At 41.4% G+C, this 66937-nt stretch overlaps 3 protein-coding genes across 3 annotated transcripts in view; 2 read left to right on the forward strand and 1 right to left on the reverse strand.

Moving 5' to 3' along the window:
- ilrun (inflammation and lipid regulator with UBA-like and NBR1-like domains) overlaps positions 1 to 1689 on the forward strand; it is a 14685-nt gene extending 12996 nt beyond the window's left edge. The window contains exon 5 of the mRNA XM_084061441.1: positions 1 to 1689. This exon is cut by the window's left edge and continues 1233 nt beyond it. The gene's annotated coding sequence lies outside the window, so the exon portion shown is untranslated.
- Positions 1690 to 16638: 14949 nt separating this feature from the next.
- On the forward strand, positions 16639 to 27078 carry spdef (SAM pointed domain containing ets transcription factor). The gene is made up of 6 exons (XM_084062563.1): positions 16639 to 17059; positions 22933 to 23530; positions 24494 to 24691; positions 24969 to 25016; positions 25112 to 25246; positions 25594 to 27078. Exons 2-6 carry the CDS (start codon positions 22942 to 22944, stop codon positions 25770 to 25772), a joined length of 1149 nt encoding a protein of 382 aa, XP_083918689.1. The 5' UTR covers positions 16639 to 17059; positions 22933 to 22941; the 3' UTR covers positions 25773 to 27078.
- A 4352-nt stretch (positions 27079 to 31430) lies between these two features.
- pacsin1b (protein kinase C and casein kinase substrate in neurons 1b) lies at positions 31431 to 57562 on the reverse strand. Its single transcript, XM_084062431.1, has 10 exons — positions 57462 to 57562; positions 48240 to 48362; positions 44056 to 44212; positions 41086 to 41321; positions 40232 to 40384; positions 39366 to 39541; positions 38913 to 39033; positions 37670 to 37794; positions 36921 to 37117; positions 31431 to 31555 (listed from the first exon to the last, which is right to left on the reverse strand). The coding sequence occupies exons 2-10, from the start codon at positions 48294 to 48296 to the stop codon at positions 31446 to 31448; spliced, it is 1332 nt and encodes a 443-aa protein (XP_083918557.1). The 5' UTR covers positions 48297 to 48362; positions 57462 to 57562; the 3' UTR covers positions 31431 to 31445.
- Between the last annotated feature and the right edge of the window lie 9375 nt (positions 57563 to 66937).

Here is a 66937-nt window from a genome sequence, read left to right on the forward strand (position 1 = left end):
TTCTTCCGCCTGGTGTATGATTATTTAGTTTTATGAATGACTGTCTAGGTGTAACTCAAAACGTGCGTGTGCTTGTACGTGTGAGTGTGCATGTGTGGTCTGGTTTCCTGTCGATTTAAATTGACATGGTGTATGTATACTACTTGGGTAAGGGTGTCATGTCTCCACACATATGAAGTGAGAGCAGTATTATTTTCAGTTTAATGATATGGAACCAACTGATTCACCAATTGCCCCAGTTGGTATATTGCCATATGCCTCTTAAGTGTGAAAATAAATACCGGCAAGTAAATAAAAACTCCCCATACAGCCAGCAGATGGTGCTAATAATCAAATTACTAAATCAGACATCACCCCCCCTTCCCTCCCCCATACCATCCTCGATGCTATATAATGTGGTGTGTTTGTGTTCTGTTCTTGGAAACGCTGCCTGAATGTTAGGTTTGATGGGTTTTGTGTCGATATTATGAATACAGAAATTGCAGATGTTTCGCTACTGCTATTTGCACAATGCTGTACACCACTTATGATGTTTAAAAGTGGTAACCTAAAAAAAAGTGATGCCAGCATTTTCCAGAGAGTTTGAGCGCCTAATTTTTTTTTGTGTATCTCTCTTTATTTTCTGCACCAGAGTACCAAAGTTCTTTGAAAACCATTTGGGGATGTTTTGATTTTTCACATAAATTGACGCAAATTCCTGCAGAAAAATAATTCACATGGGTCACATTGTGAAATTAATTGTGATGGAAATGAAGATCAGTCATGCTTCTTGTTTACACATTTGGGATACATGTGTTTGAGGATGAACTAACTAATTACTGTCATCGGAATCTCAATGTATTTTCGGCATCAATGTACAATAGAAATGTGTGTTGATTGGCCTCAATAGTTTTTTTTTTTTATTATCAGGTAATCTAATTTGCCAGATCAATATGAAAGGGAATTGTGTTCATGTCCAGGTCATGTTCGGCATCAAATTCTCCTGATGTCTGATTGGGATCACCACCATACAGTAAATTAGTTATTTCTGGCTAGAGTTATCTGCCCCCGCACCCAACACACCCCTGTGTTAAACCACTGAAACCCTATACTTAGTTGTCCGTAATCCCAAGGACTCTAAACTAGGCCCCCTCCTAGCCGAAAATAGCCAATTATAAGTTGCACTGCGACGAGTTGTGAGCTTGTATATTAACTATTTTCTGTAAATGTTCCTCCCAAATTAGTGATGCTAGGGTTCAAGTGGTTTGGAAGTGTCACCAGCATCCTGCGCTTCACAACTGCTGTATTTGTTACCCGAAAGCCCTCTTCTTCCTCCCAAACAGTATACACTGTTCTGCCTTGCTTTTTTCTTTTAATAATGAAGAGTTACTGTCTTCTTTTGTCTGTGTGCATACGTGCAGTAGCGCGTGTATGGGTGTCCGTATGTATGTGTGTACACAGGCCAGTGTGTGTGTGCGATGGAGAGGGAGTCCTTTGAATTTTGTTTTATTTTTATTCTGCTGGATTCATTGATTAGTTTGTGACTATGTGCAGGTTTGAAATGGGTGGCATGACGAGAATATGAGCTGAGAGTTTACATAGAGTCCGAAGATAGCACATTTATCTGAAGAGGAAATGTCCATTGAAAAAGCCTTTTTTTCCTGTATGTATAAATAAAACATTTGTATGATTAAATTAACACTGAAACAATGTGTATGTGTGTAATATGGTCAGTCTTGAACAATGACTAATGGGAAGACAAGATTTGGTTATTATGGAGTGTAAGAGCAGGTAGAAATGTTTCCCTCTGTTATGAGACATTTGTGGGATTTTTCAACAAGGCCCGCAATGTAGGTTACACTTAATAATAAAATGTAATTTATTGTTGATTTAGTGTCTTGTTAACCACATAACATAGTTGACCGGAGTACACCAGGGGTCTAGTCTCCCTCCTGTTTTCTCTAGATATCTTTGCCGAAAACAGCCAAGCTCACTACATGTGCTGTTGTGAGCTTGTAGATCTGCTATTTTCCCTGAATGTTCTCCTCAGAATAGGGACAGTAGAACTGACTGAAATGTAACAATGATACATAGAACATTAGGCAATGCAGTGAAAGCACTGTGGAAACATCTAATCTCTCAGGTGTCTTTACAGGGAAACATCTCTTCAATGTAGCATACCTTAAATTTGGAAAATATCAGATCTTGTTATGTTTATGGGATGTGAGGATTATCTGTAAAACTTTGAAAATGAACTACAACCACAGCCTCAGACGTGTTCATATTTGCATCTAGCTATGTTTTTACGGATGGGACATTCAGGTTGGTTTAATGTGAAGAATAGCTCACCTGACTCATTTTTGTTCACTTAAGAGATAGGGATCGTGTTCCAATTGGTAAGCAAGCAGTTATGCTTGCTTACCATTAACATTAAAGCATATGATTGTCTGTTATCTAGTTGGTAGGCCTACAGTAGCTTATGGAAAGGATTGTATATGCGTGCATAGTGCTTTTACCACTGTACGTCCCATGCAGCCAATGAGAATATATATATATCTCAAAAGTAGGAATTGAAAAAATCCCAAAAGGTTAGCACATCCAACATTTCAAACAATGGAGGACAAAGTACTCACATTTCCACTTTTTTATTGGCACACAAACGCTTATGCGTTTTAGCTATGAGCCTTCATCAGAGCAATGTGTGTATATATATATATATATATATATATATATATATATATATATATATATATATATCTTCGTGACAATGTGTTCTTGTGCATTGGCACATAAGTCGTTTGTATGCGAGAGCTGCCGAAAACTTCTGGGAACTCAGATTAGCACATAAAGGATCCATCACTTTACAAGCTTTTCTAGTGTGAGACAGCCACATTACACATAACGCTTTGTTATGGGAAATGAAATGTATTTAGATAACGTCAACCATATATGCATCATCTTCACTAAAGAACAGAACAAAAAACGGAAGTAAAACTTTTTTGTTTTTATTTATTGTCCTTTTAATCCAGTACAAGCATTTATGTTAATTGTGTGATGTCAGTGTATCATCAAGAGCAGATGTCACTTTCTCTCAAATGCTGGATGGATAAGTACAATATATCTCATCTTGGAATTAATTCAATTCAATTATTCAATTAATCTTCAATTATTACTACACATATAATATAAATGTAACTTTAAACTTTGCCTGTAGGGATAAATGACATGTTTTAATTGAAATGAACTGAAATGAAATGCTTGTTTTTTATTCTCAGATAGTAAAGGCCTCAGGAGAGAGTATGGTGAGCACAGGTGTATGTGTGTTTATATGTGCATGCATGCATGTCTGTGTGCGATGTAGGAGGTGATAATTGAGGTGAGGTTACTAGAATAAGTTTGCACAGACATTGTGTGACATGGTAACTGGGGACAAATATTTACTTTAGCTCAACAACCGTGGATTGTGAAAAGATCCTCTATCATATCTCAGATCTTCCACAGCACTTGAGTCAATATAGGTATTGTTTTTCTGGATAACTGCCCATCACTTTTGTCACTTCAAACATAAGACTTTGTTTGATAGTGAAGAGAGTGAAGGAATGAAACAGGTGTCATCTGCTCTGAAAATAAAATATATGTATTTATGTTTATCATAAAATAGTATTCTTTGTTTTTTGCAATTTAACCACTTAAACCCTAAGTACTTAGTTGACCAGGGTTCCCCAGGGCTCTATAGTAAGTCTGCTTCTTTTTTTCCCCTCAACACCAAATCTCTTTGTTGAAAATAGTCGATCTACAAGCTCACAACATGTTGCGTTGTAGAGCCGCTATTTTTGCCTAATGTTCTCCCCCAGAATAGGGACACTAGGGTTCATGCTGTTACACATACACAGTCTGGTTCTCTTGTGACTACCAGGAGAAATAGTTGTGGGGCCTTTTTGGCTTCATTTTGAACTACATGAAATATAAAAAAAATACTCCAATATATTTAAATACTTGTTTTTTTGTTAGTTTTTTAAGCAAATTAAGCAAATTAATACTGAAGATTTGTGTATTGGGGAAGATACCATATAGCTACATAAGTAGAGATACAAGAGCAAGGTACTGCACCTGGGGGGCGGCCATAGCTGAATGGTTAGTGAGCCTTTAGGTTAGTGAGACAGAACAGTATTTAGCCAACTTTTTTGCATTTGTCTTTTGCAATACTCCTAATTGCATGCCGCGGAGCACAAGTTTGTGGACGTGGCCCAGACTCCCAAACACAAGGACAATAAGCTGACAGTTATATCCCAAGGCCATAATACGTTCCACCAAAGGCTGATATTTCATACGTTTGGATGTAAAACAAATGTCCATATACAAATCAAATGGGCAGCCTATTTCGAAGACAGTAACGTTTTTTCTCATTTCATTAATGAACACAATATCTGGGGTATTTGGAATATCTTGCAGTGAATTGACATGTGTGTCATTGTGATCAAACCAGTCAAGTTTTACAGTGCTGTGTTTATACATACAAGGGACCTCCTTTTGGTCTTGCTCGTGAGATGGATTGAAGGTCAAGATGGGCACAATCAGACAATGTTTGAGACAGGAAGTTGCCTTGTGCTTCCATAAAGCATATGGTTGATAGGGTGCCTTCTGCCTGGAAAGTATCAATGCGATTAGATTAGACATTTTTTATGTCTGGGTGGGACCCCTGCGGATGTTGTAAACATCAGGTGAAGTATTGTAGAGGTATTGCTCTGAGCATCACCAACCATACAGTAGGCGAGTTACACATGCCTACGGATGCAGGAAAAGGAACACATTTGTGGGCGAGCACACACACACACACACACACACACACACACACACACACACACACACACACACACACACACACACACACACACATTTAATCATTTATTTATGTCCACATAAGAGATAAAATACAAGGAACTCCTGGAGAATTTACTGTCAAATCATGGACAAATACCCCCACACCCTTCAGGGGTACAAATAACAGCGTCTTTGCCATATTTTGTTTCGTTTAGCTGCTTTTTTTGGCATCCCAAGTTGTTGGAAGCCTCTAACAACCAACCTATGTACACACACACACACACACACACACACACACACACACACACACACACACACACACACACACACACACACACACACACACACACACACACACACAAACAAATGCAAATCTTCTTGTGCACACTTCATGTTCAGACATGAATGCCCTGCGCCGTTGTGTTCCACTGCATTTCCCACACCTCATTGTCCTGCTATAATTACACACAACACTATGAGTTCCTGTTGCTCTTGCATCACAGAGTGAACCCCAGGTTTCAAGGAATGGACGTGTTGGTCTGTGCAACATTGTCCATTTCCAAAAATGACGACCAACATAGTGCCATGGCACACTTCACAGCTGTTGGGCTTGATCAGGAAATACATCTTGTGCAAATATTGGAATGGCAGCAGTTGTCTGGAAGCATGGGTGATGTCACAACAGTTCCCCCTCCATTGAGCATGTTTTATGAATGAATGGGTTGTGATGTAACTACACAAGGGGTGCCACGGCACATGGTTTGGGGGACCGTCACTGGGGTTCGAAGGAGTTAAATCGAGTGAAGTGGGACCTCTGATCACAGTTCAGACAGTCTGAACTGTGATAACTAATCTATAGAATCCTTTTTTCTCCTGCTGAACTGAAGAAGGCCTATGTTAGGCTGAAATATGTAGACTGTAGGGGTCCTTGACACTTGTCATAGGGACAGGAGGGGCAGAAGATCTGTGTTTACTGATAGTAGCTATAATAATCATAATTAACATGTGGTTTACAAAGTGCTAAACCATATGACAATATCAATAAATAATGTCATTATGTTTTTTTTTGTTTTTTTCAGTGTAACATTCTTTATCATTAAAGGTACAGTATATGGTAACTAACAACTACACCTTATGCCACAGTTTAAATTGAAATAAAACATTACAATGCACTTAATCTGTAACATGCATCTATGAAAGTTCCCTTCCAATAATAGCCAACATGAAATCAGATATTATTAATCAGAAATTAGGTCAGGGGGTGCTCGGGTGGCACAGTGGTAAAGTCACTGCCCACCACCACGGAGGTTGTGGGTTCGAATCCACCGTTGTGCAACCGTCTTTGTCGAGCGTCTACACGAACACTATTGGCCCGTGTTCGGGGGAGGGGAGCCGGACGGGGAGGGTGATATTGGTCATTGTACTCCTACGAGCTGGGGCGGCACCTGTCAGCGGGAGGAATAGGACGAAGGCTGAGTCAGTAGGATATGACAGCAGTGACTGACAACACAGAAATGTGTGTGGGGAGGAATTAATTGGCAAAACGACTAAATTGGGGAGAAAAAGGGGTACAAAATAATAGACTACTCTAAAAAAAAAAAGAAAAGAAAAGAAAAGAAATTAGCTCATTTCAGAACTCTCAGCTTTATCAAAACTCTGTTGGTTGTCCCAGAGCTGGTTATGGAAATTGTTCCAACCAAGATGAGTCACTGTATATTAGTATCATAATGATTCGACACATGTACGCAATCATTTGTTTGATCACTTTATAAACACAGTTAAGCCCAAAAATGTGTTACGAAAAATGCCTGCAGGCTTACGTATATTCGTGAAGACTAAAATAACTGTATAAATGTACATCTGTCATTACCCATGTCAACATTAACAAAAAGTAATTCTCTAGTATCTGTGACTTCAATTTCTGTTATTCCTTTTTTTTTTAAAGGTGCTAAGTACCTAAGTAAGTGTAAACATGAGTCATCCACTTTCTTTTTTGAAAACGTTATTCCAGAGTCAGGGAATCAAACACTGCGCTGGAGGAAACTGCCATGCAAATTTCTTAGACTAATGTGAAGTCACGCACAGTTTGATTTCTATAAATCTGTGCTTATGGTAGATATTTCAATATGGTAAAAGGCCAGCATTTTTATCACGCTTTTATCCAAAGTGTTTTACAATGAGTGTTACACACACACACACACACACATTCACTACCATCGGCAGAGGCAACCATGGGTTACCATGCAAGGCACCAAGCTATTCATCTGGAGCACTTCAACACAAAGAGCTGGGATTCAAACCAGGAACCCTCCGGTTCATAGATGACCACTACCTCAGAAATATTTCATGGTTAAACTGTATATTATCAATAACATGTATAAATAATTGTATTTCTGAGTCATTATTTCATAAAGTGACAAACAATATGTGTGCTCACATCAACACATTATGTACGCTCAAGCACACACATTCCTATCAAATTTCATATAAAATTGGCCAATGAGAGGAAGTTGCCACTGATGTTGGTTTGATTTGGTGTGTCCACAAGACAAACACTCTGCCACTAAAAGTCTTGACGCAAATTGGGCACACCCTCTCGGTATCTCACATTAATCCATTCAAACTATGGCCAATGGTATCAAACTAATACCTTGAAAAATGAAACAAAGAAAGTCTTCCTGGAAATAAAAGAAACCACACAATTTGTACAATTAGTCTGCAATCCTCTGCTATCAAAAGATTGACCCTTTTTAATGAGTGTGCAAACAAAAAGGCATGATTTCGGGGAAACGTACGGTATTCATACTATTGTTATGATCTTGATAGGCTTTGCCTTCTTTGAGAAGCACATTTGGAACAATGGCAGTCTGTGAGTGACGTGAAGAAGAAATCCCATGCACTCAATACATTGATATACGTATTATGCCTCACCAGTGGTTGTGTAGAGAAAGCAGTAGATTTCAGCAGGTCACTCTATGGCTTCACAAATTAAAGTAAATAATAAAAGCAATACATTGAGTCATGTTGAAAATACTCAGATCATGTGCCCCAAAGTATTATGATATACTGTATACTGTATATTCTTTATTTTTTACTACAATGCCACCCGAGGCCACTCACATTTCCAGAAGGATTTAACAGTAGAACTATATAACATATTTAAAATCCATTTTAAGTTTAAACTGTTTCAAAGTTATTACTCCTACACCATGAAATACATTTTACATACCAGCTTTATTTGTTAGAGACACAGATTAATGGTAAGTTTTTAGCCAATTTGGTGACTTGACATGGCTACTGAACTTGAATGGGCAGCTGCAATGCTTTGTGTTTTATTTGGCGACACGTGAAATTCAATCAGCATAGACATGGAGCGCTAAAGACCCTTGAGCCCAGCCTGGCTGGGTCTGCTGCTTGCCATGCATTTTAGATTACAGCTCTCTGCCAGTGTCTTCTGTGTGTGTATCACCCAGAACCCGGGTCCAGCACTCTACTAAATAGAGGAGAATGTGCTTAGACAAATTCACCTGCCATTCAATTAACCATGCACTGCTCCCATGAGTCAATCCCCCATCTCCACCCACAGTAGAGCCAAAAAACATACCCCCACATGCTAATTTACCAATACACTGATATTATGGACAAGCCTCTGTGCCAGACATTGGGTGAAGATTCTAATGGAATCCCCATACAGATGATGTTCTTCTACCCACTAGTGATTACAAGAGGCTATGCCTGCTGTGTGATAGCCTACAGAAGAAAACAGAAGAAATAACAGAAGAAATAGACTATAATGCTTTTGGTTAGCAAAACATCAAAGGTCAGGACATTATATTGAAGAAGGTTTTCTTAAGTGGGGTAGCAGAATCTGCTGTGCGACCTCTTCCCACGTACAGTACTGCCACCCATCTCACAGCATTTGGCACTGAAGAGGCCGAGCATAGCTCAGTGCCCATCAATTTATCTCCAAGAACTGGTGAGCACTCTTCTGGAACTTTGAGTGCAGATCACATTGTCTTTTTATGACATTGTCATCATAAATATACCGGACCACCTGATATGCGTCTTTCACTTTCACTATTCCCAACCTAAAGTGAACTCCATGGCTTTTCGGAATGCAAGGTATACCTGTTATAGAGTTGAGTGTGTCAGTGCAGTTAGGAGCAGTAGAACAGTGTACGTTAAAGTAATATGTTTAATTTTATGGAACACAGATGGCATTCCTACACTACAATATTGCTCAAATTATGTTACCATTGGAGAGGCTTATGTATGACTTGCAAGGTAAGTCATACTTGGGCTTTTGGAATGAGGTCTCATTTTTTGAATGAGCCTGATTACTTATTAGTTATCTGACTCATATATTGTAAATTCACACACCCATGGATCTTTGACTTAACTTTGATGAGTAGTAGGGTCACAGATGCACTTTAATACACATGATTTTGAGCATTATAGTTAAAGGAGACACACCATGAATTTCACTTTTTTTTTTTTTATTGCGTATTTTTTGGGCTCCCCAGTGTCTCTTGTACCCCAAAAAATATATTTTTTTTAACATTCAGTCATTCATTCTCATTTCAGAGATTTTCCGAATGGGCGTGTCTGAACAGGCCATCTCAGAATGGCATGTTTGCTTACATCACGAAACTTTCTGCCCATGTATTTTGACAGACAGAATTGCTCAGTAGCCCCCCTCTGCCCAACAGGACGTTTTGGTATTGCTGCTGAAAGTGCTTTATAAGCCTGAGAGAATTGACTTGGGATGAGTATATCTGAGTGTTGATTTAGGCTCAAACCTTTTGAAAATGGTTTGAGGGACATACACCATATGATATTAAATATCAAATATTTTTTTTAAATTCATGGTGTGTCTCCTTTAAGTATTTCCTTGTGATACACCAAGGTTTAGCTATAACTGGATTTGTGCAGTGCTAATTTGATAAAACAAGACTTAGGCTAAACAAGATCATAAGTTGCGATTTCACTATTAAATGCCCGCTCTTTTTCAATCATTTGGGTTAGGGTTACACAAGATAAAGAAAGCTAGGCCTATGGTAGGCCTAGTGTTACTATAACCACAAACAGTGCATTAGGTTGTATTACAGATTCCCTGTAACTTCACAGGTTGTATTACAGGTTACCTGTAATACAACTTATGAAGTTGACAAGGACATTCATTTGGCAATGTTTGTTTGGAAACGTGAGATGACGAGTTGTTAAAAGTTTTATGTATTTCATGTTTGAATGATGCCCAAGGCAGACACCATTAGGAACCATGCCCAGAAGGTGGGAGGAGTGGGCGTTTGGGAATTTAGTGGGAATTTAGTGGGTTAACCGTAGCATGACAGACAACAGGATTATTGCACAAAGGTAGGTCCAGTTTATAAAATGAATACTGCAGCACACATCACAAGTGTACAAAAGAATCAGACAATCCCACAGTTACACCTGTCTTTCGTCTACACCGTACCTGAACTGAACACTTGAACCCGTTAGATCAGTGGTTGTCAATCTTTTTCGTGCCGTGAACCCCCAAATTGAGGGACCTCCCCAGAAGAGAACATTTGAGGTTAATAATTCTAAATTATTCAAATATTTTCAATATTTTTCAGGTATTTAAAAAAAAGTACAAGCTTGCAGCACGACTGTGAGCTTGTAGATCTGCTATTTTTGAATAGCCAACGTATAAATGGATAAAGTGTTTAAGATTGCTATGTTAACTACTTTTGCTGCGGACCCCCTGGAACCCCCCCAAGGACCCCTGGGGGTCCCCGGACCCCACTTTGAGAACCAATGCGATAGATAACCTCACATATGACATCGCTCTGGATACCAGTGCAATCGTGGAACAGAGTCAGTAGTAAATATAAATAAATGGTTTATTTATATAGCGCCTTTATCCAAGGCGCTTTGCAATGATTGTGCATTACATTCACCCATTCACACACACGGCGGAGGAAACCATGCAAGGCACTAACCTGCCCATCGGGGAGCAATTAGGGGTTCAGTGTCTTGCTCAAGGACACTTCGACACTAGCCTCGGAATCCCAGCCTTTTTTTTTGTTTCAAAAGAAAAACGTCTGGGCGAACGGTGCAGGAACGATGGTCTTAGGACCTTGTTAACTCCTAACCAACCAGAGTGCAGAGGGGCGTCACTCTAAATTTGGTGACGTCAGCCTGCTCCGTGCACAGACCGGGGGGGGGGGGGGAGGCGGGGACATAGATTGGTGAAGCAATCGGAGGACGCGCCTTGCTCCAGGCGCCTGGGTTTGGATCCGCCCTTCGAGACCATGGATTCCTCTCGTTCTCTCAGTCTACTTCGACACTGACTCTGGGGGAGCCCGGGATCGAACTGGGAACCCTCCGGTTCCTCAAGTGACTGCTCTACCTCCTGAGCCACTGCCGCCCCTTATTATTATTATTATATCCAAAGCAATAATCAATTGTGTAAAGCCTAGAATTGCCAAGTTATTAAGTGTTATCGAAACATACCAGATAACCATTTAAGCTGCAAACTACTGTATATGAAGCAATGCATTCGTTCATTTAGTGTCATTTCCCCTTTAAGTTGCTGTGTGATATACAGGGCTGTCAACACTCCTGGATCCTGCAGGAGTCTCCTGGATTGAGGAGAATCCAGGAGAAACACCCCAAATTCACCAGAACACAGGAAATGACATCTACTATGTTAAAAAGTTTTTGGGGGAGGACACCCAGACACCCCGCTTGGGGGGTGTGGTCAGGGCATGCAATCATACATATTGACTTTTAAGGAATGGTTATTAATAAAGATGGGTCTTACATTGCTTCAGTCATCAAATCAATTTCTGTAGGCCTACTTTTAGCGTTTTAATGGATGAAATTGTGCCCATCATTCCTTGATTCTCACAGTCCAATATATTGTAATGTTTATTTTGTTACTGCTGACTGTTTTTGATCATTGTAATGCAGTCAGAGAGTCTGTTACTTCTCTGGAACAGTTACAGTTTTTCACAATTGTTAACACACAAAAAGCGAAAATTCGGCACAATTTTCACAACCTTAACTTCATGTACTAATCGCTCGACCCAATTTGGCACTACTTGACACTCCCTTATCTGCATTAGACTCTAACTTTCCTTCTTTACACTCTAAAGTCAATTACATTATCACCTTGTTGTCCAAACACTATACACAATGTTCAATTGTTGCACACACTTCTCACATAAAATCTCAAAGCATCAACCTACAACACACCTTGTTGTCCAAACACTACACACAATGTTCAATTGTTGCTCACACTTCTCACGCAAAATCTCAAAGCATCAACCTACAACACACAAATAGTCAAATCTCTAAACATTCAGGTCTGGTGAGCAATTTGCACCACCGGGCTGCTCCAGTGCGTGAGTGGTTCCAGGACCACCCACATTTTTCCGTTCTGTACCTTCGACCTTATTCTCCTTTTCTGAATCCCATTGAGGAGTTCTTTTCAGCTTGGAGGTGCAAGGTATATGAACGGAACCCACAGAGCCGGGTCCCACTGCTCCAGGCCATGGAGGAGGCTTGTGGCGACGTCACTGTTAGGGCTGATTCGGTTCAATTCCGATTCTTGGGGTCACGATTCCGATTCTTTTCCAATTTTTTCAAAACAAACGATTCTCAATGAAAACATGTTTTTTTCCAATTCAAAATCGAAAAATGTCATACAAAAGTCGTGAAAATCACTGTTGAGGCCTGTCAGGGCTTTCTTCCAACGCTGCTTGGACATGGAGAACATTGCCTATGATGTGGATGAGGCTGTGACAGAGCAGCTTGACTAATTTACTAAATGCATTGTATGTTACGCTGTATTGTATAACTTGTAGATTCTCAGTCCCACAGAAGGTGCACATTCTGTTGTGACATGAAATCTAATACACTTGTGTTTATCTGTTTATCAGATGCTGTAAAGGGGAAGCTGCCTTGAAGCCTGAGGAGCTGATTAATGCTACATGGGGAGCAGCTTGGGTGGATTTTGAATGCACAGGGTTGGTTGATTGTAGCCATGGGTGGGGTCTATTAGACTATATAATGGAGAGCTGCTCAGTAGAGTGTGGGCTGCCATGGGGAGAGGCTGACACCTTACCTCTCTGTCATTTATGTTCTGTTGCGTTTTGAGTTGTTTATTTATTTTGTTATTTCCTATTGTTGTCCAGGCCTGGAATACATTATGTTATTTTACCTGCAAGCCTGCCTCCTGGTCGATCTATGACATTTAAAGGGTTTTCCACTGACTAAAATGCCTATACAGGGTTCCCGCGGGTCCTTAAAAAGTCTTAAATTGTCTTAAAAAAAATATCGGGAATTTAAGGTCTTAATTTGTCTTAAATTTGACCGTAGGTATTAAATTTGAAGATTATGTTTTTAAGGCTCATGGGAAAATGAAATCCATAAACATTTGTGCGTATTCTAGTGTTGAATTTTCCATAAAAATATATCAGTACGCTCCTCCATCTCTCTTGAGAGCGGTTGAGAGACGCACACATGCACACACTGCAGCTCGTGTGTGTTCCATAGGCTAATAGCCCCGCCCTCCCCTGTCTCTCTTCTCTGTCATTCACTCAGCTCAGCTGGAGTTGACGAGACAAGCTCGTTGCTCGGCCGTCAGCGCTGCTGGGTCGCTCGTTAATTCATTTGTTCCAGGTGTAAGCCCAGAAGCTCATTTAAGTGGGCATTGGGCAAAATCATAGCCCTTGCGACCGTTTTGGTTGATAAAGATAGCAGTAGTTGTAGTGGAGCACTGTTTGGCAGTACTTGTTGCTACAGCATGCTAATGAATGCTAAGTGCTAACGGAAAAAGTATGCTATAGAACGGATGTCACCGGTTAGCCTACAATGTGGAATAAAAACGAGGAACGCTTCACCCTCAGCTGTCATCAGGCAACAGTTTCAAGTGATAGGAAAAATGTTTGACTGATCAGAAGTAAATCAACTTGGATGCTGTTGTGCTTACACACACACACACACACACACACACACACACACACACACACACACACACAGTGTGCAGTGGTTCTCAAAGTGGGGTCCCCAGGGGTCCTTGAGGGAGTTCCAGGGGGTCCCCAGCTAAATAATAGATATGTTAGGAACCAAATGGACTCTTATGGGTCTGTAACTCTACAGTGTACAAATGGAACCATTGTACACTAAATGGACCCTTATGGGTCACCAAATGGACTTTTATGGGTCTGTAACTCTAGAGTGTGAACCATTTGTACACTCTTGAGTTAAATTAACATTGATTTTACAATATAAATTGGGGTCCCAGCACTATAAATGCCATTTGGGGTCCGTAGCCTAATGCATGTCAAACAGGGGATCCTTGAAATTAAAATAGTTGAGAATCACTGCTAGAGCTGTAAAAATCTTCTCTTATGGGGGTCCTTGGCTTATCTTTTCAAATGGGGGTCTGCGGGCTAATAAATGTGAATTTGATGAAAAAGATTGAAAACCACTGGTGTAGAACACACACACACACACACACACACACACACACACACACACACACACACACACACACACACACACACACACTCTCACTCAAGCACCCTAATGCTTGAGAGACACTCATTTTATAGATTTTTAAAGGCCTGATCTAGAAAAATGCAAATGTCTATTTTAAAAAGGGTGATATTTATTTTATATTACCAGCCAGAGATAAGATGAGAATCAATCTGTAATAGGCTTATACAGTAAACAACACACTCACAGCCTTTGATTAAAAAATATAAATATATATATGCCCATAGCCGCGCTATGAGCTTGTAGATCTGCTATTCTTTAAAGCAAACATTTGTAACTCAAATCTTTGCTTCTGGGGATTCTACGAATGTATTCTAAATCCTAACAGTTTTTTGAGGACCAGCGTGAGGACCAGGTTGCTATAACATCAGTGGTTCTCAAAAATTATATGTGTTTGGCCGTGGACCCCCATCTCGAAATATTTTGTTCCAGGTGCCCCCAGAAGTTGTAACAGAGTTAATAATGTTCGCTTTAAAAAATGTATGTTAAAAGATTTGCAAACATTTTCACGATTTTTCAAAAATAGCAGATCTACAAGCTCATAGCGCGGCACTCGGTGCGGCGCTATGAGCTTGTAGATCGGCTATTTTTGAATACCCAAAAATCTTAAAATGACACACAGATGCGTTCCCGGTCTTAATGGATTAATAGAAGTTTTACCACCGCTGGCCTGCACTCCCATTAGCCAATTTCAATATAGGAAGACATTGTTGCGACATTTATTTGGGTCTTAAATTACATTTGTTGAGGTCTTAAAAGGGTCTTAAAAAGTCTTAAATTTGACTTTCAAAATGGTGCAGGAACCCTGCTATACACAATCCCACTTGGTAACATAGGCCCTCTGGCCAGACATGAACCGGAGGCATGATGCCTAAATCATGTAGGGAAATACAACTTTTTTGGCTGCATATTTGTGTTTTGTTTTATGGTTTAAAAATATATATGAATGGTATATGTGTGTCATTTGAAAATATGGCTGTGTGTACCAAATGAAAACACAAGTTCCATTTTGTGAACAGTTAAAAGATTTGATGGCAAAGAGTCATCTTGCAAAGGGAGAGTAGGGTTTAGCATTTTGTGTGTGAGGTTTGCAGTTTTGGGTGTGCAGTTTTGAGAAAGCCGTTATTGTTTTGAGAAACGTGTGTTAACAATTGTGGAAAAACTGTAATAACAAGCACTGTAAACCCTTTCCAGTGAAAGTGTATAATGCAATGTTATAGTGGTGTATGGGTTGTTTGTGTGAGGGTGCTGGGGGTGTGGCCCCCCAAAAAATCTCCTGGATTCTGACAGTCCAATGTTGGCAGCCCTGGATTTATAATTTATATAAGTGATGTTTTTTGTTAAAACAAACACTTTTTAAAAGTTAAAGCTTAAGCATTGCTATAGTGTTTGTTCCGTAACAGGGGCCTCCCTGTCTCTCCATGCAGCTCTTTAGTAGCTTAAATAGAAAATACATTTTCAGGTGGGTCACCAATTTCATCCAATCAGGAGTGAGCACCCATTTATCAGCTTCAATTTGATAGTGTTCCAATTCCAAATGTGTCTGCAATTCTTTTTGCTTTGGTTTAAACACTTCTAATTCCACTTGTTTATCCTGTGTTGTAGTTCTGGTTCAGCTGTAATGCACATGAAGGCTCAGTTGAATAGATGCACCATGAAGCACTTGTAGAAGTTATGTGTGATAAATCCTAAATCTAAGGATTTTGATCCTGCCCAGGATCAATTTGAAAAACAGAATGTCTGAGCATTTAACATAGTCTTGTATGAGTAATAATTATCTATTATTCTATTATATTCTATTCCATTCTATTCTATTCTATTCTATTGAAACTAAAGACAGACTAGGTTAACTTTGACATGTGGCGGCGGGGCAACTGGAAGTGTTTGATACGGTTTGGAGTTAATCTGTAAGACAAATGGCACGTCAGGCTGATGTCAACACGATCACAAGCGCACACACATACACACACATACTCAATACTCATGCATGCGCACTTGCACGCACAAGCACAGACCCCCACAACCTCCTCATCCACACACACACACACACACACACACACACACACACACACACACACACACACACACACACACACACACATACACACCACTCACGAGTCGATTTGCATATATTGACACCACCTCACCCACACACACACACACACACACACACACACACACACACACACACACACACACACACACACGTGGTGCGAGACTGTGCGTAAGTAAACACGGCCACCCTATAAAGGTGACATGCAGTCAATGGATGTTGAATTCCTTTGGCCTGGCGCACACATTCACTCTCTTTCTCTCTCTCTCTCTCTCTCTCCCTCTCAGTTTGCACACACCCGCAGCAGGTGCCTTCTGACACTAGATAGTGTTAGTTAGCAGTTGTGCTTGAGGCTGTGTCTTCACGTCACATTCTCATCCAACCCCACGTCCCCAGGCCCCCTGGCTATTGGGACAACAGGCAGTACAACAGGTGTCAAGGTGGGAAATCAATTGCGGGGTTTCCTGCTGCACTGCTGCATCTCCAACCTTCACAGGTAACGCCAGGGTCTGAGACCTGCTGCATGGGGTCTATGGTCTGTCACTTGATGAGTTGTCATCATTAGCGGGCAGGTTCACCCCATCTGCTGCCATCAAATCAACTCTCATCCTCACCTCTTTCTGCGGCTGATCTGGTAAAGCACAGAGCGTCATTCATCAGGTAAGAAGAAATCAACACCTAATATGTATGTATAATATGTATGTATATAGTACATATACTGTGTGTGTGTGTGTGTGTGTGTGTGTGTGTGTGTGTGTGTGTGTGTGTGTGTGTGTGTGTGTGTGTGTGTGTGTGTGTGTGTGTGTGTGCGCGTGTGTGTATTTATGTATATATGTGTGTGTGTGAGGGGGGGGGGTGTAATTGAAGTGTTCCTTTTCTTCTGAAACAAAAACATTTCAGTACCGAGGTCCACCTCTGTCAGTGAATGTTAAAACAATCTTAGTCCAAAACTTGAATTATTATGACTTTCATGCCAATTTGAAACTTGTTAAAACCATTTTTAAATGTTATTATCATTATTGTTATTGTTATTGTTATTATTATTATTGTTATTATTATTATTATTATTATTATTATTATTATTATTAAGAACACAGCAGTCATTTTTATATTTAAGATTACAGCAGCGATTAGAGCTGTGTGGGGTGTGGGGGGGGTTCTTATCTAAATAATCTTGGCCGCTCGCCCAGGGTGCTACAGGTGCATGGTGCATGGACTATTCTTCCGCTGAAAACTGAAGCCTAATTTAGACTTTGTTTCTCAACTGAAAAACATGACGCACCGGTCGTACGATGAAGTATAAATAAGTCCTAACAGCAGTATGCTCTGGACTCAAAGATCAAGTCCCCAATTACAATTTACAATTTACAATTTAGGCATTTAGCAGACGCTCTTAATCCAGAGCGATTTACAGTAAGCAAAGACAACACAAGATAATACATCAAATGCATAGGAATAGTAATCTAATGATAAAGTAATACATAAGTAAACCAATAATCTAATAATAACTAATACATACGTAAACCAATAACCTATAATCAGCCTGTACATTGAAACTGTACACACTATAGGATGCCAGGTCAACAATGACCTTGCATCTGTCTACATAACATGCTATCTAAGTTACATTTTAGTCTTTGCATAAGCCTGCAAGGTCGTCAAGGCTAGGGCAAGTGCTAGGGGCTGAGGTGGAGTCTGAAGAGATGAGTCCTCAGATTACGGCAGAAGATTGGGAGTGAGTCTGCAGTTCTAATTGCAATGGGGAGTTCATTCCATAGTTTGGGAGCCAGAATGGAGAAGAGTCTGGGATGTGTGGAGCGTTGTCCCGGATGTTTTAGCAAAGGTTCTGACACAACATATGAGTATGTCACACACCGAAGTAATACGACTGTCTGCCTGCTGCATCTGGGAAAGATGTGACTGACTGAGGCCACAGATGTTGCAGTTCTTGCAAAAAGAAATATCTCATATCTTGGTATGCAGCTAAATAATGACAGGAGCCAAATTTGTGTGCATATTTTGTCAGAATTTGCTACAAACTCTCCTGTTAATCAAATTATTCACTAAAGGTGAAATACTGCTGAACATTTTTTTAAATGTCAGTTATTCCACTGCTGAACATTTTAAAACTGTCAGTCATTCCATTCTCTTGTGGTGACCACCTGTAATGACATGCCCAAAATAGGCCATAAGGCCATTACACAGACCTGTACCTTAGGCTGCAAAAAGGCCATGCCTATGACTATCACCCATCATCACTAATTTGCATTGATGATAAAACAGAGCTGTGGGAAACAGACCCATTTTCCTTTCTTTCTTTCTTTTTTTTTTTTAAATTTGCACTCAAAAGCGGCATTTTCTCCTCACACTATCTCTTGTTTCATAACATCCTTGCTATTTGGACTCTTTGAATAATGCATCTGTCAGTGTCAACTTTTTTACACTTAATTAGATTGAAACAACATGGTTGTCAATGGTAAAATGCATGTTATACTGATATAAATGACAGTAATATGATGCTGATAACCACATACGAATGACCAAATGAAAATGTTTGGGCATTGGTTGAAAAGCCTGGAGACCCAACCCAACACTGAACCGTTTAATACAGTCCAGGGTGTATTGTAGGATATTGGCCCAATGCCATTGCACCTGAGCAGCTGAAGAAAACCAGCATCATTTATAATATGACCAACGAAATCCTTGCCTCTGGCGTTCTTTCTCCTGGGAAAGACATTACATTTCTTGAATCAAATGAAGTTGAGAATGAGGAAGAAATTAGATTTTTTACAATTTTATTTTCAGTTAGATGATTTTTATACACACCAAAGCTCTCTTCTGTCTTCATGAGCTGAGATGTTTGTTACTATTTTATCTTGAGAGCATTGATAGGGAAAAGTTGATCAAAGTTACTTTCAATGAGAAAGTATGTGAAGCTTCTTTTAAAAGTTAGCTTGATGTAAATAGATAAGACAAGTATAAACATATTAGGGTAGAATAAGAAAATATATAATGAGTAACATGCAGCCACTCTTCTACAGCTGCACAAGACTGCAGTATTGATTTGAGGCATTTATGATGTGAACAGAGATCATATTTTGCACCTGGCTGCATCAGTCTTGTAATAAAAAGGGCCTGAGAAGGTTGATTGACTGTAATAGGTTATAGCTGCTCACAACAACATTTCTTTCAGCCAGCAAGCCAACATTGGCAAATATTATCTTCCCAAGAGCAGTCATATTGAACAAGGAGCCCTATATGAAACTGCTTTTTCCTTAGTATGAGAACAATGGCTTCCTTAGTTGTTCCAAGTTTCCCATGAGAAACAATGACAAAGAAAGAAAAAAAAACTCTCTTTAAGCCATATGCCATTGTTCACATAGCAAACAGTCACACCTGCCTATATACACTTCTTTAACTCCAAACTCAAATAACAAAGCCCCTTTATTGTGACGAGCAAAGGGGAAAGTGCTTTGTGAACATTTTGGTGACCATTTAAACAGATGATTCACTGATTACCTTTTTTTCAGTAAACCACACTGGTTAAACATAATTGAGACCAGACGTTTTATTTTGTTTTATTAAGACTCAAGAAACAGTACTACTCATCAAAACTCACCATAACCTAATCACTCAATTTAGACTTAAAAAAACATTGAATCTATGAACCATAATCAATCAAGGTACTTATATTCGACCTTTGAGACTTTTACATTTTTTAGCAAGTTTGACTTTGTCTTTCCAGAACCCATCTGTATTTTGTAAGGTATAGGTTTAGGAGCTATGAAATGATGCAGAGTGCCAATGTTCTTCTGGTTCATCTCATCACCACAGGAACTTCACATACCAATAGCAACAAAGATTTTAACCAAGCACATCATATAGCCCAATGTATAGTGCAAGAGTAGTCTATGATATTGAGTTCGGTTCAGTATAGTCTCTCAGGTTTGTAAAAGTTTATAAAGGAGGTTATAAAGGTTTCTAAAAATGCATTGCCTCATAGGGTTATACTGTATACTGCAAAGTCCTGAGTGTTAATTTAACTTAGAAATCAAGATAAATCACTTTTATTGTTTCTCACTAGAAACTAGGAACAACTAAGGAAGCCATTGTTTTCAGACTACGGAAATAGAAGGCATTTCATATGCGTCAGTCTCTTTGCTCAAAGTGACTGCTCTTAGTCAGGTAATACCTGCCGGTTTCCGACACTCCATTTTTACTCTCTCAGTTTTAAATGAACACTCTCTTTTCCAGTGTCAAAACAAAGGACGCCAACAGCATAAAGATGCCAAAACAATATGAGTTTCTCCTGTTCATCATGTGATGCTCAGATACCAAGAATGCAGTGGAAAGATGGTTACCAGGGAGGATGCCTGGCTGGAGAGGGCCCTTCATTCACTATGTGTCAAAGGCTGACTTTGCTGAGTAAATGGAGCAAGCTCTAATTCTCCTGAAATGAATATAAGCATCTTGACCAAACTCATTTAGAGATCAGTCAGGGTCTTAATCCCTCCCCACGGGGGGTGTGTTTGCCTCTTTTTCAGGCCTCTCCTCTCCTACCTTTTTCGGGAAAAGGTAATATGGCTAAATTTGCCAGGCTAATGGGCTTAACGCAAGCTGTTACAGAGAGTTGACACACAGGAGGCTGGCTGGGATACCATTGGCTTTTAATCTGACTTCTGTTGGAGAGAATGGGAGTGTGTGTGATAGTTTGCGAGAAACCGGGAGATAAAAGGGAGAAAAGGGGAAGGTTTTACCACGGGGGTTTGAGGCACAAATAAGTGAAAGAGGAACTTCTTTTGGATAACTTAATTTTCACATAGGGGTTAGGAGAGATTTGGTAAAAGACGTTTCCTCTCTCCAAGTCATTGGAGAGTAAAGATGTCGTCTAAAGTAGGCTTATGTCAATGGCTTGCATACTGGTGGTTTGACAGCCGCAAGTATTCCACTCAGCAATTCAAAAGGTTGTGTAAAGTTTAACTCAGTGGATGAAGGTAAAACATACTCCAGGATGATTTTCGCAAACGTTTTTGCAGTTTTATGAGGCTCAGATTGTAATTTTTTATCGGGACAAATAAAGCTGTGTCTGCCCCGGAACATGTGCTTTATGAAAGCACACTTCCTTCACCAGGCCCACCAGTCATACAGTACATAACTGCTGATAACCTGGTGCGTGTCTCATACACCAGCTGTGACAGGTACACCGTGTGTGTGAGCTCACTCAAGTTTACAAGGGTAGTGCTACAGCTGACGTCCATAAATATGCTATTATGACGGCAATTACCGATGACGAAAACTGTAACCTTTGACGAAATGCACACACTACACTCTGAACAAAAAGTGCAGGCTTAAAAAGAGAAAAATTAGACCTAAGAATCTCTATAAACAGGAAACAGCATGCATAGCACTATTATGTACCGTAGGCCTATATAATGTATGATGTATATTTTTATCTAAGCTTTATGAAACAACAGTTGCTCTGGATTAAGAGCGTCTGCTAAATGCCTATATTGTAAATTGTAAACAAGGTCTGGCCAGGCCTGGACAAAGTAACACATTTTGGGCACTTTGTTCCACATTATCTAACTTCTTTTTGATTAAAAACTCCAGCTGGTAGTGGAGACAGAGGTCTGCCGAGACGGCACCTTGAAAGCCATGGCGGGCGGCAGAGTTGGTTCAGGTTTCAATACAAGTCAACTACCCCCAAGCCGTCACCCATTCTGGGCCACTGACCCACAAATAAGAGACTCATTCAAATCCGTTTTGCCCCATGCCTGATGGCACTGCTGTGCAGTAACTTTCTTAAGGGTCATTTCCCCAGTATCCCCATTTGGCCAAGGGCTCATTTATAGAGCTTCAGTCAACACAGTCTCACCCCAGTTCCACACCACTCAGAGGACTCTACTCTGATGGAATTTCTTACAATACTGAAACCTTTGGTTGTTTAGTGCCTACAGGAGGAATTTCTGTAACAGGTATGAAAATCTTGACTTAAAGCAGGGCATTCATTTTTATTAAGGTACTTAAGACATAAATTTAGCTATTGTTAGATAGGATTACCGTTTACACAGGGGGAAAGCTCTTAGCTACCATCATAAAAATGAGTTATAGTTATGTAAAGTTATATATTTGTGTTCGTAAGTACTCTGTAAACATTATAAGGGCACACAGCTCTTTGACACCATGGTTGGACTGTAGTGTTGTACTCTCTGTTCCATATTACAAGTGCTTGTTTTATGTACTTACAGGTACTTGAAATGTTACATCCTATTTCTTCTTCAACTTTTTCAAGTTTATTGTCACATCATTAGTTTACAGTTGTAAAAGAGTGGGTGAAGCTTGTCCCCTTGATTTATTCTCAGATTACAACGGCACTTCAGTCTCCAATTTATTACATTCTGCTTTGTATCAATAGAATATTCCAAAAGTTGCAGTGGCTAGAATTCATGAACAATTTAATGAACATAACATATTAAGCATTCTCTGTCTGTCTCTCTTTGTCTCTCTCTCTGCCCCCCTTTCCCCCTCCTCAGGTTTCAGGTATGTCAAATCCAGTTATTAGCTTATCAGAAGGTGCGGCTTATGCGCCCCGGCTGGGACTGACGGAGGGCTCCCTAGCCATCCTGGAACAGAACAGGGACTCCGGGGAAACCTGGGACATAGCGGAGACCAAGCCGTGCGTGGAGGATCTGGAGCGCGGCCTTCCAGGCCCGGCTGGGACCCGGTCCCGGCAGGGACTGACAGAGGGCTCCCTGGCCATCCTGGAACGGGGCAGGGACTCTGGGGAAACCGCCTGGGACATAGAAGAGACCAAGCCGTGCGTGGAGGCTCTGGAGCGTGGCCTCCCGGGCCTTTATCTCTCCTGCTTTGACATGCTCCTCACCGAGGACTCCGCCTGGCTGGTGAAGGTATCAGAGGCCTCCCAAGCCTTGGCCGTACCCATGTCTCGCATGGCTGAGCCGCGGGACGAGCCTGAGCAATGCCCCGTCATTGACAGCCAAGAACAGGGTCTCTCGCCCGGTTTGGAAGGGCCTGAGGAGGAGCGGTCCTTGGAGCAGGTGCAGTGCATGGTGGTGGGAGAGGTGCTCAAAGACATTGAGACAGCCTGCAAGCTGCTCAATATTACCCCTGGTAAGAAGACTTTCACCACAAATACCATTTATTTTCCCACAGGGGTTTCAATGAGCACCAGTATTTATTTAGTTCTTTATTTTAGATGAGTTGATGTACAAATGAAATTCAAACACAGTTAAGGGTAGGTAGGCTACATGTGGAAAAGGTGGCAACACATTAAATGAATTGAATTAAGACATAGCCTACTGCATTATGGACTGTGAAATGGAATATCATTCAGTGCACACAAAGCATTGTCCGACGCCCGTGACAAAACCATCCAAAAGCGTTGTCCCTTACGGTACAGGAATATTGATTTTATAAAGCGACCGTATTCTACTCCCAAAACAACATGCCACTTGTGTGGGTAGAGAAGGAAGATGACAGATCTCTCCTGAGTAATGTCACCACTGACGCAAATGTTTGCCCTCTCCAGGATCTGTTTAATCCCAACCTTTGCATGCAAGTTCCCTGCAATTTTGACAGACTGATGGTACTGTAATGCCAATAGACGTGTACACAGTGTTCAGGGCGAGGTTCCTTCAACTGGCAAAAACAAACATGAAAAGCACTGTGGCTTTCAGCTGTCATAAACCCATTCCACCTCCCAATCCTCTTTATTCCTAATTCAGAGGTATAAGGTCATGGTGAACTTCTTCCCAAAACCAAAAGCACACAGCTTATGTACCCTTCCCTTTTGTGAATCATGATTTACTCAAGGGGTTAGTAATCCTCTTATATGTAAAAGTAACAAAAACACAGTAGCATAGCCTATAGAAGTAAATATAGAGATATTGACTGACTTACCTTTACCATATGCAAATGTTCTTGCAGGTATTTGGGTTTCATCATGATGATTCATTACTCTCATGGTATATGAGTTGAATCATTAACAAAACAAAACTGGGGCAACTGGCGCATTGCCCACCATTCTCTCGCCTAATGTACAGTGTGTGTGTGCATGTGTTGTTGTCTTCTCAGACCCTATAGAGTGGAACACAGGGAATGTCCAAAAGTGGCTGCTGTGGACAGAACATTTGTACAGACTACCCCAGGCTGGCAAGGCCTTTCAGGAGCTTGCAGGAAAGGACCTGTGTGCCATGAGCGAGGAGGACTTTCGCCAGCGCTCACCCCAGTGCGGGGACACTCTGCATGCACACTTGGACATTTGGAAGTCAGGTTTGTGGCGATGCTTGTTGAGTGTAGTCTGACGTGCACAGTGATACTGTGCCATAATCATAATGATTGTGATACATACTAACTAGTAGGTATAGTATGCATTGTGTGCGTGCGCGCGCGTGTGTGTGTATGCGTGTGTGCGGGCATGCACACGGGTGAGAAGACAAGGGAATGCTTTTTTTGATCCTTGGCATTTGTTAATCTAATATAATTCTTAAAATTCAATAATCATTTATTCTGTACATCATTTTTTTTCTTTCACAAATCTATTCTTCAGCTGCCTGGATGAAAGAGAGGTTTCCTGTGGCAGACACTAAAATTACGGGTAGGCTTGATTACTATTTACCAACAAATGGGATAATACAGTGAGGTTTCCTACGGTGCCGTATGGTAATTTGTCCTCTACTGTTTGTGATGCAGGAAGTGAGGAGATGTGGTCAGAGGCAGATTCGTCGTGTTCAGGCCAGCCCATTCATCTATGGCAGTTTCTCAGAGAGCTGCTACTGAAGCCCCACAACTATGGACGTTGCATCCGCTGGCTCAATAAAGAAAAAGGTACTGGCATTTACACAATGCTATAGAGCTGAACGCATTCAATTTAGACAGCACTTCAGAGTCAGACACCAATTTATTAGCTCTACACATAACAGGTGGCATGTGCATGTGCATTGAATTGAGGTGTGGCGTGTGCATTGAATTGAATTGATGTTGTCAATAGGTTACACGTAATCAAATACTTTATTTTCATTTCAATGCTATTTTGTACTTCAAAATATTACCCGAGGACCAGTAAATACTCACCATTCCTCCCTGAACTGTGCTTTTGGTGGGACACTATAGTGACTGATATTTGTGCATGCGTGTGTGTGTGTGTGTGTGTGTGTGTGTGTTGTGTCCATCAGGTATCTTCAAAATAGAAGACTCGGCTCACGTGGCAAGACTGTGGGGGCTAAGAAAGAACCGTCCTGCCATGAACTACGACAAGCTGAGTCGCTCCATACGTCAGTACTACAAGAAGGGCATCATTCGCAAACCGGACGTCTCTCAGAGACTCGTCTACCAGTTTGTTCACCCCGTATGAGTCACGGTGGAGGCGGAGGAAGAAGAAGGAGAAGAGGAAGAAGAAGAGGAGGTGCCACCATGAGCCTCCAAAGACTACCAGCCCAGGCACTTGAACACCTAAGCTCAGCTGAGTACGGGGTTTAAACATAAAACTGACTCAAGACACGTGCACTGACCAAACCCCCTTGGTACACATTGCCACTGCCAACACTGGCATATCAGCCGGCCAGGTGACATGTAGGCTTTGAAGGCATGCCCGTATGTGGTCTCAAAATAAGAAGACAACATAATAACATGTTCTTTGGGTTTATTCCGCCTACTGAACGACGCAACCAAAGATTATAAAAAAGAGAATGCAAAAAAGAAAAAAGAGAAATGAACTGCCTTGTCATTTGCATGATCTGCCTGTCTATTCTGTCTATTATACTGTATATATGATACTTATTTTCCTTTTGAACGTCATACACCAGCAGTTAACCTTGTTACAGTTAGAGCTGATTGATATCACACGCACCCTTATGGGACACACCCATTGCCCACAGCTACCTTTATTATAACCTACTTGTTGTCTTGCCTGCAGTCTTGAGAACTGTCTATGCTGTGTTTGACTTGCAACCTGTTTTTCTCACACCTTTTAGAATGTGGTCAAGATTGTTGTGCTTTACCTTGGGTTTGGTCCTGGCTGCCATCCAAGTAACAAAGAGATACGCTACGGTGTGCGTCTGATCTCTTACAGAATGGCATACACAAATGAGAGGTTTTAGCAGTTTGCTTAACCTGAATTAAAAGCTTGACAAACCTGTGATTATCTGAGCCTAGCAGTGAAAGGTTCAGCCTGATAAACAATGCTGTACACAAACCAAACTATCTGTGTCTTACAGTTGCATGTTGAGAAAGACAGGTTCGGTTATTAAAGAAATTGACCTCATGACACTATTCTGAAATAGAATTTCAGAATAGTGCCATGCCTTGGGAGCACCTGGATCACCTCACTTGTTTTTTATTGGCATCTGACCTCTTCTCACCCCTAACTGACACAACAGACCTCTGCTTTAAACACCACGACTATCAATCACGATTAGCATATTCAGACGATTATGTCAGAATTCTTCTTTGTGCTGTCAAGGGAGGGCAGATGGGATATCTGCCAAAATCGGATGCCCTCGAGAGATGTGAGGCATATCAGTAGTAAGCACTTCTATCTGTACTTGGCAAACAGTGACTGTAATCTAAAACATGCCACGACATGCTAGAGCACTCTCAGATCTTGCAGGGTAAGCATAAACTTGAAATCATCTATGGAATAAAACAACAGCTCTGCTAAAGGTTTGTCTTGACTGTAGTATTTTGGTGGCTCAACCAGTTGGCACACTAATCTCACATGACTCTCTTCTCTCTCTCTCTCTGTCAATGTTTATCCTAACTGAGGGTCATGACTAGTATATCTCACTGTCATAGGTCTGATTTATTTATACTGTAAAAAACAACAACTAAATGTTCAAGGATTTAAACATATATATATTCTTTTTAAATATGAATGTTGTATTATCAATACAATCTCACTGTTTTGCCAATTATTTGGGGACCCACTTGCCATATCCTCGTGGCCCACCAGTGGGCCCCAGCCCACAGGTTGGGAATTGCTGGTTCAGTCTGTGCAAAAGCTGACACTGGTTACTGGTGACATCTAGTGGTGGGACCAGCTCCAATATCTAAATGCACATAAGGCCACGTCAGATGTTTGCAGGGTTAAATAATGTGTCAGGTTCAATTTGTTCAAATGAGTGTAGAACCTACTAATTTAAGTAATTTTAAATGTGTTAGATGAAAAGTATTTGTTAGACAAAAGTATTTCAGAAAACAAAAAACGATATCATATCTACAGTATTTGGGTTAAGGACAGCTCAATATATGTTTGTGAACCTCTCTTAAATGTAGTGTAAGTGATATGTTATGGTTAAAACAAAACGTTTTTTATTAAAAGGTTAAAGCTCTATATTTTTGCTATATAGTGTTGTTTGTTCAATAACAGGGGTCTCCCTGTGTCCTTAGTAAACAGAAAATACATTCTAGGTGGGTTGCTAATTTCATCCAATTTCATCCATTCTGTCTGCTCATTTCGTTGCGTCATCATGGGCCAAGTGGTGAAGAAGGGAGAGCAACACCTATTTCTCCTTAGGAGACTGAAGAAGTTTGGGATGGGACCCAAGATCCTTCTACAGAGGCACCACAGAGAGCATCCTCAACGATTGTATCGCTGCTTGCCTGTTATGGGAATTGTACTGACCTCAACCGCAACCTCAAAGTGCTGCAGAGGGCTGGGCAGACAGCCCAGAGCATCAGTGAATGTGAGCTTCCCTACATCCAGGATATACCCCCCCCCCCCCCCCCCACACACACCCACACACACACACACACACACACACACACACACACACACACACACACACACACACACACACACACACACACACACACACACACACACACACACACACACACACACACACACACATTCGTAAGTTGACTATGACCACTCAGCCATCCTGCTGTACAGTGATGAGTTACAGCATTTTGCATGCAGGTAGATAGCGTCATATTTACCAAACCAACTATTATCTTATCAAGCCTCCAAATAGGCCTGAACATCTTTTCCCTCAGAATTTTCACATGACGTATTTTTTATTTTTGTATAGGCACAGGCACTACAGTTTGGAGATTACAGCGCTATGCTAAAAAAAAAGGAAAGACAAAAAGAAAGAAAAGACAAGACAGGACAGGGCTTCTAGACTTCTAAGATCTTTTCACAACATTGCCACAGACCAGTGTTTCCCCTATCAGTTACAGACAAGAAAAGAAATAAATGTTTAAATATTATTTACCATCCTTCAGTGTATCACAGGAGATTCACAGTGAATGCCACAGTGGCACCATATTCACATTACTGCATTAAATTACATGATGCACAAATTAATTTCCATGTTTACAGCACACTTGTAAATAGCCCCACTCTGTGTTCCAATGCATTACGTGATGATTAAGTTCAAGGTAGGTCAAGGTAAGTTAAGACACAATTAAAATGGTGCACTTTTTGTATTCAAATTATCAGCAGACAATGGCCTGTGTCATGGGTGAGTGTAAACTGAGCTGGATAGGCCGGAGTCAGTTTCCGTGTATGCGAGCTACGTGTCATTAAATAGTATGTGACAGTTGAGTGCTATATGCGAGTTACGTTGATGGACAGCAGACCTATTAAGGACATTCATTTCGCCGCCCTGAGTCAAGGGCTTAAAAGAGCAACACTAATTTCAAAGGGGAATAAAAGCCCATACACCGCACAAACCCACTTTGTTTGACCCTGGATCTTCCAGGGTCAGGGGGAACTTTTCGCAGCAGAAAGGCAGTTTTGTCATTAATATTTCAGAAGCAGATCCTCTTTCTGCTCTTCTGTGCAGCCCTCTTAGCAATTTCCCCATGCTTGTGTCAGTAGTAAGAGTACACCCTCTCCTTTCTAGCAACTGTAAGAGTATAGTATTCACCAACTCCTGGGGTTACTAGGAGTAACACACCATTCTCACATAACAGAGACTGTATTGTCACAATGCAGCCCGGCTAATCTCGGTTTGTGTAGTTTGATTTAGATGTTTTTTATGTTTAAAAAACACTATATCAAATAAAAAGCTTTACATGTGAAGATCAGTAATAGCCTGCATTTGGCATCATGTCTGGGCTGTACGACTTTGTGGTGAAACACCAAAAATGCTGATTGAATAAACGTTACGTAATGACAATCGTTGGCATCAGATTTCATCCTTAAAGATCTTTTGGTATTTAAGTGAGCTGTTGTCAATAATTTGGTCAAAGAACAAATGCAGGCCTGGCTCCAGAGCAGTTTAGATAAGTTGAACAGAATGTAAGAAGAACATCATGCACATACAGTGTGGGGGACGGGAGGTGGAGGCAGAGAATGCCAAGCTTATAGCTCACCGTCATTCAGTTCAAGTAAATTAGAAGGTCTCCCCTGGGTGACAGAAAAGAAGGAAGAGAAGAAAAAAAAAAACGTGGGTGTCAACTGAAGCTTGTAGGCATTACTGTACAAAACAGCTACTATAGAGTTATATTTCCAGGCAAGTTCGCCCATGGCACCTGCATCATTAATGCAGTTTGCATGTAAAAGATGTAAAAGAAAGGGCAGACAAGCAAGTGACAGTAAATGACAGGCACATTGTTCTGGACCAATGGTTCTCAAAGCCAGGGACCCTCAGGGTTCCTTGGTGGGGTTCCAAAGGGGCCCATACAGGTCTATAACTCTGAGAGCGTACAAATGGAACCAAATGGACCCTTACAGGTCCATCTGGTATCATTTGTACGCTCTCAGAGTTATGTGGGTCCTTGAAATAAAAAGGTTTGAGAACCACTGTTCTAGATGGGTGTGACGGCTGAGGTCAGAGTGAACATTCCTCACAGCATTTTGAGAGAGTCTAGGCCTGCACAGCCCTGTGACATGATACAGACCATGATGCTGACATCATCAGTATCATGGTCAGTATCATGACAGTTTCATGGTCAGTGTCATGTCAGTATCATGGTCAGTATCATATCAGTATCATGTCAGATATGGTCAGTATCATGACAGTTTCATGGTCAGTGTCATGTCAGTATCATGGTCAGTATCATGGTCAGTATCATGACAGTTTCATGGTCAGTATCATGTCAGTATCATATCAGTATCATGTCAGATATGGTCAGTATCATGTCAGTATCATGTCAGATATGGTCAGTATCATGTCAGTATCATGTCAGATATGGTCAGTATAATGTCAGACATGGTCAGTATCATGCCAGTATCATGGTCAGTATCATGGTCAGTATCATGCCAGTATCACTGTCAGTATCACGGCCAGTATCATGTCAGTATCATGTCAGTATCATGGTTAGACCTAGTGCCCCCCCTCCTGAACTTCTCTGTACGCCCCTTGGGGGGCTGTACCGCCCCCCATTGAGAAACACTAGTCTAGAGATTATTGAGCAGTGTCTGTACTGAACATACATTTAGTGACTGGTAACACATGCGATTGTATGGGGAAACATCAGAAACACAACAAACTGCAAGGAGAAAGGGGAAACTCAACACTGAATCCAATGCAAAAAGAAAAAGTCTGTACAAGCATCCAGATTGTAAAAAAAGAAAAAGAAAACGTTGTCAAAATATATACAGTATACAATGAATGCACAATGCATAGCTCATTCTTGCTATCCAGGCACAACGTATTACCATATCAATACAATTATGAAGAAACATACTGTATGGCATATCAGCTACATAGTTGAAATTGGAACACAGCTACAAACAAAAACAAAAAAAAAACATACCAAAATATTTTCCCTTCAGTTGCAAGGACGTTGTTTCTGTGGTATTGGTGCATGTACTGTATATTGACATGGTTTTCAAGAGGATATGGTCCCAACCCCAATGTACAACAGAACTGATGGATGTCATTTGCTGTATGTGGTCTCTGCTGTCTGTGCTGAGCCATGAGTTCCTGTGTGTGATGCGATGAGGACAGCTAGCTCAGAGTGCCTGACCGTGAAAAGCTTTGTTCTTCAAGTCTCTGGCGATGTGCAGTTTTATGATTGGACAGTACAGTCTGGGTTAGCCCTCCAATGAGGTAGCGTCCTCCATACAATTGCCTTAGATAGGCTCCACATAATTGGCCGGGTACAGACCCAGCTGGCCGCTGTCCAGGCGACCTTTGCACCAGCCTTGTTCATCCTCGTCCTCCAGCTTCGTCAACTCGTCCCCTTTAATCACAACAGGGAGACAGAAAAATAGGATGCCCGTGAAGCAAAACAGAAGAAGCAACAGGTTTGGACCAGGATGTGGGGGGACACTAATGTTAATGTAAGAGAACCTCAGATGTGATAGTCTACTTGTGTAACAAAACCCAGGACTTTCTTCTGAACTTGACAAATACATTCTTGCCAAGGACGCAAGTCTGCTCTTGACATTCTCTGTGTTGAGAAACGGCCAATGTTCCATAATAGTAAACACGTGTGAGGTGCGCCCTCACACCTGCGTCGCACCACCGATCCGACCAATATGGCCACATATGGAGATCTCTGTATGTGTTAGTCCTTGTCCCTTTTATGCCCATGTATGGATTGGAGGTTAAACAACACACTCTATATTTGGGCGTAGCTACGTTGGGAACTCCTTATATTGTAATGGCTGAGTCATGGTGACATGAGCGTGACGACCTGGTCCACTGGCCCGCCCACCGGCCAGCCGGTTCTCCTTTCACTATCTTTTTAGCTATTTAACTTGTACTGCCACTAAATCTACTAGAACTTGAATATGAATAATTACAATGAAATAAACAATACAAATAGCATTGTAATTATTCATATTCAGGTTTTTAAGTCTATTTCATGTTTTATGTGTTTAAACTGTCTTGTTGCAGGTGAGGTAACATACAATGGGTAATCTTACACACATGAAGTAGCATAATTATGAGTAACTAGAGTTTCGGGGGGCTACGCCCCCCTCAACCCCAGCCGCGCACGGGGCCCAGCGTGGCCGTGTGTATATTGGGGGACCCAAATCGCCGGAGTGAAACTGTGGAAATTTTTTTTTGAAAAAGGAAAAAATTTGAAGAAATAATATTTGTTATGTTTCAGGGGGTCCGCGGACCCCCTGATGGTCCACTGACCCCCTGTGGAGTGTTGGGACGCGCGGGGACACCCCTGGAACATTGCGGACCATTTCGGTGTTTTTTTTTTTTTCATGAAGGTGGTTGCTTGTTTCTGGCGCAGGCTGTGCAAACCTGGCAACCCAGCGCATGCTGCCGCACGTTTAAGTGGCGTAGCGTCATGAGGGTGAGTGGGGCCGTGGCTCGGTCAGTGAAGACCCTGTAGTGCGGATGATATGTGGCATAGAGGGGCAGATTGTAAATCCACAGAGGAAACATCCGTGGGCTACCATTGGTTCAGCGATGTGTGCGGTCGCCCTGCGGCCCCTCCTCCTCCACCAATGTGCAGTATTGAGAGGCCTGACATCACAACAATTGGAGCGATGGGCACTGCACTGTGGTTGGTTAGGGTACACCTAGGGCCCAGGTAGAACCCAGTTAAAGCCTGCATGGGCAAACGCAGTTAGGACCCGCCTTGGTCCCACATAAACATGGCTAGTTGGGGCCCACCTAAGGGCCAGGTAGAAGCTACTTATAGCCTGCATGGGCATCGCAGTTGGGACTGAAGTGGATGCCGCTGACATTGCTGACATGGGGTCCATATGGTTTAGCCCACCTTGAAACCATATGGGAACTACGCTGGCATGGTGGCTGTAATGCAAACGCTGCATCATACCTGCAGTGTGTAGTTTGATGTTGTGTGTGTAGCAGATATACCTGCAGTGTGTAGATCAATGTCCATAGGAAAGTCAATGCCCAGCAGTTTTTTTTTCCCCAGCAGAGTTTCTAGTGTCTCTGTGTCTCTGTGGAAGAGGTTGCACATGAACTCTGCAGCCGCACTGAGGCGCTCCAACACAAACACTCTGACATTAAGCTGCTTGACACAACAAACATCAGCACCACGCTGCTGTTTGTCCAAAAGACACAATATCTCCTCTCCCACTGACGTCATGTGTTCATTTATCGACAGCCGTACAGACTCCTTTTGACACATTTTACGTCGTTTATCCAGCTCTCACTGACTCTCCACATCGGGCTGTTATTTTGCTGCGATCAAGTCAACGATGTGAGAGATTAGCTATCACAGACGGACGGACAGGGGGTGAAACATAGTCTTGCGCCATGCCTTTCGGCCTGGCGGAGACAATAAAAAAGCGAAAGTAAAGGAAATGGCCATTTCTGCAACAGAAGTAGTCAATGAACTATGCTATGAAAACATGGGCCACATTGGCAAAGAATGTAAGAAAGAGGCAATCATGTAGAAAATAGCCAATCTCCAAGCTTACGAAGCCTCTCAACGTGAGGCGTTTCGAGCTTGTAGATCGGCTATTTTCACAATATTTACTTGTGGAACGGAGTCAAACAGAATGGGGGGGTCCCAGATCAAGTACGTGTATTTGTGGGGGGGGGGGGGGGGGGGGGGGGGCGTGAAAGGGTTGATAAACACTGCTGTAATCGGAGCGAAATTATCTGAAATTACTACATGAGCATAATGCAGCCTAACATGCGTTGCACGTGGCGGTCCTGCCATTACGTTAGTTACTGTAGTTGCTGTGGATCTACATAGTTCTCCAGAAGACACACACAAACATACACCATGTACAATGGACGAACTGAGCAGCAATATAGACATTCAGCACACGAACGTGCATTGTTGACAAAGTGATTGCACAGCCGCTGCAGGCATGACAACCAGATTAGCGTTAGCGACATGGCAGCTATCACAGCGCTCTGTCCGTCGTGCTGCAACTGCCTGTGATGGCTACAGCAGTAACAGCAAGCTGTCTGCGATGCCATTGTCTGGAGACTGCTCTTAGCGTGACAGGACCAATGACAGTGAGCGCTGTAGTTGTTGCTAAGATACGGTGGCGTCTCTGGCCCATAGCTTGTAGATCTCTCACACATGATTGGCCTAGGCTGCGTTGCCAGGTCTGACTTTGTGTCTAAGCAATGGTCGGCTTATTTTTGCGCGCCTTTGGGCTCGTTTGCATTGTGCGCACGGCAGCGCTTGTTTAGCGTACGTCAGCGCGACGTGGCAACGGACGTGGCAACGTGAAAGGTGATTGGCTGGTGAAAAGAAACACCCGACGTTACACCAGAAATGGTGCCTGGAGAAAATGGTGACCAAAAAAAAAGTTAGGAAAAAAAGGAAAAAAAACCCGCAGCGGCTGCCTGCTGTTGTGGTGATGAGGTCGTGCGCACGGTAAACGGTACGAAGCTGCTTCCACTTCCGTTGTGTCCGACATTTGGTGAGTAGAATTAATTATGTTGCGAGGTGGGAACGGTGTAGTGAGGCATGCCAGGTGCCCTACGCGAAACGTAAATTCAGGCCGCCCGCCGTGGCGACAGTGTTGGCGACATGTGGTCTGACGGTGTTGTGTTTAGTCGATCACAGAGCTGTGGGGTGTCACCACCGAGGGCGCGGAAGTTGCTCGCCATTTATATAGTTAGATTATGCTACTTCATGCTTAGCTTAGCAGCTAAAGCTAACTTGCACTGAGAGGTACTGCAGAGGCCCCAAGCTGCTACTCTGTGATTCTGTGTTGTGATGAATGAAATCCTTCTACCTCATTGTAATAGTAATGCTATTTTGGAAACAACAGAATTATTTGATGTCATGTATTTATGTGATATTGTCTAAAATGAATTTGTTTAAATGTGATGTTATTTCTGTTATGTATATTCTGTGTCCAGTTACAGTATTTAGCTGTCAGTAATAGAGGAAGTCAATACATCTTGTATTGTAGTGTGATGCAGACTGGACAGAAATGTGTCTAATTGTCTTGTTGCAGTTGCTGAATGTCCAGTAAAATGCAAAACACAAACCACACTGATATGGACTCATTAATTAATTGATACTAGCATTACATTTTTTTGGTTTCTATGTTTAAATGTCAGTGTGTGTGCTGTGTCCAAGAGTTGTAACATTTTATATCTTAATAAATTGTTTTATACTGTTGTACTCTATCTATACCGTTACTTCTGCCACTTTTTGATGTCACAGGATGGATCCCAAATTGTGTAATGTTTTACTAATCATTGTTAAACATTAAACAATGATGAATAGTCTTCACTTCAGAACAGGGCACACAATAATGTCTGCAAATGGTTTATATATTCTTTACGAATATCTTACAAATCATTTATTAAACATGTAATGATAATGAATAGTCTTCACTTCAGAACAGGGCACACAATAACGTCTGTAAATGGTTTATATATTCTTTACAGATGTCTTACAAATCATTTGCTAAACATGAAAGATAATTCTTGTAATTGTTTTGTAAAAAAAAGTAAAAGTCTACATTAACAGACAGTCGTAAATAATGAATTGTCTTCACTTTAGATTAGGGCACATAATAACATCTACAGTACCAATGATTTATAGATCTTTTAGGAATGTTCTACAAAGTATATGTTAAACATGAACAAACATGGAGGTATACATTCCACAAATTACCTACAAGTAAAATTGATCATGTGGAAAGAATGATCTGCAGATAATTTGTTTGATTTGTACATTTAGAAACTAATTTTAGAAATTATTTGTTAATGCCTTGGGCTACAACAAAGATTTAACACATGATTTATGAAGTCTTAATACATGTTTAAGAGATTTCCTATAAACCACAAAAAACTCAATATATTCCACTTAAAAAAAAAATTCTAAATGATTTCCTACACAATGACATTATCTAATGATGAATAAAATCGAGTAGAAATAATGTTTAAATGTGTTGTAAATAAAGTTTAAATGATTCATTAAATGTTCTACAATGTTATTATACATAACCATTATATTTCATAACCATTAACCAATGTATATAAATAATTTGTCAAAGTTTAGATATTTATCTAAAAATACCTTATAAATATTATATAATTTTTGTTACAAATGTTTTAATAATCATTTACAAATGTATACAAATGGCTTATTCAAGAATAATTTACTACTTACTAATACCTTATAAATGATTTTTAACCATAATAATCATTCATGGATGTAAACAGTTTGTTCATGATTAGTTAATTGTCTACAAACTGCTTATAAATGTTTATAAATGTTTTATAACGGTCGTTATTATAAAGTGCTACCCAAGTCGGTCAATGGTCTCATGAACTTGAGACAACATTCTTTCAAAGTTAACTTGACGAATACATTCTTCGCAAGGACGCAAGTCTGTTCTTTGCATTCTCTGTGTTCAGAACTGGCCAATGTCCCATAATAGTACACACTTGTGTTCCAAGTACTTGTCAAACATACATTAATCAGTGAGAAAATAGTGGTTGGCAGCAACGATAAGATATTAAGTCTGTTCTTTGGCCATTGATTATGCTTAGTTGGCATTTTAGGCATTTTTGCTGATGCTATTGTTCTAGGGATAATAACTGAGCGGGATGGGGGTCTATTTGTGTTGTTTGTTAGCGAGGATTGTACCTGTGACTTTCTAGTTACAGTACAGACCCTCCACTCTCACCTGCACTGAAGGTGAGCTCGTCCTGCTCTTGGCCATCATAGTCGTAGAGCGCCCTCACTCTTACGCCTTTCCCCGCGTCCTCGTCAAAGGGGTTGGGCCCTCCGTTGGTGTCGTTGCCCGAGTCAGGCGCCGTCTGGTCCTCGTCTGACCATTCTGTGGAGCCTGTGTAGGCTTGGTTCTTCTCATAACTGCTTACACTGCGGGAGAGAAGTTTCAGCATCACATCAGTACCACCGTAACAAAGGCAATCTAGAGGTGTGCATAGTTGAGACCGATGGCTCATTGTGCCGCCAACCTTGAACTTTGACCACCAAATTGCACCATATATGAAGTGCATGGCCTTGTGTTGTAATTTGATGATCAGACCGTGTATTAAGTTTGCAGACAGATTAATATGTGGGCTACACATACAGACAGCCTAGATACAATAGTTTTGTATTTGCTTCGTGGCTAACTATTACTGTACCTTTACGAAAACGAACAAGAAAATGCTACCCACAATATTACTACTGCTACAATTACTACTAATATTAGCACTATGATGATGATAACTTAATATTACTACTACTACTACTACTACTATTTGGACTGTATATTTGTAACCCTAACACAGTACAAAGGACAAAATAATACCACTGAATGCACAACAAAATGTTAATTTAACTGAGTTAAATTAACATTCCGGATATGACAGTGTGATAAAACTACATGTTCATAATCCAACACAACAGAGTGTTCATTATCCTCACCTTCCCTGGTCACCAGACTGAGCATGGTCTACAGGTGTTGAGACGTTAGTCAGAGTGATTCCATCATTGTTCTTCTTTACCTTTTCTTTCTTGCTGATGTTGTGGGTAAGCTCTGGATTGTACTCCTGCAGGACAGGAGGAAAACATGATGCAGAAGAGCCTACATATTGTGGAGTGTCACTGTGGGCTCGCCCTGACATGCGGCCTCAGAGGGGTAAGTGGAGCTCTCTGACCCTGGGCAGGGTGATTGAGGGGCGGTACATTCCCCGGTACCTCCTCAATCAGACTGAAATGATGACTGCTGTGTCTACTCAAGCAAGTGACACCTGTGTACTGATCAGCCAGGGTTAAAACTGAAGCCACCCTGCTCGGTCAGAGGCTCAAACTCCTGGGAGAGGAAAGCAGCGTCGGGCGGTAAGCTACAAACACACTCCACTGTTCTTAGATAGATGTTGTTAGCTGGGTGTATTCTAATCAGTGTTGTCTCTCCTCCTGTAGGCAACCTCCGGAGTTTCATACTAAAGCATTGGAAAAGGACTCCGTTTCAAACGCCCCATTGGGGAGGAAGACACCTCTTGGTGTTGGTCAGTGCTCACAATATATATACTTGTACAGTGTACTGTACGACAATAAAAACCCATGCATTACGTTTGTGTAATGCTGACTCATACTGAGTGAAGACTGGTTTCATTGATTTCATTGGCAACACTTAAATCAATCAAAGTTATACATGCATTTGGTTCTCAAATGTGATCACAACACAAAACAGCTTTATTTGCCTTTATACATAAAACAATTTCAAGCCTCATGTCTCCAGGTTAGGGAAACTCCATGCATTGGAAACATGCAGGTGATGTGTAGATTATTTGCTGCGTATTGCTTTCTGGGACAGTAAACAACTGTAAACTATGTACAGTAGTGCACTATATCTAGTATTGTAGTGTAAAAAAGGCTACATTTATCAACACATTTTCATAGAAATACAAATGGTTTTAATAGACCTTACTAGTCATAAAACAATAATAGCCTACAATGTTTCCATAGATAAATGGAAAGCCCTCATTCACCTCTATGTAGGCCCTACATAGAGGTGAATGAGGGCTTTCCATGTATCTATAAAGTCAAAAAGGTAGAAGAAGAAAATGACACTTTAATAATACAAAGTTTTTACATGATGCCTACGATATGCACTGTAACTATTGCTATTGTAGTACAGTGTATGTAGTAGTCAAATATGTTGTACCTCAAACTGTGGCCAGTTCATATGCATGCCAGGTCCATGAGTGTTGTTGAACCACTTGAGGTCCTCTTGTGCGCTGGCTGTCGTGATGCTGCGTTCAAGGTCTCTGTACACTGTTGCATAGCTGCAGAAACACAGGGAAGAGTTACAGTTAGCTAGAGGGTACTGGTGCACATGTATATCGATACCAAGTGTGTATACATGTATTGTACATTACTTCCAAGTTCCGTTTATTTAAGTAACAATAAGATTATAGCAGAATCAAAACGATCATACACATGACAAATGTAGACCGCAATGGAAATAACCCGCCGGCTTTTCGCGTTTTATCCTTTTGATAATGGTGTGACAATGTATGTACTTTACATAATGTTTATTATCGATAGACAGACAGACAGACAGACAGACAGATAGTCACAACTATGCTCATGAAAACAACGTTTTAAAGTCCATAACCTTTGGTTCTCTGTGAGGTTGAGGTGGCGTTTGATGTCCAACAGCACCTCCCTGAGGAAGCTCAACCTTTTCTCCTCAAACTGCTGGCACGAGTCAAACACCTGCTCCATGTTCTCCATGTACTGTGGGGTGCAACTGCCCAATTCTTCCAGGGCCTTCTCATACTTCTCCTTGGCCTGTGGCGTGACAGTAAGCAACACAGTCAGTATGATGTCAATATTGAAACAAAACCACAAGGGAACGTATAGCTTACAATGTCTGTGTGATGATCACAATGAATATTAAATATGGTATTTCATACATTTTCATTAACCTGAGGAGTCACTGTTACAGAAACAGTTTATTCAATATTTAGTTGTGAAAAAAAGAAAAGATAAGAAAAAGCTGAAAGCCATCACTTCCGAGTCATTATATGAATGTTAAATGGAGTTCAGAGGCATTTTCAGGTGATTATGTGGTGTTTTTTGAGTTCTTCATCCAGCTGGATGAGAATTAAATGAACTTTCGTTAAAGGCTAATACTCTTGCATTCCAGCACGGATTAAAAGGATGGTTTTAAATGTTGAAAGCAATATCATCAAAGAATAGACCGTTGGTATTAGTGTTGGTGGTGGGAGGCTATCAAGAGGGGGGGGGGGGGGCACATTAGCCACACTATTCTGCATTCTTCTGCCTTCTATATATTGGAGTCTCCAGCCTCGTAGCCTGGGTCTCAAAATAGCCTGTCAGTTGATTTGATTTCCTCTTTGCCTGATTGTGTCTCAGAGCTCTTGCATGCTGATGATGACACATACACACACACACATTGCAATATGTCATCAGGCTTGCATTATATAAGAAATAAGAATATGCATCGCACATTCTCACCTTCTGCGATTCCTGTTTGCATTTATCAACTTTCTCGTGGAGTTTCTTCTGCTGGTCTGCCGGGACGGCCTCTCCTTTGCTGTTGGCCTCTCTGGTTGAAGCCAGCTTCTCCTCTTTACAGGCCATGTGGTAGGTCTTCTTGGCAGCCTCGAGCTGATGGGGGCAAGGTGCCATGGAGAAATTGAAACCCACGGAAACACAACATTCAGCATTGATGCAAAAAGGTAGATATTTGTTTTGTATTTCAAACAGCTAAGATAGCCATGTCATGTATTAAGTAGTGCTTTGTAGATAAACACAATACAATGTCTTATGTTCCTGTGATGGCCACCCTAATTTCTGATACACTTGACTAAACTAAACCCATCTGTCATAACAAATCTATAACGGCACAATGATATATTAGACTGGATCAGGAGGATTTAGTGTAGAAGCAAGCAGCAGAGTGCATAAACTGTATGTGATCTATCATCGTAATCTAAAACGGATAAAAATGTTGCGTCAACAATTTACTTTCAAGAAAATGATTGTTTTATTTTTGAAGTAAAATGCTTATTAAGTGCTTTAAAAGACAACTTTTCATCTAACCAGATACCAAGGTATTTGTATGACAGTAGCCTTCAATTGGTATCAGTACATACTGTATCAGTGTTTCATTACAAGGAACTTTGCGTACATACGTGGCAAATAAACAGATTCCTAATTTATACTTTGTCGAACATCCATACCATATGACAAAAACGACATACAGTATATTCAGCTGAAAATACTGTCAACGTGAAACATATATAAATTAGACCCCCTAAGCTCTCCTGATGCTTACAAAGCGGTTATTAAATAGCAGCTGGCCTCACCTCCTTCAGTTTCTTGGCCCATGGTTTCTGGGCTTTCTTGAAGCCCTCCTCGGCCTCCTTGGTTTCCTTGAAGCCTCCCATCATCTGTTTGTGGTAGGAGTCCTTTTGCCAGTTCTTAACCTTCTCAAAGTCCTCATTGATCAGGCCGTTTTTCACCTCCTGATGCAATTCGCTGACCTTCTCCGCTTCCGACATCACCCCCAACCAAGCACGCTCCACTGTACCGTACTGGGGACCTGACAGGGGACAGAGGGAGGTAGAGAGAGAGAGAGTGAGAGACAGACAGAGACAAACAATTACAATTTAGCGCTACCCACTATTTGGGGATTTAACATTGCGCAAGGGGCGTTCCCTTTGCTATCTTGTGCCTCTAGCCTTATTCCTGAAACACCTTCGCTACCCCTTACATTATGCATAGGTGTGGTTTGGGCGTTACATTAATAAAACCAATCAGCGTGCCAGGTGCCATTGCCTTTATGAGCCGGCTGCGCTATGCCTTATGCCCAGTGCTATAGTACACTCTCTTCCTCTCTGGCCATAGAAGAGGCAGTCCGACATTGATTGCCTTGGAATAATATAATATTTGATACACAGAATTATCAGTCACACATTGAAATTACAGAAATCACTTGTGTTCTGAATTAATTAAACTGAATGGTCTATGGTGGTTATAGCAAATGCAGATCAAACAACATTGTATTTGTCTTTTATAAGCTTAACTGGTAACTGCTGATAAAAACACAACTTATTGACACAAGGAATTAACAGTCACACTTTTATGGATTACAGTAAAATTGTAATGACAATCACATTCACAATCACTTAATTGAGAAGTGCCGGTGCATTGAGTCGCCTATGTAATGTTAGACACGTCCCGATGTTTGCATCATAGGCTCTAACATTTGATTGCCTTTGAATAAAACTATATTTGATACATATAATTAGCACCCACATGTTACTGATTATAGAGAATGTTATATTATTACAATCCGTCCATTATTTCCTGCGCAATGGATTAATCAAAGTGTGTGGTTTGGAGCGAATGGCACTCCGCAGCACAAATCACTGTCTTTGAATAGACTAAAATCGTACATAAACACAATTGACACAAGGAATTCACACTCTCACTTCTGCTGATTATAGGAACATTTGAATCACAGAGATTCGTTGAGAATTAGGAGTGAGGAAGACCTCAAAATGTTGTGTGACTCTTGCGTATTGAAGAGAGAGACAGAGAGAGAGGGGGAAAAAACACTCCATGACCACATTTCTAGGCAAGAAGACACTGCGGTAGACTTGTATTTTATTTCATAGGGTTAATGAATGAATAATGTCTTTGAATAATGTCTCATAAATTGTGAGTGAAATATGAGTCTTTCAGATCCGCTCTGGGATCTTACATGCATGCCCATTGCCCAAAGCGAGTGGCCTGAGGACCCACAATGCGCTTTCCCATACGCGTGCGCACACGATAGCAATTTTAGGGATAGCGCAACAACACGCCCATCAGCCACACCTCCAGGCACAAATAAGGGAGTTGGCATAATGTCTAGCAGGTAGCACCACCGTACGATACCGTTAAGGGGCAGCACCAGCTGCCTTGAGCGTAATTAACGGGTGCAGCGCTCAAGATAGGGCCGTAGATCTGCTTTTATGCACGTGTCGTGCATAGACTGGTCAGGAGTAACATTATCCACCAAATATACAAAAAAGCAGATGTAAGCAGTGGAGCTAGGGAGTAGGTGGGCGAATAAAGCAGCAAGATTCTGATGAATGAGAACAGAACAGTCACTGAACAACAGCAGGAGAGCAGCCTGACAGTGAGCTAAGTATGCCATAAATGCCTGACATTAGGGTGTGTGAATGATGAGTGGTTTGCTATTGAGTGGTCCAATCAGCTTAAGCCAGGTAGGGCTGATGAGTGGTTTGCTATTGAGTGGTCCAATCATCTTAAGCCAGGTAGTGCTTTCTGGTTTAACTTGAGTTGTTCATTAACAAAAGTCCTTGCAATTAGTTACATTGCACCTGTGAGTTTTATATGACCCTCAAAACTAACTCTTTACCCTTGGGACTTTTATGCTTCTTTGCAGCCTGTACACTTGTTCACGTGCTGCTTAAGTGCTAAGTTATTAATGGTACTTTACTTATCCCTCATTAATACTGCAAATCTCTGTTAATTTAAGTCTGCTATTTATTACCCTGCCTGCAGCAATGTACTTGCTCCTGTGTTAATTTGTTTATTAATAAGATACCTTGAGAAGAGATGGCCAGATTTTCATGAAACAAGGAGGGAATGATCATCCCCAAAGAGATGATTACCTTTGGGGTCAAAATGGTGAACGGTCAAGGTCACAGTCATGGTCAAAATTTGAGAACAGATCGTAGGATTTAATGGAACTGAGTGATTATGATTAAGATCTTAGTTAAAAGGTCAAGGTCACAATCAGACAAAAAGTAAGACACGTTGATGCGGTACAAGTACATTTGTTTAAGCATCCTATGTGCTAATGTGTTGCACAGCTCTGCCTATTAGTGGAGGTATAAGCAACGTTTAATACAGTATGCATACGTAATATTGATTGCATACGTACCATAATCAATATTACTTATGTAATGTGTTTTCACACACCATCCCAGCTAAATGTTGTGTTCAGTACATACCTGTACATGACTGTTACCCAATAAAGAATGTATCATGTATTTGACTACCGCTGTTACACTGGACACTGCACAATTTTTCATACAACATTGAACTAATGCGAGTCCTGTGTGTGTGCCTTGTTGGCGGACTTGTGTCAGTTATGTTTCCATGCCGGGTTGTCACGGCACGAGATGCCAAAGAAAATGTCTCAGTCAAATCCTCAGTGTGAATTGAAAGTGTACAAATGGAACCAAATGGACACATTTGTACACTCTCTGAGTTAAATTGACATATTGGGCAATAGAGTGATGTGTGATTCTTTCACTCACCTTTGTCCACTAGCTGTCTCCACCTCTTGGACCAGTCGGTCAGCTGCTGTGCATAAGCTTTCTCAATTTTGGCACGCTCCTGTATGCAGTTCATCAGATCATTGCAGAGCCGGTGGCCATCGTCATAGCGTTTCACTGCACGTTTGTAGTTTCCCACCTTTCAAAAAACAACAAATTGAAAAACAGGTCAGAGCACATTCAAATGAAGTGTAGTCAAATTAAACAAAACCGAGTACACTCAATAATTACAATGGCATGTGTTCTCTGGTCAGTCAGTATGAGATAATGGGGGGGGGGGGGGGCGGGGGGGGTTATAACACATTACAATGATTTATTCAGTTTTGACATATTACAGTAGAGATGTTTTCATTCTAATCTCTGAGCCCTGAACTCTGCAGGGCTTGAAACCTGATGCATTGATTCGGCTGTGAGGAAACACAGCGAGGGAGGGGCTTGCCTGTGTGGGTGCATGACAGTTATGCAATGGAAGCAGGGGCTGGGGGTATCAATTGCAGCTCTCCATTGACACAGAGAGCAACGGAAACAGACAGAGTCAGAGTGACAGACAGACAGATAGACAGACAGACAGACAGACAGAGAAAGAAAGAAAGAGTAACACAGAAGGGGGAGAAACAGATGGATATAGAGGAGATTGTATGCGAGACAGTGAGAGAGATAGTGACAGAGTGTTTGTGTGTGTGTGTGTGTGTGTGTGTGTGTGTGTGTGTGTGTGTGTGTGTGTGTGTGTGTGTGTGTGTGTGTGTGTGCGCGCGCGTGTGCGTGTGCGCATGTGTGTGTATGAGTGAGTAAGTAAGTAACACACACACACACACACACACACACACACACACACACACACACACACACACACACACACACACACACACACACACACACACACACACACACACACACACACACACACACACACACACACACACACACACACAGAAGACTCACAGAAGACTCACACCACTCTGAACACATTGAACAATGTTGCTGCATTACACATCGTACATAGTCCCACAGAACATGACACACAGAATCAACCATGCTGCACCCTGCAAATGACACACTAAGCTGAGCCCTCCTCCCTAATGGGGTGGAGGGCAAATGATTGTATTCCATGCCATCCTCTACTGCTGCAGAAGCCAGCCTAGTCAGCTATCAGCAGGCAGCACTGCAGCAAGCCACTACAGTAGTGCAGTGAGTGACTGTGATGGATTGCACTGTGCTGTGTGTTGAAAGAAGACAGGTTCTCTGGCCCTGCTGCTTTCTAAAAACACGGCCTGTCTGACTGTGGTGTTGGGGTGGGGAGAAAATAACTTTAATATGAGTGCGGCAATAGGTGAGTGGTGCATAAACCCTGAATCTATAGAGTTATTCCATTTATTTGGACAATACTATACACAAGACGTCAAGTGATACACTCAAGTGAGAACGTGATGAAAACAGAACCATGAGAAATAAATAGTATAAATAGTACTATCCCATCTGAACATGATATGAAAAAAAAGTCATATGTGAGACTGGGAACCAATTTGGTAAAAAATAAAAGAGGATTCCCCTGTTGTTTCTGCCTCTGGGGGTACCACCTCCTTTATTGTGTAGAGACAGGAACTCTAGAGACATATCATTTCATGGCTGCCTTTGCTGGCCTTAGCGCTACAGTACATATCATTGTACATGGGACATGGATTTCCAAAAACTTTCCACAATTACAGAAAGACAATGAACATTGTTTTTCTAAGATTCTTTATGAATGACAGCTTACCCGATTCACCCTGAAGCTGTCAAGCAGTCAACCCCACCGACAATGTACTTGAGGCAACAATGTCTCAACAAAATGAGTCATAATACGACTTCCAACTACCATGTGACACTGCTTTCCCTTTAAATAGCTCAGCTGCAGAGCAAAGTGACACCGGTAATATAAATTAGAGTGAAAGGCAATTTGACAGGAGCCCTTCAGAGACCATACTGCATAGCTGTGATCATTACACTAGCTGGAAGCACACATCAAAAAAAAGATTTTTAACTGAAAAGTCAAACTTGTGCTGCAGTTAATGAGGTCAGGAGTCAGGACTCATGGAAATACGTATTCCAAACGTTGCTATTGTGGAGCAAGAAGTGCTATACTAGAAGGTAGCTGGGGCCTGGCACAAAGCAGTCACACAGCGATATATTTAATCAGTAAATCGTCAGGCGGAAGTCGGAACGTTACTTTTCAGGTAATCTTATCTCTCAAGACAGAATCTGTCAGCACCACTGCCCTAAACATCTAGTGTTGGTGTTAGTAGGAATAAACACAGAAGCACCCGGGAGGAAGTAGACTAAGAAAGGGGAGGGGCCAAACCGAGTTCCTGTCTCTACACAATAAAGGAGGTGGTGCTCCCAGAGGCAGAAACAACGGGGGAATCTTCTTTTTTTTTTTACCAAATTGGTTCCCAGATTGCTTTTCAGGAAATGGAAAAAATAACCTGTGTTCCAATGGATCTAATGCATCGTAGTTATTATTTAGTCACAAGCTCTTGTTAATACTTCTCATTGGTTAAATATTTATAAAAACCCACAGACTTAAAAAGAGCAAAAATTGCTAATCTTCAAGCTCACAATACAGACGCATTATGAGTTCGTAGAAAGAAACTTTATGAAAAAAACATAAACAAATGAAACATGGATATACAAGGTTTCTGCCAGACAGCAACAAAACGCTGTTTCTGTATTGTCTTACCGGATCAAGCAACTGATCTTACTTGAAGTTCATTAAGTGTTCGTCATTTAGCAGTGTAATGTCCATTTACAAACTGTATCGCTTAAAGGCAGGTTTACTGGGAGTTCATGGCTTAGCGGTTGGTTTAACAGAAGAAGAAGTCCGCACACTTTTGAAGCTCCAGCGACCAGTTTTATTTAGGCTCACAGGGTAACAACGTTTCGACCCCTTCGGGTCTTCGTCAGGTTGGTTTACCATTACCTGTTTGATGTAATCTGGACTCTGGGGTGTTCCCAAATTGTCTCACCTCCCGTTTCTAATGAGAGTTCAGCACCAAGGGTGTTTTAGCTTTTATCTAGAAAGGTTGGCCTAGGCCGTGGCGTCACGGTCTAGGCACCCTGGTTGAAAATCCTTAATAGCAGCGTGCCGCGGGTTCGCGTCCCGTTCCCGACGGCCTTTGCAGCATGTCTTCCCCCATCTCTCTCCCCATTCTTCCTCTCGTCATACTTTCACTGTCCCTCTCCAATAAAGCAATAAAATGCCAAAAAACAACAACAAATCTTTAGATAGGTTGGTTCTATCCAGTCCCAAAGGAGTTTAGGGGTTTATTGTGAGTTAACGGCTTGGACATTTCCCTCTCCATGATAGCTTTGAACTGAGGAAGACTTGTTCCAAACTAGCTCACTCCTCAGAGGAGTGAGACAGGTTTATTGAGAGTTCATGGGGGCTGTGCAATTTCCTATTTCCATTTTTAATTTGTGAAGTCTGTTCCCATTCTGTGTTGCCAATGGTTTAAGACTTCTTCCGTAACAGTAGTCCCATGCTGTCTCAACTTCCAGATATGTGACCTGAGAGGAAGTAGTTTGGAAGTAGTGAGTGAGTTCATCATGTAGCAGCAGTTCCCGCTCAGCTTTAGCTCCAACCTGAAAAGGTTGTCTCACATCCCCCATTGGACCTGTAAAGCAGTGGTTCTCAAAGTGGGGTCCGGGGACCCCCAGGGGTCCTTAAGGGGGCTCTAGGGAGTACCCAGCCAAATGATTGATAGTTAGGAACCAAATGGACCCTTATGGGTCTGTAACTCTGAGAGTGTACAAACCATTTAGTTCCATTTGTACACTTAAATTAACACAGATTATACTATACAGTGTACAGGGGGTCCCAGAGATCAAAATGTTATCAAATGGGGGGGTCCTGTGGCCCTAAATGCATATCAAACTGGGGGTCCTTGAAATTAAAATGGTTGAGAATCACTGCTATGGCCGTGGAAATCTTCTCTAGTGGGGGTCCCTGACATACATTTTCAAATGGGGGTCAGTGGGCTAATAAGTGTCAATTTGGGGGTCCTTGCCATGAAAAAGTTTGAGAACCACTGCTGTAAAGACTGAGCCAAAACTGTCATCCCAGGAATTCATCGTTCAGCAGTCTAGATTCATTCTACATCATAGGGCTGTTCTAAATGTCTGTGTCTCACCTCCCAGAAGCTGTCTGTGGACTCCTCCTGGCTGGCGTCGTCGTAAGCTCCAGACATGGTCCCGGATTTGGCAGAGTGGCTTCAGGCTGTGGAGGTCTGCAGCGGAGTAGCGCTCCTCATGCGCTGTGGGAGGAAACACAAGCACAGCACAGCAGAGTCAACAACGGGGACTGCGAGCATCGTGATCACAGTGGACACGTGGTTCAGGAGCAGTGGTGGACTAAGTATATACTCAAGGAAATACTCAAGTATTAAAAGTACATTTTCTTTTTAATATCAATGCATTACTGTATTGACATTTTTAATATAAAAAAAGAACCTTTAGAAATCTTTCAAAAATAGTGAAAATAGCAGATCTACAAGCCCACAACGCGTCACACTGTGATTTGTTGTGAGCTTGTAGATCGGCTATTTTCACTATATTTGAAATTGTTATTTAATAAAATTATACAATCAGGAACTGGTGTTGGAGATGGAAATGTTCCTTAATACCATGGACACCATACCAAGATGCTCACTCCGAAAATACACAGGCTGGATCTGCCAAGAGACAGTGGTGCAATAAATGTATGCAATACATTTTACATGATTGCAAATGAGCACCAAAGCAAATCAGAGGCAGACATGAATCTCATGTCAGAGATAAGCCGACTGAGAAGAGAAGATTAATTGTACACACTCATGCATTCTGCACACTTCAACTGCGATATGAGGTCAGAGACACTCATTCATAAACCTGCAACCATTCATAACCTGAGTGCTTTCACTTCCAGTAGACTGTTCTCCTGTAAGATGGCTTCGTCAATAGGATTGATAACTGGCCATTTATTTTCAACTGCCGCCGACTCACACAGCGACAGCTGCATGCTAATGGCAGTATAATCATGCTTCATCTAGACCTGACTAATATTATCTCAAGACCTCATTAGAGCAACCTCGGGCTCCTGGGGAAATCAATAGCTGCAGGGAAGATAATGATGGCCCTCATGCAGAAATGAGGGCACAAAATGTCTGATGACGTGAAGAGAGGACTTAAAAGGAAAAATATGAGACATCATGGGACTATGAAGAACTTTAAACCTGATTTATACTTTGTCTAAGAACGGTGTCGAACTTGTGAACTTCTAGGCCTGCTATTTTCGGCACGTGACACCGTCGTACGACAGACCGTAAATTAGGCAGAATTCAGTGGTCTTTACATGATTTGTGGCACCAAACAAGCCACAGGTGCCAGAGCAAGCCCCTGATCCATTCAGAGCTTATGTGTTACTTTTTTTTTCACTGATTCTTCAAGTCAAGGTCCTTCAATGCCACAAATGTATTGTTGACATCATGTTATGTCTCAGAAACAAAAACATATCTTGCATTAATTGCTGCAACACTTTTTTTTTTATGAACATAGACTTTTTCTATGAACATAGAATAAGAAACCATGTTAATCAGTATTGGGGAATAAAATAGAAATTTCCAAATGTGTTAGCATTCACTTCCAATTCTATTGTAGACATCCAGTGACAAGGTTCAACATCACAAGCCTGCGACTGAGTTTGAAGAAGTATTATCTATTTCATATTTGATGTTGAGCTTTGGTAGAACTCTGGGATGGATATTGTCAATCAACCTTATCTGTTAGCCTACTTGAGCTCCATGAGGAAGAAGCCAGAAGTAACGATTCCATTCACTCTCAACGTATGGCAAAAGCACAAAGCATATTCTGCCAATCTCTCTCTCTGTTTCTCTCTTTCTCTCTCCAAACAAAAAACAAAAAAACAACGACTAGAGGTCGATTTGAACCAAGCATGCCATGACTGTGACACACGCATGCACACACGTGTGTGTGAGAGATATGTACATATTGTAGCTTTTGGATTCCATACCTGTAGATGTACTTTATATGATGACGTTGATGTCTGAGTCTGACTCATCCGTACTTCATCTGTGTGTGTGTGTGTGTGTGTGTGTGTGTGTGTGTGTGTGTGTGTGTGTGTGTGTGTGTGTGTGTGTGTGTGTGTGTGTGTGTGTGTGTGTGTGTGTGCGCGCGCGTGCGTGTGTAGCCAGCCAGGGCACAAGATGTTCCCTTGTGAATCTGCAGTATGAGCTAAGACATGAACTGTTGGGTTTAGCAAGGCGCTGATGAGGCTGAAGCAGCAGCAGCAATGGTTGACTAATGCTAAAGTCTTCACTCACAGCAGACAGAGCAAAGCATGCTGACAGTGTGATGCTATAAGGTGTCACATACTCACTGTAAAATCCTCAGTTATAATAATTGATTATAGCAATGGACCCAAAAGGACCCGTAAGGGATTTCACTGTGTGACAGGAAGCAGAAAGCATGAGAACCCCCTTGAAAGCCAATAGCCATTTTTTTTTGTGTGCCCAAAGAACAAACAAACATCAAATACTGACACAATAACAAATATGACACACATGATCGCTAATGTTCACAGATGCAGCAGTTTTGACAGAGCAGCCTGAACAGGAAGTGCAAACGTAGAACATTTTACAGTATTACTGTTTATTTATATCCACAGTGAAAAAACTATTCAAACCTCTGATAAAATGTAAATAATATAGACAAAAACATACAGGGCAAAATGGTGCATATAAAGTAAGAATTGTGCTCTTGTAGCCCTTTTAGGAACATTTCCAAGAGTGTTCTTATTTCCCTGGTTTGGTGTTGGTGAATGATGCTGATGGAGTTATTTTGATTGATCATAATTTGTCTAGTGCCCTTAACCTGCTTTAAATGTCAAATTAATATAATAGCTGCTCATATTGGCTTAAGCTCTGTCATGTACTATTCTGCTATTTCTCTGTATGCAAGGTCAAAGTAGTTACAGGCCTGTTCTGTGGTTATCTTTGTTTTGAGAACACTGTATCTCGATGTTCTCCTCTGCTAACAATTCCTTCAGCGCCACTGAAGTCATCACTGACCAGTGACAGGTCAGACCCGGGGTCAACGTGTTATTCGAGACATGTGGACGCTGTTGTTCAAAGATAAACTGTCACACCATCTTCATCATCTTCATCATCTACCATCATCATCCTCATCTGACGACGACGTAATCATCACTATCCACCAACAGTAGGAGGACACCTCTAACGGCTGGACGCTTGATGTATCTTCAATGATGTCATATGTTTATGTTACTGGACGCTGTTAAAGTCCAGTGCTTTCTCTGTTTAACGGCGGAGAGAGACGACGACCGATGATGCGTTAACACCGGCTGATACTGTAACCTTCCATTACTCTCTCTCTCTGAATAATATACTTTCATTACATCCATGGCTGCCTGTGTCCTGAGTCTGGTTTTTCTTTGTCGCCTTTGAAAGTTACTGGTACTTTGTATACATACTGATGTGATGTTTCGCCCTGCATTGGTATCTATACATATGGGTGATAAGGAAAAAACCTACTTTATCAATTGGTCCGATCGAAGCCGCATATGTTTAAAACAGGGTGGACGGGGGGAACTGAGCTATTGACCGGAACTGTACGGTCAGACTCTCTTCCCCTGGCAGACCATGTTTTAATACGTATCAAACGAACCAGCCTTGGGTGTAACGATGTATCACTTCTATTCAGATGAAGGTTATCTTTGAACAGTATCACATTTTTATTTTATTTTATTTTGTTTTGGACCTGGACGCAATCGCTGGACCTTTGGACTTGCCCCTTGACTCTCGACATGTCTCAAATTCCACATGGTCCAGCCATCGGGGTCAGGATCCCTGAACCATTGATTTGGTATGTATATCTTTTTATTTTATTTTACCATGGTCCAGTGATTGGGATCTCCACGTAACTTCTCCCTGTGAACCTTGATCTGATGAGTATACATTTTTATTTATTTTATTTGAATGTCTTTACCGAACTATTTGTCTCATACATATGCCTGTTTTTAAATTCCTGTTTAACACAGCTCCGCCAGGGAGTCAGTCAAGTAAAACATTTTTATCATCATTTCTGGGAGGACATTCCCTGAATGTCTCATAAATTATCCTCTTATTTAGAATACAGTGGTCTTTATTTAGGTCGTTTTATTTTCTGGCTTGTCCATTCTGTATATATATTGATCACACACCACCAGACATATCCTCAACGTTTTTGGGGAGGGTTTGTCTGTGTGGTGCTGCATGAATATATTATTTCTCTGGTTTTTCAGTTCACAAGATAGATGCCAGGCTATCTTATTTATTACAGCCTAAGTTCACAAGTGGACACTCCCATATGGGGTCCTGCGTTCATTGTGAGCTTATGCTTTGATTAATTACTGTCTTTTACTCTATGAGTATTTATTTGTTTCAGCGATTTCTTACCTGCTCCTTATCTGTTTCGGTGGATTTCGTATTGATTACTATCTTATCTGTCTCTTTCTCTCACCACCTCCGGTTTAAATTTTTTTGTTTTAACATTTTTTTGGTACCACAACTTATGACTCAGGCAGAACTCAGATTCTGTATTTTATGACTCAGGCAGAACCCAGATTCTGTATTTTATGACTCAGGCAGAACTCAGATTCTGTATTTTATGACTCAGGCAGAACCCAGATTCTGTATTTTATGACTCAGGCAGAACCCAGATTCTGTATTTTATGACTCAGGCAGAACCCAGATTCTGTATTTTATGCCATGGTGGTGCAGGAGTGAGCGTATATAGATTTTTTTCCTTTGACCGGTTTTATTTTGACCACTGTAGATTAAACCATCCAATATATTGAGCTTTAAACAATAAGTTTTAAATGCTTTAATAATACATTTTATATTCATTTGCCATAATAATAAGTTTTGAATTCTAAGTTTTACATTCTAAGTTTTAGATTCTTTTAAATATTTTTTATATAATGAAAAATATTAAGTAATACTGAACCCAGTCAGGATAAAATATTTCTCATTCCAAAATTAGTTTGTCGCTGAAATATGTATGTTCGGTATGTCTGTGTGTATTAATGAACGATTGTTTTCTCTCTCTCTCTCTCTCTCTCTCTGTGTGGATCCGCCAGTGTGTGAGTGAGGGAGCGTAAGGTGAAAGTTCTCTGTTTATCTTTCTCTCTTTTCTATGTGTATGAGCGATTCAGCTATGCAGGCATGCGTGAATGTTTGAATGCGTGTGTCTGTCTTGCTCGTTCTCTAACAATCTTAGTCCAAATTTCAGTCATTTTCCAGTCAGTTAAAATTAGTCTACCACTCTGGTCTCTAAAACTCAAGTACCCATAATTCCTTCTGCAGGAAGCAGGAAGTGTTAGTAATCCTAACTGCCACGTTGCTTGGCAACGACCTCCTTCATTGAATTCAATGTATAACCCATCTCAGTTAAATTAACCCTAATACGATTCAATATGTTCTAATATCAATATTGGAAAAAAATAACTATAATATTAAGTTCATTATAAAGTCATTTTGAATTATTTTAAAAGTTTTGAAAATATTTTATCATTTTAACTTAAGATTTTTTTGAGCTGGTAGATCTGCTCTTTTTGGAAAAAATTTAATTTCTATTTATTTTGGTGTACTTTACCTAACTCTAATATACTCTTCAGAACAAAGATGTTTATTCCTTATTTTTCATTGTTATATTTTAATTTTAAATATTTTAATTATAACTTTAAAAAAAAAAAAAAAAAAAAAAAAATGTTTGAAATTTTATTTTTTCATTTTTTCTTTTGATTTTCAGTCTTTCTCATCAACAAATTCGTCCTCTGACACACACTATATTACAGATATATGGGTGTCAAATAGAGGGGAGTTTGATGAATACCTGATTTAAATATGATTTGATTTCAATGTTTAATGTGCTTTGTTTGTCTTTGTTTCATTTTAGAACGAGAATGTAAGCCACTCCATTAATCCAATTCCTGGACAACAATAATGTCACAATACCTGCTAATTGTGACATACAGGGCTAAAACTTTAATTTGATTCCAAACTGTTTTAAACTCTGTTTCATACTATAGTCAACTGTAGGTCTCATGCCAAACAGTAAATTTGATTTCCATCTATCTTACAGATTTCAACTAATGTCTTGGATAGATGTTTGATGCCCCCATGCCTACATGATGCAATCGGCAAGTATTTCTTGAGTTTTAAGACCATTCCACGTGAGTTTTTCCCTAAATAAAGTGTAAAGTGATGTAATAAATACAGGTATCAGGAGTGTATTGTTCCAGTCTCAAATACTTTGGACCGACAGGTCGACTTGTTAAATAAAGCACTGGACCGCAGCTTCACAACGAGGAGGGTAACTTTTCTATTCCTGGACATGCACAGAATCGGATCGGACACGTAGGTGTCTTGTCAGATTTCAATTTGAAATTGTCAGACTGGTCGGTTGTCTCTCACTCTATCTCTAAGCTGCCAATGTCATTAACGGTGCTGAAAATTGATTAATCTAAACATGTTTTGAAAAGGTTTGTTGGGACAGTACATTAGCTGAGATTTTTTTGAATTATAATAAAGTTATTTGCAAATTGCAAGGGGAAAACTTTGTTGTGTGGTGTCTTAAAATGTCATGAAATATAACCATGTTTTGCTTCCTAATTGAATAAATAACCATTATATACAGTCCTTTTGAAGAAGTACAATTTTGAATTAATATCTGAATAAATTATACAGTCCTTTTGAAGAAGTACAAATGTGTATGTTATCTGAATAACTAACCATTTATTTTTGCCCCTAAGTCATTTGAAATCTCTGTGTCCTTACCTAGTCACTGTAAGGTTTGTCTGTGTCTGATTTGGTTTGAATAATGTCACAAGGTACAAGACTTGATCAGCTTGCCCTTTGACCCTATCCAAATCATGATAAGATGTAGGCTTGATGGAGTTATTTTGATTGATCATAATTTGTCTAGTGCCCTTAACCTGCTTTAAATGTCAAATTAATATAATAGCTGCTCATATTGGCTTAAGCTCTGTCATGTACTATTCTGCTATTTCTCTGTATGCAAGGTCAAAGTAGTTACAGGCCTGTTCTGTGGTTATCTTTGTTTTGAGAACACTGTATCTCGATGTTCTCCTCTGCTAACAATTCCTTCAGCGCCACTGAAGTCATCACTGACCAGTGACAGGTCAGACCCGGGGTCAACGTGTTATTCGAGACATGTGGACGCTGTTGTTCAAAGATAAACTGTCACACCATCTTCATCATCTTCATCATCTACCATCATCATCCTCATCTGACGACGACGTAATCATCACTATCCACCAATAGTAGGAGGACACCTCTAACGGCTGGACGCTTGATGTATCTTCAATGATGTCATATGTTTATGTTACTGGACGCTGTTAAAGTCCAGTGCTTTCTCTGTTTAACGGCGGAGAGAGACGACGACCGATGATGCGTTAACACCGGCTGATACTGTAACCTTCCATTACTCTCTCTCTCTGAATAATATACTTTCATTACATCCATGGCTGCCTGTGTCCTGAGTCTGGTTTTTCTTTGTCGCCTTTGAAAGTTACTGGTACTTTGTATACATACTGATGTGATGTTTCGCCCTGCATTGGTATCTATACATATGGGTGATAAGGAAAAAACCTACTTTATCAGATGCGTTGTTATGAAACGTACTCTATTGCTAGATATATACATAGATTAGGTAGGTAGTAACACAATTCCTGCAGTTTTGATAAAAAGAGATGAAGACAAAAGAAAGGTGCATCTCTCTCTAGAAATAACTATCCTATAAATTGCCAAGAGCCTTTATAACAATCCTTGAACCTCACAGATTTCAAAATACCAGATTGTTTCGAACACTCGTACTGGCGGAGCTTTTACAGTACCCAGAAATCGAGCTCTCAAGACAGATGATGTTCAGATTAAAAACTAGCAAAGTTTCAGTTTAATAGAAAATGTGCCTGTGGTAGCTCTGTCTGACGCCACTGCTTGATAAGGACTTGGATGGATAGAGGAGAGCAGGTCAAAATGGCATCCACAGCACTGTTTCACCGCTGACAAACATCACACATAAACAAAGCTATATGGCTCACACATTAGCCGATCCTGTTGATAAACCCTGGGAAAGGGGGGGGGTCTCACACAGGAAAACAAGAGGGAGAGAGAGAGAGAGAGAGAGAGAGAGAGAGAGAGAGGGAGAAAGAGAGATGGAGCTTGTGCTTGGATAGGGGGTCAGGGGGAGGGGTACGAGCTGCATGGGTATTTGGGTCAACTGGTAGCCAATGGGTGGTGGAACACTTTTGACAATGGAGGGGAGAGAGAGAGGCAGAGTGGAGTAGAGACACACTGAACCCGAATACAATCCGAAATCCAATCGATCAATGATGGAGATTCAACATCACTTGCTTCATTTGAAGTGGAGCACGCAGGGTGTGTGTGTGTGTGTGTGTGTGTGTGTGTGTGTGTCGCGCACACACACACACACACACACACACACACACACACACACACACACACACACACACACACACACACACACACACACACACACACACACACGCAGAGATCTCTGTGTTTATCATGCTTGGTTAATCCATTAGCTGGATATGAGAGGGGGGCTTTTGTTCAGGGCAGCAGCCCTCGCCCATGCAGCTCACAGACAGCAAACACCACAGACCACCTCCCATTACACACTAGCGTCTTCTACAAGGTATTGTTTTACCGAGTGTCTAGTGTGGGCATACACAGTAAAATCACGAGTATTAATTTACCTCAGAGGGTGTAGACATGTAACCAAATGTAACCTTAAGGGTCCATTTGGTTACATGTGTACACTACAAATGGTACAAATGGATACATTTACATTTTACCATGTGCCTTGAGCTATCAGCTAAAAATACAAGGTAATTGCATTCCGTCTGAAGTGTCTTTGTTTGTGATGGAACAGCACTAGACTACCGACTTCCTCGCTGCAGGGAAACAAAACAACACAGCAAGCAGCAAGAGGACCACACAACACCGACAGACAAGCAGCCTCTGAGGTTTGGAATCCTCGTCCCTTGGTGGCTTTCGTGACAGTGCCCCCTCTTAACCAGCACAACACAACCTGTGAACCTCAACCTCACGACAAAAAACAACAACAATCGCTCATGCCTGGAGAAGACGCTGCTGGGAAATCCCTGCACCTCCTCTTCAACCAGGCAACATGGACCACAGCTCCCCAGCACAGCAGCAAGCTGGGCGCATGCGGAGACAAAGGGCAAGAGGAAGAGAGAGAAAGAGAGAGAAAGAAAGAACAGAGGGTCTGCCGGTAATACAAAAGCTTACCCCCAGTCCTCCATTAACGCAACGCGGCGGCTGTACACTCCAGAGAGAGAGAGAGAGAGAGAGAGAGAGAGAGAGAGAGAGAGAGAGAGAGAGACACACACGTGGGTTCCTCCAGCACTCTGCACCATCTCCCCTCTTCACTCCCTCTCATTCCCATTTATTTACACATGTGTGAGTGTGTGCGTGCGTACATGCGTAAGGACGTGTGTCAGGAGCACCGGAACGCTTTTTGAAAGGGGGGGGGGGGGGGGGGGAGTAGGGAGAATTAACAAAAAACAAATAGATCATGATCCCGTGTGCAGATATCAATGAACCAGCTGAGTCATACACAAACAGATACAGTTATCATATGCAGTCAACGTTTTGCACTTAATGCATACTGCTGCTTCAGTTGGACTTGTGTCATATTATAGCCTTAGATTATCTTTTAGAAATCCGACTTGTATCCAGTTATGGCTGCTCAAAGTGTCCAAAAAAGCAATGCTTTCATTTCCTGTTACTACAGTAACTATAGGATAGGGGAATAAACTTATTGATTGGATCTGATACAGTACATTGTGCAGCAAGGCATCCAGGTGGTTATCGTAATGACTCTAATAGAGGTGGCCAGCCGGCCGTTGATAATGATTATAATTACTGTAAAAAAGTGGAGGGAAAAAAGTCAGCTGGCCCCCCTATTCCCACGCCACTGTTGTGTTTGTGTGCAGGTTGGCAGAAAACTGGTCAAACTTTCAGAGCTGACCTTGTCTAGCCTGGAGCACTGTCTGTGAGTACTATGTGTGTGTTCTCGTGAGTTGCGCGCGTGCGTGTTTGTGGTCCTGAGTAATTGAATTTTATGCCAATTGCCACTAAAGGCTATTCTGACCAACTTTCTGTACCAGAATGACTATTGTTTTGGACAGGAGATAACCCCTGGTTTTGCTTCTCATCCATTGAGCTCTGGCAATACTTCAAAGCCTTCAACATTAAAGGAGTGAGTATTCATTAAACAGGCTATAAAAGGGACTCCAGGCAGGCCAACCTATTGTACGCAGGGAATGAATGGAGGTTCATTATGTCTTTACAACACAAACTCTTAAAAAGCTCTTCTATGGGACAGGCAGAATGAGGACTAATTAACAAGAACTTAGGGCAAAATCATAAACATGCTCTGTTAATTTAACTCTGACATTTACAAATGGAGTTACAAATTGATAACTTGATTTTACTCTGTGGTATAATGTCGAAGGATTTATTTGGAGGGCACACAATTAAACTTCACCAAGTGGTTTAAAATACACAGCAGAGAGCAACTGATCTTGATAAGGTAAGACATATGAACTGTCAAGTACACTGTACCATAGAAATTCCATAACAGAGATATGATGTACTAGTACAATGTACTCATTTTTTAAAATTAATATCAGTTCAAAGTGCATCACCATAGACTACTACATCCATTAGAAAGCTATTAAGGAGTATTGATCATGCGTTCAGACTGCATTTGTAACAGCAATCGCCCTGAGCCAGTTCAAATGAGTACAAGAGGTTGTCTTCCTAGATCCTCAACACTCAACAACCTAGAAATGCACTCAGAGAGATGTCGCACGTGCGCCACGTGTAAGCGTAGGGCTAAACTTTGACCTTGATCTTTGACCGATAAAATGAAGAACACATTCAATAGCTCAGGTGCTGACTCCACCCCCTATTCGATTCCAAATCGACTTAAACCTGGCACGGGTGTATAAAATAAAATATAGATAGATAGATAGATGTGACCTTCGACTGAGGTCCTCTTGCAATAGGCCCTTTGCCATCAACGCTACACAAACAAAACAGGCCACTGTTTAAGAGTCATTTCTCCAACACAGCGTGTTCACAGAGAGTCAGATAAAGACAGAGTGGATAAAGACAGCCTGTGAATGTCAAAAACTCTTGGAATTTTATGCACGCACGCACGCACGCACGCACGCACGCACGCACGCACGCACGCACGCACGCACGCACGCACGCACGCACGCACACACACACACACACACACACACACACACACACACACACACACACACACTTGGGAAGTGCTCAAGTCAACTACTGTATCTCCTTAGACATTTAATAGAGATTGACAGCCATAACTAATGCTCTCTGCATGGTTCTCTACATCACTGGTTGTCAACCTGTGCTCCACGGACTCCCAGGGGTCTTTGAGGGCACCCTTAACAGAATCTTACATTTCTATACATTTGTGAGAATTTTACAATGTAGATTTCGGTCCGAGATAAAAGTTGTATCAAATGGGGTCCGTGGCCTGCTCTACATAATAGGCTATATTATACGTATACTGTATAAAAGTCTCAGTAGCATTCAGCTAGTCTATCCACGCAAAGCATTTGTTTAATCCAAAACCATTGATGAAGGATATCACTTATATATTAAATATAATCACCACTACTGCGGCTGCTTTCAAATAGAAGACTGAAACACCCCAGTTCACTCCTCTTCTGAAGTGAACATCCATCAAACTGTGTGTTCAGATACCGTAAAAGAATGGAAAAGGTACATCTTCAACAACAATTTGTTTGCCCTTCAAAGAAGATCAAGCATCAAATCTTGTATTATATGTCTGACAAAGTTCTCATTTTGAAGAAGAAAACTAAATTATGTAGGTCCACTGAAATGACACACACACACACCCACACCCACACACACACACCCACACACACACACGCACGCACGCACGCACGCACGCACGCACGCACGCACGCACGCACGCACGCACGCACGCACGCACGCACGCACACACACACACACACACACTCTCACGTTTCGACCGCCTACTGCCTATCAAACACCTATAGCATGACTGGCATGGTCAAATGCAGCATTTTTTCCCTCTTCCTCCCCAAGAGAGACTGGGCTGCTGCCCTCATCAGATTCAGGTCCTATTTATGGAGCCTGGGTCATCAATTATTCATTGTGTAAACAGATGACCAAGCCCAACTCACCTGAGGACTTACTGGTCTGATCCAACATCGCTGTCAAGACAATTCCATAAAACTTTGCAGATCAATGTAAAGGTGTGCCACTATACTGCCCTACAAAAGTAAATAGCATCAGCTCCTTTTTTATGTGTGAATGTCAAAGGCAATGACTAGTCAAATATATGAGAACCTCCATGCAAACAATACCATTGACAGGACAGGACAAACATTTGAAGTAATCTTTCCTTAGTTTCTTTAGTCACTCCTTGGTTCCATGGGGTAGTGGTCAAGCATTTAGGTTAGTGACATTTTCTATAAGTGACTTTTCTATGGTGGGCATTTGTCAGCAGTAGGACGCTTTGGGCTGGTGCTTCAAGGATTCTTGTGTTGAACTAATTTCAGGTCTTACACCTGAAATTAGTTCAACACAAGAATCCTTGAAGACAATTTACTGCTGTGTGCAATCCATTCTATAAACTTTGGATCAATGTGCGAGGACTTTATTTACAACCGTGTCTTATCACTGACCTCACCTCTCGCACACAGCAAAGAATTTAATGTATGAAGCAATCCTCTGGACACCGAGTTCACAAACAAAACATTACCCTTTCTACCAACAATGACAGGATACACCCAAACCATCAAAACAATCTGGATGCACAGCTCACCTCCAAGCTGGAGATTACTTTTTCATTCCATAACACTTATCCTCAAGCTTTTAGCAGTGGGTAATGAATAGTGATAGGCAAGGAATACAACTCTTCCCTCTGTGAAACACTAATGCTGAGATGTCCTTGAGAAAAGAGCTTAACCCCCAACTATTCCAGTGGAGCTGTCCAGTAGCCAAGAAAAGACTGCGATTTTAGGAAGCAGCACCCAGGTGTGATATAATATAATAAAACTGTAGGCTATGTATATGTACACTACAGTATATGCAATGCACAGCGTTTATGTAGAAACTATGCAAGCTCAGCAAAGGTACAAGAGAGACAATCTAACCCAGAGTGACATGGGCAAAGGTAGGGCTTACATTGAAGCGAAAGGAGCCATTAATGTGTGCAAGGATAAGTGAATAACTTTCACTTTTCTCTAGAATATCCCATTTCCTGTTGGATTGTTGGACTTTAGTTGATCCGCTTCTTTCAGTAGACAAGCCGCTAAAAAGTGCCATTGTTATAAACACAGGAAAGACCTGCACGAAGCACTGCCTCTCTCAGAAGAGCTTAAACAACAGTGCCAAAATAAACAACTGTACTGTAAGTGACTAACAATGGAGAAATAATGAGTACAGTAGACAATGGAATCAAAGGATGTGGTTCTGTTTATAGTGCAATACCAAAGCAACCATTAGAGTGACTGACTGTATGTTATTTACATTAATTACTGTATCGATTTGCGTTAGCACACATACCGAAAGTCATTTTAATCAGATGGCATATGGTGGCATGCGACCCATGCATACAGAGTATACGTTCAATTAAGAATGTCTAGAACTAAGGATACATCAAACAGCTAATTTAGCATTGCAGCCAAATAACCACAATCTTTCTTTTTGAATGTCACAGTACTGGGGTGTGGGATCAAATTTGCATAACAAATAAGACAATTAACTCCACAAAAAAAACATCCACAATATGAATTTAGGTTTACACAACCTTCAATTGACACTTTAAGAGTAAACAAGCTGCAACGTCACAGTTTAATCCATTTACCGAACCTGGTCTCTCTCCTCTGTGGTCGGCGGGTCCTTCAGAGTGTCACTACATGCAATCTGTCACAGTCTTGATTAGAATTGTTACGGGAGACGAAGAGTCAAAGAGCATCGCTGTGTACCTGTGTAACCATGACATATCCCGTGGTCCAACGCCCTTCCTGTACACGCACGCATACACACACACACTCGCACACGCACACGCACACGCACACGCACACACACACACACACACACACACACACACACACACACACACACACACACACACACACTCCGTGTCACACTGTGAGACCGAACTTTGACACATCCTTCAAAGGCACACTGGGCCATCAATTATTAGCCAGCTAGGGCGGAGACAAAGGGCTGTCCCTTCATTGACGCACATTCCTGAAAAAGGTACCATGAAGTCAGAGAGAAGAAAGGCAGAGAGTAGTCTGAAACGAGAGTGGAGGGCGAGGCAGCAGAAGCAATAAAAAGAGAAAGAGAAGATCTATAAATCTATAAATCTATCTGTCACAGTTTACTTGTGTCTCTTTTAGGCCCAACTATGGAGATCCCCCGAACTCTGCCAAGTTGGTATGACTGACGTCATAAACAGTCCTCCAAGTACTCTGATACTCGTATACATAGACAGATTGCGAGCGAAGGACGGAGAAGTCAGAATCCAACATCAAGTCATGCATAAGTAATAAGAAGAAAGATACACAGAGAGAAAGGCAGACAGGTGATGTGGAGGACACACATGCATGAGTCAGCGTCTTAATTCAAAGTGACGCATAGTAAAAGGTCGGCCGTGCTGGCTTATCAATCAATACAGATTTGCGGATTAAAGATCAGGCTAAATGCCACACACATACAGGCCCGGACGTCTGTACCACGTCTGTACCACTTAAGATCGATAGAGATAGAGATGTAGGTGTATAGCATATACTGTATAAGTAGATAGGTTGGATCGGCGGTTCTGGATAACTGGATATACATATGCCTATACTGTATGGATATATCGGTCGGATTGGCGGTTCTGGACAACCGCATATCCAAACGACTTGATGGCGGGTACCGCACTCCCTGAGTCCTTGCCGATGCATGTGCAGAGTTTGAAGTCGGTCGGCCCCATATTATGCGCATGACCATATGGGAATATCGGTGGGATCTGTGGTTTCTAGGGGGTCAATCATTTTGACCACGTTATCTAGCATCTACAAGCTCACAGTCTGCTTCTTCTTTCTTTTTTAAGCGAACATTTTTAACACAAATCTTCACTCCTGGGGTCCCAGGCACAAAATATTTTTAGATGGGGGTCCGCAGCAAAATACATATCAATTTGGGGGTCCTTGACATGAAACGTTTGTGACCCATGCTTTATAGGACTGAAAAAGGGACTTTGTGGTGTGCGTGCAGTGGTGCACACTGCAGACAAACTGGAATCAGAGGGGCGTGTGGGGTGTCTCTGTGGAGAGCCTTGTCGCACAGAGACGCCTGGTGGGGGAAGAGTAGCTCCCAGCCGTCACATAATTGCCCCAGAGTGGAGTATGGGCAGAGCTCCATCCATGGATCACACAGGCATCTCCGACACATGTAGAGCCTCCTATTGGAAATTAAATATGAAAGAAGGACATGCAATTTCAGGGGACCCTGATTCCCTGGTTCTCTCTTAAAAATGGCCAGAGACTTGGAGTTCACAGACAGAGGCAGCTGTCTTTGTCTCATTATAGAGAGAGAGACACTCATCTTCCGTACGGGCCATCTGTGTGTGTGTGTGTGTGTGTGTGTGTGTGTGTGTGTGTGTGTGTGTGTGTGTGTGTGTGTGTGTGTGTGTGTGTGTGTGTGTGTGTGTGTGTGTGTGTGTGTGTGTGTGTGTGTGTGTGTGTGTGTTATCCAATCATGTGAACCCTGTGCAAGGTTCACTTTGACCTCCCCGTTAAGACCCATTATTTGCAGGATGTAATTTACAGCTGAAGTGCTGGCAGAAAAAATGAGGGGGCTGCAGGTGTGACACACACGCACGCACCCACCCACCCACCCACCCACCCGCGTGCGCGCGCACACACACACACACACACACACACACACACACACACACACACACACACACACACACACACACACACACGCACACACACAGTGGATCGTTTGTGCCTGTAAGAGTGCATGAATGTTGCACTTTTGTCCGCTATTCTTTAGCTATTTTCCCTTACTTTAGTTTGCGTGAAAAAACGTATTGAAGGTGTTCATTTAAATGCTTTAAATGCTTGCCGGAAGGTGAAGAGTAGTGTGTGTCTGTGTCTACTGTAGTTAAATAATTCTGTTCGGAGACCGGAGCTCTTACGCCCGTTCAGAGTATGGGAAGGCATTGCAGACTACCCATTGGCTTAAATTTAAAGGACAGCCAATGAGGAGAAAGTCACGAAAAGATCACTACTAGCGCAGCGACTGATTATAGACCAGCTTGCTCCACAAGCTGGTAAAAATGTAATTTGCATTGTTAACTGATTGAACATGAACTCCTGACATAGACTTTACATTTTGCCATCAGGACTGTTAGCCTGTTGGAGGGAGAGAAGGCTTCATTTATATTAAATTGCACAACAGTGTTATTTACCATGTGACGCATTGTTAGCTTGAAAACTGTACAATTTGGTATTCTACATACTGTAGAGCCAATCTCTCGACCTCTAAGGTTGCACAATCCAATCAGCAGCCTGGAGCATGGTCTCCTACGAATCTCCATTCCAGTCTCGGTTTTAATCAATAACCTTTTTTTCCGCTTTCCTAGTTTGCTCAGTAAATGCTCAGTTCATTGCTCATGGAATGTGGACAGGGTGTTTATTGTACTGTTTCTGAATGCAAAGCACAATCTACAGCCCTGGCAGAGGAATGTGGAGAGCAGGGCAGCGGGCATCTCACAAACTCATTCCAAGTGGGCAAAGTGACTCATTCACAGAGTGCAGCTGTTAAAATCAATGATACACACAAACACACGCACGCACGCACGCACGCACGCACGCACGCACGCACGCACGCACGCACGCACGCACGCACACACACACACACACACACACACACACACAAGCCTCTGTTGATGTTGTCACGAATGGGTCGTCTTTGTGGCGTGCTCTGTGACTCACCATCAATGAAAAAGTAAGGTATAAAGCATGAGCTCATCAGAGCTGCTACAGTACACCTCTAAATCACCAAAACATTAAGATATAAATGACAAAAACAGATGTTTTCTTTTCCCTTAACATTAGCATTCAAAGGTAGTATTCCCACAAAAGCAATCATCAATGTGTGTGTGTGTGTGTGTGTGTGTGTGTGTGTGTGTGTGTGTGTGTGTGTGTGTGTGTGTGTGTGTGTGTGTGTGTGTGTGTGTGCAAGCTGTCACATATTGTTGCTGTCAGGCAGAAACCTCATATCTCCATATTTCAACTTTTTATGTTTCTGTTCTTCTGTTTCTTCTCATAATATTAATGCCCTACTACTTCATCATACTAGCAAAAAGAGCCGATATACTGTACAAGCTCGGAAGATCTGTGAGTTTTGGTAGTTTTGTTTTAAGGAAAGTGAAAGTTGTTTAGTGCGTCTTTGGGTTTTATAAATATTTAACCGATGAAAGGTAGAAGAGCGGGGTGGGCAACTTTGATAATGGAGTGGGCCCCTATATTTCCACACTCACTCCAGAGGGCCACGTTGCATATACTGTTGGGTAGAAACCTCTGTATTTACATTTTTTTTGTACTTCGCTATTCTATGTCACACAAAAGTAGCAAAAATAGCAGATCTACAAGCACAAAACGCGTCGCACTGACTGCGGCGCGTTTTGAGCTTGTAGATCTGCTAATTTTGCTATCTTTGAATTTGACTCCTGCATTGCTATTTTTTAATTAGAAACCTGAAAAGTATTTTTTTCAAAAGCATTTAGTGATGTTTAGGTTAACTTTATGAACTTATATACAAATACATTGGACATAAAAAAGACAATAGCATTTTAATACTAGTCATTAAGCGACTAATATAGACTGAAGTAATTAAAGTGGGTCCTGTTTGCATGTTTGGAATTGGAACAGCTGAAATCAATAGTATATCAGTATTCCCATATTTACCTGAGGGCCGCATTAAGTGAAGATGGGGGCCGCATGTGGCCCCTGGGCCGCCAGTTGCCCATGTATGATTTAGCATCATCTCCTTCATACTCCCATACACATTTCTGCAGCCTAATGACCTCCCCCACATCTTTTGTTTTTTACAGGACCCGGTTACCATGGCAACATCAAGCACTGTATTCTGGCTCCTCCCCTTCCTCCCTCCCCCATTGGCTCCAGAGCTCTGCGCTGACACTATCAATGGCTATAATGTGAGCAGCGCTAGGTTCCACACGAGCAGAGAAACCCCTCATCAACACAGCGTCTAGCAGCCTCTCATTTGCTCTCCCTGTACTGCCAGCGTTATGTTCTATGTGTGCCTGAGAGGAATGATTGAAACAGAATACATCTTATGAACTCTTCACAACAACAACGCTTCTCTACATCAGTGGTTCTCAAACTATTTCATGTCGAGAACCCCCCAAATTGACACTTATTAGTACGCGGACCCCCATTTGAAAAGATATGCCAGGAACCCCCATAAGAGAAGCGAAGCAGTGATTCTGAACCAGTTTAATTTCAAGGACCCCCAGTTTGATATGCATTAGGCTACGGACCCCCATTTAATGGCATTTCTATCTCTGGGACCCCAATTATAGTGTAAAATCAACTAATTTAACCTGAGTTACAGACCCATAAGGCTTCATTTGGTTCCTAACC

Source organism: Gymnoscopelus microlampas (assembly GCF_963454915.1).
Source record: "Gymnoscopelus microlampas genome assembly, chromosome: 7".
Taxonomy (NCBI): domain Eukaryota; kingdom Metazoa; phylum Chordata; class Actinopteri; order Myctophiformes; family Myctophidae; genus Gymnoscopelus; species Gymnoscopelus microlampas.

Excerpts from the sequence above, each read along its gene's own strand:
- spdef (XM_084062563.1), top strand. The coding sequence starts at position 22,942 with ATGTCAAATCCAGTTATTAGCTTATCAGAAGGTGCGGCTTATGCGCCC. Across the intron at positions 24,692-24,968 it reads CTTGGACATTTGGAAGTCAG|CTGCCTGGATGAAAGAGAGG; the intron begins GTTTGTGGCGAT and ends TCTATTCTTCAG. Across the intron at positions 25,017-25,111 it reads GGCAGACACTAAAATTACGG|GAAGTGAGGAGATGTGGTCA; the intron begins GTAGGCTTGATT and ends TTTGTGATGCAG.
- pacsin1b (XM_084062431.1), bottom strand. The coding sequence starts at position 48,296 with ATGTCTGGAGCTTACGACGACGCCAGCCAGGAGGAGTCCACAGACAGC. Across the intron at positions 39,542-40,231 it reads GCAAACAGGAATCGCAGAAG|GCCAAGGAGAAGTATGAGAA; the intron begins GTGAGAATGTGC and ends GTCACGCCACAG. Across the intron at positions 31,556-36,920 it reads CGAGCTCACCTTCAGTGCAG|GGGACGAGTTGACGAAGCTG; the intron begins GTGAGAGTGGAG and ends TTGTGATTAAAG.